Source organism: Quercus lobata, chromosome 4 (assembly GCF_001633185.2).
Source record: "Quercus lobata isolate SW786 chromosome 4, ValleyOak3.0 Primary Assembly, whole genome shotgun sequence".
NCBI lineage: Eukaryota > Viridiplantae > Streptophyta > Magnoliopsida > Fagales > Fagaceae > Quercus > Quercus lobata.
The window spans coordinates 49,725,337-49,789,915 of record NC_044907.1 but is presented as its reverse complement, the minus strand read 5'-3'; the positions used below and the strand labels follow the sequence as shown (position 1 = coordinate 49,789,915).

The following is a 64,579-nucleotide window of genomic DNA, read 5'->3' as shown; positions in this document are numbered from 1 at the left end:
TTGATAGGTAAAACTTAGAGAAAATTCAATTAAATTCTAAAATTGAAGTCCAATTTTATCTTATGTGGCTTAAATTTTTTTTTTTTTTTAGAGAGTTTTATTTCTTAATTTTTGAGCTAAATGTGGAATCACATCATAAATATTCATCCAAGTGAGTTATTGAGTACAAAAACTAGAGAGTTTAGAATTAATGAACTGTATAAAAAAAATAAAAAAAAAAAGTGTGCTTCACAATATCAAAAATTAAGAATTAATAAAAAAATTTTAAAAATATGGACAATTTACATTTTCTAATTAATAATATTTTTACAAGATTTTTTAAAGAGTTAACAAAATATAAGAATGACTATATATCAATAATATTTAAATTATATATATATGAGTTATACTATATATTTTAATGTATATCTTTTAAGTATATTCATGTATATCCACATAATTACAAGCTAGTTTTTATTAATCACAAGCGTACTCTTAAAAAATTAGGGAAGTTTTGCTTTTGAAAAGTCAAAGAGAGGGTATTTTATAAGAAATTGAAAACAAAAGAATAAATTAAATTAAGACATACCGCCAAGTCGCCAACTATTCAAGTAAATTATTCAGAAAGGCCTACTCGTAAAGTAATTTTCTTTAAGAGTATTTATTTATGATTTATGCCTAAAAGCCTTTGATGAAAACACTGAGAAGAAACTAGTCATACGCCAACATCTTGGTATTCAAGGCACTACCAATCTGGGGAGATATCTGGGTTTCCTATCTATCATCAAGAGAGAAATGGGAATGCCTTTAATTTTGTGATTGAGAGAGCCCAAGAGAAGCTAGGTAGTTGGAAGGCAAGGATTTTGTCACTAGCAAGCAAAAGAATTCACATCAATTCTGCCTTTACCCCAATCATGGAGTACTATATACAATGTTGTGCTCCTCCAATAAAAGTATGTGAAGCAGTGAATAAGTTAAATAAAGATTTTTTATGAGGGTCAACTCAAGAGAAGAGAAACTTCATACGGTCAAGTGGAGTACTATTACCCGACCTAAGCATCTTGGGGGACTTGGTATTTTGGAAATGAGAACAAGAAATGAGGCTATCCTTACTAAGTTGTGTTGAAGTTTAGCTAATGAGCAAGAGGCCCCTTGGGCAAAAATGTTGATGACCTAATATTTCACTGATGCTAGGATTTCATATAAGGGAACGAAGCTCTCTTGCTCCAAGATTTGGGCTGCATATAAAAAGGGTGGTTATATTTTACATAGTGGGTTCAAACGGGTGATTTGAAATGGTGCTTCCACCAATCTTTGGTATGAATTCTGGCTTCCATTATGGAAGGGCTTCAGACCCGAGAAGAATACAGTCTATATGTGGTTGATATTAGAAATCAGGGGAGTAACTAGTTTCACCATGTTCTTTCCTTTGCTCTACCTGATGATGTGTGTAAAGCAATTCAAGTTGTTCCCTTTTCCGTGGAATTAGGCTCTGAGGATGCCTCCTACTGGGCCTATTCTAAGGATGGGTCATTCTCTCTTAAATCTGCATATTTACTGGCTAAAGGGTTAAATCTTTTGAACCCAATTTCTGATTCTTGTGAATAGTTATGGAAAGTTTTAATCACACCTCGAATTTTATATATTTTTTCAATGGTTGTGCTGGCATAACAGTGTTCTACTTGCAAAGTGTTGGGTTCAAGGGGTTTTACCCTTGATAGCATCTGTTCGATCTTCTATAAAGGGAAATGAGTCCCTAAATCATTTCCTTTAAGAATGCTTTTATGCAAATTCCTATTGGAGGGAGTTGGGGGTTCCCTATGATTGTAAAGGACCATTTATTGAACCTATCATGGATTGGATTCATGCTAATTCCACCTCCAAATCTACCTTAAGCTAGCATGGTTTACCTTGGAAAGTTATTTTTGTTAGGGACATATTTGATGTAATTGGCTAATCCTTTGACAAAACGCACTTTACTTGTAATTTGGTAGATCTTGGATAGGTTTAGTATTTCAAAAAACAAGTATTCAAGTTTAGTATTGAATCCATGCAAGTCTGACCAAGAAACAAGTGAAGGAAGTGTTGTTCATTAAAACTTGACAACAGTCTCCACAAAAAGACTTCTATCGAGATTTAATATTGAAGCTCGACAGAAGCTGGACACAAGCTGTATCTGTCGAGAATTACGAAATCAGGTTTTCCAAATCTAATTACACGTATATCCTTGAGTATTTGTGTAGGGTTTCTTTTCTCACAACCCTAGACATATATAAGGATTAATTTAAGAGCCATAAAAAAGGATGCAAGGTGTTGTAAAAGAATAATCCATGCATATTATGACCGGAGATAAAAATTGCTCTAGTTCATCATATTCTCTGTAGAAGCTACTATGTCTTTACGCTAAGGGTTTTGTGACCAAGGAGCTTCCTAATCTTCACTGTTGATGAATTAAAGAACTTTGCAGCCAACAATCTTCCTCAAGTTGGTGTGTTAGTCACGTATTGGGATCTGTGCATCATTGGTTAGTCACATACTGGGATTCGTGCATTGAACATAGAGATTGTCGCTACAATACAAGTCCAATTGGGTATTGGGGTAAAGGTTGGTATTAGGTACTGGGATTCCTTTTACTTGTAACCGCTTATTTTGATAATAGTGGATTCTCAGGAATAATGACCTTAAATTCACCCAGTGGGGTTTTGCTTCGATGGTTTTCTCTATTCGTAAACAAATCATCCAAGTCAAACTTATTTTCTACTGCATGTAACTTAGTTAGTGATTTGTTTGTGCTACCACGCTATTGCATGTTAAATTGACTTAAATAATTAATTTGGATAATTAATTAATTAATTTGCTAAATGGGTCAATACATTTTTAGTCTATCAAGTGGTATTAGAGTGGGCACATTTTGATTAAGTTTAATATTTACTGTGTGATCCATTGACCCTTATTGTCATGGCTATAAGTGGCATGAAAAGATCTTTTATTTCAAATACATCTTGCTTTTCTAATCTCTATTTTGATTGAGTGTTTCAGAAAATATAAGTCTATAAGTTATTTGAAAGCTATTTTAATGATTATTGAAAAATGTCTTAGCGTGACAAGGAAGAAATTAGACTGTCTCAAAATGAAGATGTGCAAAGGAGTTCGTATGAGAAGGATGAAATTTAAAGGTTTTATTCATAAATGGCAGATGAGAGAGAAAACCATTCCTACTAATTTGTCAAGCAAGCATGAAGTGTGCTTTATGATGAAGTCTGCATTTAAGGTAATGAACACATGTTTATAGTACCTTGACAGTGGATGCTTGAGACACATGATTGGAGGCCATTCTCTCTTTAAGGTTTTCAAGTCTAAGAAAGGCGGAAATGTCACATCTAGTGATGGGAGCAAATCACAAATAAAAGGGAAAGAAACCGTCTCTCTACATAGACTGCTAGAAATTACAAATGTGTTGCATGTAGAAGGTCTGAGAGCAAACTTGTTGAGCATAAATTAGATATGTGATCAAGACTTCATGGTGTTGTTTTCAAAAGGAAAGTGTCTCATTTTGAATGAGTTTGGAAAGAAACTCATAAGCAGAGTCCGCACTTTGGATAACTGCTATGGATTAGTACTTGATGCTAATATTGTGTGCAACAGTATTCGTTGCCAAATGAAGACTTATGGCACCAAAGAATGAGACATGCTAACTACAAATATCTGTCAATTGTATCTAAGCATGAATCGGTGTTGGGAATACCAAAGCTCAGCATGGTTAGCAATGTTGTGTGGACTGTGTCAGCTTAGGAAACAGATGAAAACAAAACATCCAGGCACTCAGACATTAGCTACATCTAGACCTTTGGAGCTACTACATTTGGATCTTATGGGTCCAAATAGAACCGAATCTCTTGGAGGAAAGAGATACATCATGGTTGTAGTAGATGATTTCACCAGGTACACTTGGGTCATTCTTCTAAGATACAAGTCAGATGCTCCTGAGCACATTGAAGTTTTGTGTACAAGATTGCAAAATGAGAAGAACATGAAAATTCATCAAATTTGAAGTGATCATGGTAAAGAATTCAAGAACTCACACATGGAATCTTTTTGCACTGAATTTGGTATATCTCAAGAATTCTTTGCTCCTATTACTCCTCAACAAAATATTGTAATAGAAAAAAAGAACAGAGTCATTCAGAAGATGGCCAAAGCCATATTACACAATAAGAATGTGGCTAGAAATTTATGGGGAGAAGCAATCAACACTGCATGTCATACGGTTAACAAGGTATATTTTAGACCCGGTACAAAGAAGACTCCCTATGAATTATGGAAGGGAAGAAAGCCGAATGTGAAGTATTTTAGAATCTTTGGAAATACTTGTTTCATCCTTAAGGATAGAGAGAATGTGGGAAAGTTTGACTTCCGAAGCGATGAAGGAATATTTTTAGGATACTCCTCCACAAGCAAAGCTTATCGGGTGTACAACAAAAGAACCAAGAAGGTGATGGAAACTGTTAATGTTGTTATTGATGAAACTTTAGATTCTGGTTCTGAGAAAAGTAGTGAGGAAATACCTAAGGAAATTCTTCCTTCAAAGCCTAAGGTTGTTCATGAAGAAGTTGATCAAGAGCCCATTTCTCCAAGCACTCCAAGTGTTGTAGAAGTCTCAGCAAATATTCCTGCATCACCTGAGTCTGAATCTCAGGAAGAGAAAGGACCTTCCTCAAGGATTAAGCTGAATCACTCTCCTAAAGTTATTGTGGGAAATATGAATGAAATTACACTAAAAAAATCGTACAGTAAATAAATGTGTTGCTAACTTTGTGTCTTATTCTTGCTATTTGTTTCGGGTTAAACCCACCAAGGTTGAGGATGCTCTCCAGGATGAAAGTTGGGTTGAGGTCATGCATGATGAACTGCTCCAGGTTCAAAGGAATGATGTTTGGATCATAGTCCCTAGACCGGAAAGAGAGCACATCATTGGCAGAAAGTGGATATTTCATAATAAAACTGATGAGGAGAGAAATGTGATTCACAACAAGGCTCGTCTAGTGGCCCAAGGATACTCTCAAGTGGAAGGAGTAGATTTTGATGAAACATTTGCTCCTATAGCTCTCATGGAATCCATTAGGGTTCTCTTAGCCTTGGCTTTCACTTGAAGTTTAAGCTTTACTAAATGGATATGAAGAGTGCATTCTTGGACAAGTTTCTTAAAGAAGATGTCTATGTTGCTCAGCCTAAAGGATTCATTGATCCACACTTTCCGAATCATGTGTTGTTCCTCAAGAAGGCTCTCTATGGACTAAAGCAAGCACTTAATGCTTGGTATGACCAGCTTACACAACACCTGATCTCACGTGGTTTCACAAGAGGACAAGCTGATCAAACTTTCTTTATCAAAAGGGAGAATGGCGAGTTAATAGTAGCTCAAGTCTATGTTGATGATATCATCTTCGGATCTGCAAAGGATGAACTTGCTCATGACTTTTCAAAGCTTATGCAGGCTAAGTTCGAAATGAGCATGATAGGAGAGTTAAATTCCTTCCTTGGATTGCAGATTCATCAACAAGAGTAAGGTATATTCATATCTCAATCTAAATATGCCAAAAATCTTGTGAAAAAGTTTTGTTTGGATTCTGCTAGTCCTATTAGAACCCCTATGAGCCTTAATGTTAAACTCACTGTTGACTAGTTAGGCAAAAGTGTTGATTTTTCTTTATATAGAAGCATGATAGGTAGACTCCTTTACCTTACTGCTAGTAGACCTGACATTAGTTACAGTGTAGGAGGGTGTGTTAGATATCAGGCAAACCCTGAAGAGTCTCATATGATTACTTTTTAAAAAAAAAAAATCATAAAATATGTCAAATCTACTATCGATTTGGGTAATAATCTTAGATGAGTATTTTATGCAGTCTGGGCTGGGAATGCTGATGATAGAAAAAGTACTTGGGGGTTCGCTTTTATGTGAATAATAATTTTGTCTCTTGGATGAGTAAGAAGCAGAATTCCATCTCATTATCCACTATTGAGATTGAATACATTGCTGCCGGTAGCTATTGCACCTAACTTCTGTGGAAGCAAAAACTCCCATTTGATTATGGTATTCGTCAAGAACATCTTACCATTTATTGTGACAATACCTGTGCCATTAACATCTCTAAAAATCATGTTCAACATTCTCAAACAAAACATATAGAGATATGACACCACTTCATTCGAGAGCTTGTCGAAGATGGCACACTCACTTTTAAGTTCATCCATACTGATGATCAGAAGGCCAATTTGTTTACTAAACCTCTTGATAGCAAACGGTTTGAATTCCTACGCCAAAACATTGGTGTAATCTTCACGGAATGATCTCTCCTCTTTCTCCTCATTTCTCATGCATTTGCATCTAGTTTCATGCTTTTTCTTTATTTTTTGCTTGGTTGTTTTTCAGTTTTTGTTTATTTTTGCTTTTCATAAAAAAATATTGAAAAGTCAGAAAAATACAAAAATAGTATGTGTTTGTGTATATTGGTATTTGTGTACCTTGAATGTCCATTGAAATAAAGTTTTCTAAATTTTATATCTCTTGTAACTTAAATAAGCATCTCAATGCACAACTAAACAAGTGAGCTTTGTGGCTTATGTTTGTGATGAGTACGATTAAGTAATCTCTTATATCTTAACACTCATATCATCCTTTTTGACGTGAAGGACTAGAAAATCCTAAAAGAAAGAATAAATGATTACCTCACCACTAAAGCCCGCCAATCATGTATAACATTTGTGTGCTTGGACATAACAAAATTGTGATGCTTTTGGCTTACATAATTGGGTATTTCTTTTCTCTTATATGCCCATGCATTATATGTTCAAAAAGAAAATATGCAAAGAAAAACAAAAGTAAAAAGAATCAAAATGCTTTTAAATATGATTGAAAGCGTGTTTCTAAGACATGTGGGAGTTATAAGATGTAACTCAAAGGTGACAGTCCCTGTCAAGCAGTTATGATTATGTATGAGTGTATTTGATTTTCTCATATCTCAAATCATCAAAATATGAGACACTTATGCACTCTTGCTATGTTTTCACACACAACACGCAAAAGTCTTTGCTACTTTTGATACATGTGCAGGTACAATATGATTTGGCCATCACAAGGAATACATGTATTAATATATGCTCACTAAATTGTCTTAACTTGTTTTTGAAATATAAAATTGGTTAGACTTGTTTAGCGTATATGTGTGTGTTTTGAATCTTGAATGTTTTACATGATTGTTGAGAGATGTTTTAGGGGGTTAACATGTTGGTTAGATATTTGTTTGAGTAGTTTGCTTGTTGCATTCATCTCTCTATGTTTTTCCCTTCTTGAAACCTCCTTTTCTTTAAGCTCAACAGCTTCTCAATAGATTCTCTTCTATCGAGCCTTCTTTCTTCTTTTCTCGATAGATCTTAATGGAATCTCAATCCATCTGAGCTTTTTGGGTTTCTTCTAGATAGATTCTCGACAATTTTTTCGATCCATCGAGCCATTTTTTTGAACCTTCTATTTGGTCAATATATTCTCGACAGATTCTCGATCCATTGGAGTGTTCTTACCATCGATAGATCCTCGACAGCACCTTGACAGATTCATTTCTGTCGAGATTTAGTGCTTGACAAATTTCGACAGATACTTCGACCCATCAATCTATGATTTCTATTTAAGGGTTGAGCACATATCAAATATCATTTCTCACTTCTCTCTCTCTCGACAGAAAATCTTTCTCTCTCACTCCAAACCCTTTCTTTCACTCAAAACCCTCTCCCCTCGTGTTTTTCAGCCTAGATCAAGCCTTAATCCTTTGGTAAGTATTCTTAAACCCTCTTTTTCATGCATTCATGCACTTTTAGATCTAGGTTTTGGGGTTTTTGAAAATTTTTGGGGTTTTAAGATTTTTGTGAAATTGTTGGGTTGGGTGTTTTTGATTTGATGTTATATGCTCATGTATTGCATTCTCATTGCATTTTAACAATGTTTCATGCATTTAGATGTGCGCTTGATATTGTTGAATGTGTGCTAGTAGGATTAGATTGGGTTTTGCCCATAAAATTTATTATTTGACATTTATGGCCTTATTTCTAAGAGAAGTTATCCTTCATTAATAAGAGTATGTTTGAATCAGATAAAAGTTCAGTTCAAAGAGATTTTTGTGAAATTGTTGGGTTGGGTGTTTTTGATTTGATCTTATATGCTCATGTATTGCATTCTCATTGCATTTTAACAATGTTTCATGCATTTAGATGTGCGTTTGATATTGTTGAATGTGTGCTGGTAGGATTGGATTGGGTTTTGCCCATAAAATTTATTATTTGACATTTATGACCTTATTTCTAAGAGAAGTTATTCTTCATTAATGAGGGTATGTTTAAATCAGATAAAAGTTCAGTTCAAAGAAGGGAATCCTCTTATAAGTAGTACTAGTCTCATCACACGCACTTTGTGCGTGCGATGAGGCTCTCTGTTTTTTTTTTGGTCTAGTGTCATAATTTTCCATTCATTTAAATTTTTAGATTATGACACAACTAAAAAAATAAAGCCTTAAAGCTCTCATTTAGAGAGATTAATCTATTTAGACTATTTTTCAAAATGGACTGAGAATTTTTTTTATCAAATTTTTGGATAAATTTGTTTTGAAGATATGAATTAGTAGGAAAGCGTCCTATTTTGTAAGCATTTTAAATGGAGTTTGAGATATATTTTTACTAGGTTGTCTCTTATTTAAGGTAGGATCTAAGGATATTTTTGACTCAAAGAGTCGATTCTCTCTCTCGTGTGTGTGTGTGTGTGTGTATATATATATATATATATAGATGTATTGGTAGATATTAAATGCATTTTAACTTTTACTTTAGAACACACTCGTCAAAATAAACCATTCATTAAAGCAATCAACAAATTCTCTCCGCAACCACATCAAAAAAAAAAAAAAAAAAACTCTCTCCACAACCAAAATCTTTGGGCAACAACCAAACTTAGCTAGTTGTGCTTGTGTGCAGAGAAGACCAGCTTTAATTGGTGATGACAGAGTTGCGATTCAAAATTTAGCAAATGCATTAACCTCCCCCTACATTACAGGAGAAACCCACGTTCAATTTCAAACAGACAACACCCAGTGAAAAAAAATTAGCAAATAATGTCTCTAAAGCTGGTTGTTACGTTTCTTTTCCATCGTACTATATTGTTCTAATCCTTTTCGTGTCTATTTCAAGCACTAGGCTTCCTTATTTATACCCAACTTCAATCTTCTCAACTGCATATATTTTTTCGTGTAAGTGCTTTCTCTTATTGCTTTTTATTTATTTATTATTATTTAAATTTACCCCTTCTTTTCCAGATACTTTTGCTGCTAGTTTCATTTTCGTAATCTTATTCTTCTTTAGCTTCCACGGAAAGTAGAACTTAGAAATGCTCCATGATCAATGACTTGTTTTAGAAGCTTCTTTGTTCTCAACCCGACATTTTGTGCATTAGTTTTCTCATCTAACACAAAGCCTTAGTTTAGGATTCTTACAAGTTTTCCAATATACATTTGGATACAATTTCAATGGTTCTTGGTTTATTGTTGGACTCTGATATCACCTTTCATTCTTAATTTTAACAGGATTTGTAAGGGGACAAAATGACAGGACTTTCAACCTCCTACCTAGGATTTTTTATTTTAGTTTTATGTTGCTGTGCATCCAACATGGTACAAGCAACAGAATACGCGGTATACAAAGACCCGAAACGGCCTCTTGGTGCTAGGATCAGGGATCTAATGAAGAGAATGACTATTGAAGAAAAGATTGGTCAGATGGTCCAAATTGAACGTGCCAATGCCACTGCTGAAGTCGTGAATAAATTCTATATTGGTATGCATATAGATTGAATGACTTCTATTATTGCATTGCCTGAGTTTTTTAAGCAATAATTTCAGGAATTGTGTTTTTGAGATTTTAATAAATTGAAAAAAAAAATGGTTATTGCTATAGGAAGTGTATTAAGTGGTGGAGGGAGTGTCCCTGCTCCTCAGGCTACTCCACGGCAATGGATTGATACGGTGAACAAAATTCAAGAAGGGGCTCTTTCTACTCGTCTCGGAATCCCTATGATATATGGAATTGATGCTGTTCATGGCCACAACAATGTGTACAATGCAACCATTTTTCCTCATAATGTGGGCCTTGGAGTCACCAGGCAAGTGCTTGAGGTTTGAATTGGCATTCTTACTGAAAGTTCATTTTCTAAAAGTTATCAAAAATATAATTACACCCAAAAAATGAAGTTTTGAATGCTTTACACAAACAATTGAATTAAAAATTTAAAAGAAAAAGGCTAATCCAAAATCACCTGAAAATTTTGTTAAAGCATGTATAGTCAATATTGGATAAAACCAGGTATGCATTTCATGTATATGTATTTTATTGCATTTAATTCTTGTTTTACAAAATTTTATTATAAATTTGCCTGAATACTATTAATTGTAATTTTCTTTTGACAATAAATAGGACGACTTAGTTACGGGTTCGTCCACTTGAGATCAAAATTATAACAACTCTACCCCTTCTAGGCACATCAGATGCTGATCTTGCCTTTAATCATTTTTATGTATCCTATATTGATTGAAATTCACAGAAAATCTGATGTTTTTTTATATGAGTATTTTAGCCTTATAAGAAATGCAATGCTTTTAGATTCTGAATACAATATTTCTGTTTTGTGTTCAACATATAAACTGATACGATCAATCCATTATTCTGTGATACTCCCAAGATGCATAAATTAAACTTGCTATACACATTCTGTGATCTACTATAGGGATCCTCAACTTATAAAGAAGATTGGGACTGCAACTGCACGTGAAGTTCGAGCCACTGGAATTCCTTATGCTTTTGCTCCGTGTATTGCGGTAAGTAAAAATTTCTTCATAGGAATGAACTATATATAAAAATAACCTGAACACCTGTTTTTGCTCTTAAAAGTTTAGCACAAGAGTAATTTTAGTCTCTGAAATTTAAATTGATCGCTTAGTCCCTTAGTGACATGGTAAAATGAAAAATTGAAATGACAGTAATTATTTTGAAATTTGATAAGGAATAAATCGATCACAAAGTCTTTTAGATACTAAAGTTGATCACTTTATATTAGACTAAATGAAATCATTTTAAGATTTAGATACTAAAATCACTCGTGTGCTAGACTTTTATCTTCTTCTTTTTTTTCATCAATTGTATATTCTCTGTTAAATAATGCAGGTCTGCAGAGATCCGAGATGGGGTCGATGCTACGAGAGCTATAGTGAGGACCCCAAAATTGTCCGAGCGATGACTAAGATCATCTCCGGTTTGCAAGGAGATCTCCCTGATAAATCTTGGTTGGGCAGACCATATGTTGGAGGAAAGTAAGAATTAGTGTCTCCTTTACTTTATTACTTTATTTGATATTTGTTTCAAAGATGGTAAATTTCCAAAGTTTTGCACACTGTATGTACAAAACCTTTATTATAAACTAGTGCCAAATATATGTGAAATCCATACCAATGTTTATGATTACATTGCATACAGGCATAAGGTGGCAGCTTGTGCAAAGCACTATGTTGGTGATGGAGGCACAGTCAAGGGTATTAATGAAAACAACACTATAGTTAGCCAGCACGAATTGCTCAGCATCCACATGCCTGCTTACTATAATTCAATCATTAGGGGTGTTTCTACTATCATGGCATCCTACTCAAGTTTGAATGGAGTGAAGATGCATGCAAACCAAGAGCTGTTGACTGGGTTTCTTAAGAATAGACTCAACTTCAGGGTAATTTCTAATTTAGTTTTAGTAGTTTTTATAAAGTCATTGTCAATTTTAGTACACAAATCTTATAAGCTGACATGACAATGAATATATTATTGACACCTCAACAACATTAAAAAAAAAAAAAAAAATTCTTAATTTCTCTTTTGTTTTTGTATTTAGAAGTTGACATTTCAATTTGTAAAGTTCATGTAGTAAATTTTGTAAAATCCCATCACTCTCTTACAAAATATATGCATGAGAATATTTCTAATGAATCATGGGTTGTACCTTTCAGGGTTTCATCATCTCAGATTGGCAAGGAATTGACAGGATTACCTCTCCACCACATGCAAACTACACATATTCTATTCAAGCTTCAATTCTAGCTGGAATTGACATGGTCAGTCACAAAACTCAGCTAAAGATTCTTCAAGTCATGTGCATGGTTCCCCTATATTTGTTTTTTTTTAAAACTGAGTGCCTACAATTATTCCTATATCATTGGAAACCTTTGTGTAGTCTTGCAAAGATTTTCTAATTTTTTACAAATTTATGACAATGAATCTTCAAAATTTAGATATGTTCCCTTATGAGAATTCTATTTCCTTATCCAATAAAGAGCGCTTTTGCTTTGTTTTCATGCTGCAAGGAATTTTTTTTGAGAGCAGAGAGAAAAGGATTTTATGTCACTGTTACATAAAATCCTAAATGGCAGTATGAAAATCTTGAAATGTTATTTTTCACATACTGATATAGCTTATTCATAGTTCTACCAGTTTGGTTGATATTTGTCTAAAATATTGCTATAGTTGAGATAGATCATAGATGCCTGATTTCATATTTGTTGCAGGTCATGGTTCCTTACGATTACCCAGAATTTATTGATGGCTTGACCAATCTGGTTAATAAGAATGTCATTCCCGTGAGCCGAATAGATGATGCCGTAAAGAGGATCTTGCGGGTTAAGTTCACCATGGGTCTCTTTGAGAACCCTCTGGCTGATGACAGTCAAGCTGATTTGCTTGGAGCCCAGGTTAGCTACTTAATATCCCAAACTAATCTCTTTTTTGGACTAATTTTTGAACTTTATAATCTCTTTATTTATCATGGTTAATTTTTCCATGAGTTTTTATTTCCTTTTTTTTTTTTTTTATATATATATATATATATATATTAACTACTAAAATATAAAATCCACTATTGTTTTTTTTTTTTGATGATAATTTGATAGTTGGGGGACTTGGGAAGGGAAAATTTGAACCCTAAATGTCTCTATTGTAAATACAAGAAAGTGCCAACTAGTTGATCTACAAGGCTCTTGATTATAATCCACTATCTATCTAATTCATATATAGTCTATAGATTTTGACATAAATGGCTTGTTATATTTTGTATTGGTCAACTCTTGATCAAATTCCATGTTTTTTTCATTAGGAACATAGAGAACTTGCTAGGGAAGCTGTGAGGAAATCACTTGTTTTATTGAAAAATGGAAAGTCTGCATATGCTGGGCCTGTTTTGCCCCTCCCCAGGAAATCGCAAAGGATTCTTGTTGCTGGAACTCATGCAGACAACTTGGGCTATCAATGCGGTGGTTGGACAATCGAATGGCAGGGACTCGGTGGCAATAACCTCACTTCTGGTACATATACTCTACTAATGCTATACATTGTTTTTCCCCCCAATGGTCTACTTTCTGACTATTTCCTTTTCAATTAGGTTTGTGTGCAAATTATAATGAATTCCATGTGATGTGTATGTGTGTGCGCAGTAGCTAAGTTCATGTGGTGAAAAACCAAAGAGGCAAATTTTACTTTTCATCCTAATTTTTCTTGGAATTAATCCCGTAGTTTGAGAATTGATGTGATGATAGATGTCCACTCTAAATTAAGGGTTATCTTGGACAGAAAATTGCACTAGCGTACAATATATGAATTCTAGGTCTACTCACTGTGTAAAGTCGACTTAAAAGAATTAAAATAACTAAATTTCCTGCATATGAGAATCGACCATCAGACCAATAAATTGAAACCCTAGAGTAAATTTCCAAGACAAATCAAGCACGATTGTAAGACTTGACCAATTTGCAAGATTTTAGGTTGGAGAAAAGCATTTTTGCATCTTGAGGTATGTCTGTTTTGCTTTGGCTGAGATTAGTAGGTCTTATTTGTATGATGTATATGTGTGTGTGCTGGTTCTCAATCTGAGTTAATAGGGCTTGTATCTATGTGATGTGTGTGTGTGTGTGTTGTGTCTCTATTTGAGTTGTTGTATTTGTATTTGTGTGATTTATATATGAGATGATCAATTTTGCTCTATTTTTAAATATCTATAGTGATTGTGCTAATAAGGATTGTTTTTTTGGAATATGTTCATGATTAGGGTATGCATTGCATGATTATTTTTCGATTGAATTTACTAAGATATGATGACATTGTATGCTACGTATAATATGGTATTTTGTGTATATAAATGGTCTCATATATACGAATAATTAGTAGAGTTGGGTTGCATGTGCATGCCTTGCTGCTTTTTGTTTGTCATACATTTGTTGCGTAAATATTCTAGAGATTGTTTGATATGGTTTATGCTGGTGATGATATAACTATGTATGATGAACCTTTTGATAATTATTTTTTAGCTTCTTTATTTTTTACTGAGATTTTAGTGATTTTTTTTTAAACCCTCTATACCCATATAACTTCAGTTTACTATCACTTGGTAGTAAGTGCTTGATAGTTGATGTAGTTATGACCCTGCCATTAAGTTACAACATGAAATTTTAACATGAAACAACCTAACTCTATTCATCCATATTGGGAACCTGTATTTTTTTTTTTTTATAAAAAACATCCATATTGGGAACTAGTTGATTCTTTTGGGGCTGCTTTCCTTGTTCACCATAAAGAAAAAGTGCTCACTTTAAGTGCCATTAATAAAAATGGATGATTTTCATGTTTTCCAAATTATCTCCTTTTGCAAGATTACATTTGGTTATTCTCCAATAATGCATCTGCCTTCCATTTGCCATTCAAATTCAGCAATCTATCTCATTGAAAGAACCACTATTTTATGACAGGAACCACCATCCTCAAAGCCATTAAAGACACTGTTGACTCAAGCACCCAAGTGGTCTTCAATGAGAACCCAGACCCTGCTTTTATCAATTCTGATGACTTCGCATATGCCATTGTTGTAGTGGGTGAGCAACCATATGCAGAGACTAATGGTGATAATTTGAACCTCACTCTCCCAGCTCCCGGACCAGATACAATTAAGAATGTATGCGGCCATATCAAGTGTGTTGTAGTTGTCGTCTCCGGGCGTCCCCTTGTGATTGAACCATATCTTGAATCGATGGACGCTCTTGTGGCTGCATGGCTCCCAGGTACTGAAGGTCAAGGTGTGGCTGATGTTCTTTTTGGTGATTATGGATTCACTGGCAAGTTGGCTAGAACTTGGTTTAAACGAGTTGATCAACTCCCAATGAATGTTGGGGATGCACACTACGATCCACTCTTCCCATTTGAATTTGGCCTGACAACTCAGCCAATAAAGCAAACGTAAACAACCATCTCCCACAGGAAGAGGTTATTTTTTGTTTTCATATAAGAGTACATGATTGTATCTTTCAAAAGCTTCTAAATATTTGAGATGTTGAAATTTTCTTGTCAAAACTCAAAAGCTTCTAATCTGACAAAATTTGTTTGCTTCTAGAGTTGCAAATGCATCAGACTTTATGTTTGAATATTGCTATTTCTTCATAGTGCCTCTCTAGAGTCACCACTATGAGTCTATGACATTGATGTTGTATTTGCTTTTCTTTTGGAGTGCAAGCCTTAGGAAGTACTTTGTTACATGAGCTACAGGATCAACACATCATTGCAGCTGGAATATTGCACTTTTCTGCACAATGATATTGGCTTAGTGATGAGTTAAGAAATTGATTATAAAATTATTTAAAGATATAGCTAATACTCCATTAATTTCCAAGAGAACATAAGAAAAGAAACATTTTTACAAGAAACTTTAAAGAAATTTCTCTCAAGTCACAAGAAAGGGAACAATGGGCCATTCCATTGTATATATAGTATCACAAAAGTAAGGCTTTGTTTGGGTGTTCATAAGGGAATGAAATTGAATGATCATAAGAGAATGGAGTGGAATGGAATAGAATGTATTTAAATAAGAGAAAGGAATGGAAAAGAATGGAATGAAATAGAATTAAGTAATCTTATTGGATGTTTTAAAATAAAAGAATGAAAAGTAATGAAAATTAATGGAATGTAAGTAATCTTGTTTGGGAGTAACATAGAGGGAATGGAATGAAATTATTTTATGACAATATTACTATTAGACCCCAATTTTAAAATAAAAGGTTGAATATATAGGGATATTTTGAGAGTTTTGGTAAAAAAATTCATCAAATTTATTTTCATTCCTTCCTATTTCTTCCAATTTCGGGAGAATGAAAATTTGAGGTTTTAAGATAATAAAGAGTATTCCTACCCATTTACTTAAACTCTCTAACAAGAGAATGAAAGAATATTATAAAATTATTCTTTTTATTCATTTCCATTCTATTCTATTTTCTCCTCCCAAATGAGGGCTAAGAGTTGCTACAATAGCTCTCCTGGAGAATAGAGAGCACTGTAGCAATTACTATAGTAACTCCAAACATTTTTCTCTCTTAAAATAATCCCAATTGAATAAAAAATTATTCTCTCTCTCTCTCTCATCACTTTTCTCTTTCGTTCTTCACACTCTCTTGCTTCTTTTTCTCAACGGTTACAAAATACAACATACCACAATTAGAACAAAAACACAAAACATAATCAAAAGATTCCAAAACAAAAATAGTCTTTCTCATAAGCCTAATGAAATCAGAATAATAATAGCATGAAAGAAAAAAGAAAAAAGAGAAAGACCTATCTGGGCTGCATGTTGTTGGCTGTGGGGAGAAGGACAAGTTGCTGTGGAGGCGGAGCAGATTGACAACGAGGCTTTGCATGGTCTGAAAGACATCATGAGAAGACGAAGACAACTTGATTGTCTCTCTAGTGTGAAGGATCTCTATGGATCTTTGTTCTCCACCAATTTTCTCTCTCTGTTTGAGTCTTTAAGTTTGAGTTTTTGTTTTGGGATGAGCAGGGATGGAGGTAGCCTTAGAATATATACTAGGTATTAATTTTAGAAAATTTTTTCTTTAAAATTACACTTTGCCCCTTCAATAATATCATTAATTCTTTTAAGAGTAATGTTATAATCACATATTTTTCTACAATATTTTTTACAAATTATTGAGGTAGCAAATTTTTATTAGTTCGTATCTAAACCCGCCGTTTACATCACTTTTTTACTTACTAATAATCACTTACCACATCAGTAATTTGTAAAACATTTGTAGCTCTAACATTTTCATTTTTTAAGACCACAAAAAAATCTATAAATTTAAAATTTAAAACAAAATATTCAATCCCAAAAAAATTATCCCAGCAACAAAAATTACTAATAATGAAGCAAAAAAAAAAAAAAAAATCTAATCAACCAATTTTACCCAAAAACACGCACCAAATTCAAAAAAAAAAAAAAAAAAAAAAAAAAAAAAAGAAGAAGAAGAAGAAGAAGAAGAAGAAAAAACAACACCTTAGTGGCTAAGCCACCGCACATAGCCAGCTATAAAGTTGCCCCCCTAACTACAAGTCTAGGTCCATTCCTAGGGATGAGATATTTTCTATTCTAAACTTTTGGTATGCAGTGGAGAATGGGTTGCAAATTGTAATTTTAAAGGAGTGTGTGGTGGAAAAATGGGTTGTATATACAAAAGGGGTGTGTTCGTGTATGATGGAAATGGGTTGATGATAAATTAGAAAAATTATGTCCCATACTTTTTTCTTCATTTTCGAATAATGATAAATTAATGAATAATAAAAAAAAATAATAATAATAATCCCAAAAAAGGTAAAATTAATGAATTTTTTTAGAGAAAATTATGTTATTGAGCTAAATTCATTCTAAATCACACAAATTTGATAAATTTCAAATTACATAGAATTTAAAATTTATAAAAAAAAAATTGCTTAGGAACAACATAAATTTGATAAATTTTGAATTACAATAAACACTAACAACTCACTATATTGGGAGATTTAAAAAAATATGGTTGTTTGGAATGAATAAAAAATAAATAAAGAACAAATAAAGAAATAATATTTAAATGAGATAAAGAAAGGATAAAGAGTGCATTTGAAAAAGTAGGTAGCTAAAGGGTAAATGTAATTATTCACTCTTTAAATAATACAAAAATTTGGTCATACTCAAAGACCCTAAAACACCCAATCGTAATCTTTTGCTAATATTATAAACCAAAAAAATATAAAAATTTGCCAAAACATACATCCCAATTTTGTTTGTTGCTTTAGAGTCTATGCTGTATGCTCCCCATGCTAAAATGATAATTTTTATAAAAAATAAAAAATAAAAGCTAAAATTACTACAAATTTTACTACATATAAATTATAATTTTTTTTTTCCATAGACTTTCAATCTACAACATCCGCTTTTGTGATATTTGTTCTTTATCATCAAACCAAGATACCAATTTGTTTTTTGTGTATGTAGGGATTAAACCCCATATCTCTTATTAAAGCATAAGATACTTTACCAATTAAACTAACTGGAATCCATATATAAATTATAAACTTATATAATAAAGAATGTAATTGGTTTCATTTTAACACAAAAAATGAATGTTCAAATTATCTTTTATGAATGACACATTTATGTAAGACATATAGTAAAATTTGTAGTATTTATAGTATCACTCTAAAAGAAATTTGTTTGAGATGTTAATTTAATCACATATGACTAGAAGTAAAGGTCGTGATACAAAGATTATTCTATTTATTTGACAAAAAAGGGTAAATGTCTCCATTTTATTGTTATGACTTTTTTTAAAGATAAACACAACATACTATATACATGTACCATTTGAAAAAGGTTTCTCTGACCTAGGGCGGTTCCAAAACCCTAGCCGTCAGTAGAATTGTAGTGCCTACTCTTACGTTAGGCTTTGCTTCTTTTCCATTGTGTTAGCCAGTAGGAAAACTCGTTTCTCCCAAGAAGCATGGACAGGCTCTCGGTTATGTGGGAAAGGTTTTCACTCTCGGATGCTGAAGGGAGTAGTTTCGTGGTGCAGGATAGCATGGAAGAGGGTGAGTTCTTTGTAGCAACAAGATTTTATACTAGACGAGTTCTTAATATGGAGGCAATAGCACGTACCTTTAAGATGCTGTGGAGGACTAGGAAGGGTTTTGAAGTACGGGACATGGGGAACCATAGAGTTCTTTTTGTTTTCTTGGACAGGGCAGATGTGGATCACGTTATTCTGGGTGAGCCTTGGGCCTTTGACAAACACCTTGTGGCACTAAAAGAGGTGGAGAAGCATGCTGATATCAGAAACCTTGTCTTTGATCATACAAATATGTGGATTCAGATTCATGATGTGCCTTTCGGTCTCTCTTGGAAGGCAGCAAAAGATATTATTTCTGTGGCTGGAAAGGTGGATGAAAGTATACAGGAGGAGGAAAAGTTTGAGGGCAGCAACTTTCTGCGTTTTAGGGTGGCTGTTGATGTGTCCAAGCCGTTGTGCAGAGGAAGGAAAATTGTTTTGGGTAATGGCAAGGAGAGCTGGGTGAGTTTTAAATATGAGAGGTTACCAAACCTCTGTTATTGGTGTGGGAAGTTGACCCATATGGATAGGGAATGTTCTATTTGGACGAAGAGGAAGGGTCCTTTATTAGAAACAGAGCAACAATTTGGCTCGTGGTTGAGAGCCACTACTCCTAACCTTGCAAGGAAAACAGTGGTTCGAGTAGCAAGTTTTGAGAAAGAGGGGAATGGGGTTGGTGATCAAAGCACGGTCAAAACTCCAGGAGGGTGAAGGAATGTGCAAACCGAAAGGGAGAATGACACTGATTCAGCTAGTGTTTTCGAAGCTCACAACTAGGGTTTTCATGTTGAGGGTGGGTAGGGAGTTTTAGTGGTTGAAGGTGTGAAGGAGGGTGAAGTTCATAGCTCGTGCATGGCTGCTTCTGGTCCGCCGAACCCACAGTTAGTAGCTCGGATTATGGTGGATAATGAACTCCCTGTTATTGAGGTGGGTATGCAGAGGAGGAATACTGATCAGGATTTTCAAGAGCAATTGGATGACATTGATGCCGAGTTGTCAAGATTTGAGACTAGGAAGGGAATGGGAGAAGGAAGTGGACCTGAATCAGAATCTTGTGGGGCGGATCAGTCTTGGGCTTTGGTGGATGATTCAAATATGTCATTTCATATGAGTGTCTCCCAGCAATTAGATAAGACAAAAAGAAGGTCAAGCAGGGGCAGAGGTGGTAGGAAATCAAAATCTATAACTAGGAAGTAAGTGACCAAGCCCACGGACACAAATGGGATAGTTTTGGGGAAAAGAATCCATCAGGAATTAAATACAGAGGAGGTAGTAGAAGATGGGTGTAAGAGAAGTAGGAATGCAGATTTTACAGATTTAACGGTGGAGGCTGGTTGCCAGCCCCGCCGAAGCCAATGAATCTCTTAGCTTGGAATTGTCGAGGGCTTGGAAACCACCGTGCAGTTAATGAGCTTGGTGATTTAATCCAAGCAAAAGATCCCGGGATAGTTTTTCTATCGGAAACATGGTCGACAAAAGAACAGATGAAGGGAGTTCGAGATAAGTTTAAGTTTGATGGGTTATTTACTGTTTCTAATGAGAGTAGGGGAGGGGGTTTGGCTATGTTATGGAAGGGGAGTACAAATGTATGGGTTGATAGTTTTTCGAGTTATCATATTGATGTTATTGTTAATGGAGGATCTGAGAATGCATGGAGGCTTACAGGGTTTTATGGTGAGCCTGATACAAGTATAAGGAATGAAGGGTGGAATATGTTAAGGATGCTAAGTTCCAAACCAAGGCTGCCATGGTGTTGTTTTAGTGATTTTAATGAACTACTACAGCTACAGGAAAAGAGGGGTGGTTCGCCAAGGGCTCATAGTCTTATGCAGAGTTTCAGGGACGTTCTTGACCTTTGTGGATTTGTGGATTTGGGGTTTTCAGGTCCAGAGTTTACATGGCATGGTCGTCGTAGAGGGGAGTTGATTTGGGAACGACTAGATCGGGGTGTGGCCAACTATGAGTGGTTGGTAAGGTTTCCTACAGGTAGAATTAAACACTTGCATTGTTTTACCTTTGATCATCGTCCAATTCTCCTTTCTTTAGATTCAAATGGTGAAAATCAACGGTGGAAGAGAAAGCCATTTCGTTTTGAGGCAATGTGGTTGTCCGATCCAGAGTGTAAGGGGGTTGTTTCAACTGCAAGGGCATGTAATCCTGAAGGTACACCAATGGTAGTGGCAACTAAGAAAATTAAGAAGTGCAAAAAGATGCTAAAGACCTGGAATAGAGACCATTTTGGGAGTGTTTTGCAGAAAATTAAAAAAACTAAGGAGCTGTTATGGGTGGCAGAAGAGGTCTCGGTCAGAACTGGGTGCTTGGAAGAGGTGAATCGTTTGAAGAAGGAGCTGAATGTCTTATATGATAGAGAGGAAAGAATGTGGCAGCAACGGTCTAGGCTTCAATGGTTGCAAAGCGGGGATCAAAACACGAAGTTTTTTCATGGTACAGCTACCGGGAGAAAACGAAGAAATTTCATAAAAGGGCTTAGGGATGCAGATGGTATATGGTGTGAAGATGAGGATATTTTTTCGGGTTGGTTTACTACCTATTATGCAGATTTGTTTAAATCATCGAACCCACATGATTTGGATAGAGTGTTAGACGGTGTACAATGTGTAGTGAGTGAAGAGATGCAAGCTGACTTGGCTAGGCCTTATACGGTGGAGGAGGTTGAGCATGCAATTAAAGAGATGGCTCCTTTAAAAGCCCCGGGACCTGATAGAATGCCTCCCTTGTTCTACCAAACATATTGGACCGAGGTTGGTATGGATGTTTCTCAAGCTGTATTGTCTTGTTTAAATTCTGGCTCTTTGTTGAAATCCATTAACCATACTTTTATCACTTTAGTCCCAAAGGTCCAAAGCCCTGAAAGAGTGACGGATTTCAGACCCATAAGCTTGTGTAATGTGATTTATAAAATTGTTAGTAAGGTAATTGCAAACCGTTTGAAGCCTCTACTAAACTCTATTATCTCTGAAGCTCAAAGTGCTTTCATTGCTGACCGTCTGATTACTGATAATATTTTCATTGCTTTTGAGTCCCTTCACCACATGAAAACCACTTGCACAGGGAAGACAGGTTTTATGGCTCTTAAATTGGATATGAGCAAGGCTTATGACAGGGTGGAATGGATTTTTCTTGAAAAGATCCTTTTGAGGATGGGTTTTAGGGAGGATTGGGTGGCTTTGATTATGGAGTGCATAACAACGGTATCTTACTCAATTTTGGTTAATGGGGAGCCAAAGGGCTTGATTAAACCTTCTAGGGGCTTGAGACAGGGTGATCCCCTTTCTCCATATCTGTTTCTCTTTTGTGCGGAAGGGTTGAATGCCATTCTCAGGAAAGCGGCTTTGAATGGGGAAATTCAAGGATTTTCTCTAAGTCGTAATGGACCTAAGATTACTTATCTTTTCTTTGCCGATGATTGTCTCTTGTTTTGCATATCTACTTTGGAGGAGTGCGAGAAAATTCAAGAGCTTTTATCCTTGTATGAAGCTGCCTCGGGCCAAATGCTTAATAAGAACAAGACAACTTTGTTCTTTAGCAGAAACACTGATGAACAGATGAAGGAGGCAATCAAATCATCTCTAAATGTCCCAGCCATTCAACACTACAAGAAGTATTTAGGGCTCCCCTCTTTTGTAGGGAGAGCGAAAAAACAATGTTTTACTCATTTGAAGGAAAGAATTTGGGCGAAGATGTAGGGGTGGAAGGAGAAATTATTGTCCCAAGCTGGAAAAGAAGTCATGATCAAGGTAGTAGTTCAATCTATTCCCACATATTCCATGAGTGTTTTTAAAATACCGGTTGGGTTGTGTAAAGACATTGAAGCCATGATTCGAAGGTTTTGGTGGGGTCAAGGGGATTCAAAAAAGATCCATTGGGTCAAGTGGAGTACTCTTTGTTCTTCAAAGACCATGGGAGGTATGGGTTTTAGAGATATTCAAAAATTTAATAATGCTTTGCTTGCTAAACAGGTATGGCGTTTGCTTCACCAAAAGGAAATGTTGTTATATAAGGTTTTTAGTGCGAAGTATTTTCCAATGGGGAATATCCTTGAGGCTTCGATTCATCCAAAATGCTCTTATGCATGACGGAGTATATTGCAGGCACGTGAGGTAATACGTAGAGGGGCAATGTGGAGAGTTGGAGATGGAAGTTCCATTGCTATTTGGGGTCAAAGATGGCTGCTTGACCAACCTAATGGTAGAGTTATTTCACCAAAACTTGCTTCCACTGTGACTTGTGTTAAGGATTTATTTTATCCAGGTACAAGGATTTGGGATCCGGGGCTGTTGGAGAGGACCTTTGTGCCTTGGGAAGCTGAATTGATTAAAAATATCCCAGTTAGTGAGGGGTGGACAGAAGACTTGTTGATCTGGCCATTGACCCCAGATGGACACTATAGTGTTCGTAGTGCCTATCATATGCTGTCTGAGGATGAAAGCAGGCAAGAACCAGGTTCATCCTCCTCTGAAAATTCACATCAGGTTTGGAAGAGCATCTGGAAAATCAGAACTTCGAATAAAATACGACATTTTATATGGCGTGCTGCAAGAGATTCGTTGCCCACTAAACAAAATCTGAAAGCTCGGCATTTACTTGTGGAAGAGACGTGTGAACTGTGTGGAGATCATCAAGAGTCACTGATGCATAGTATCTGGCTTTGCGAGCAGGCCCAATCGGTGTGGAAGTCTGAACTCTGCTTCGTCCAGTATTACAGAAAAGGTTTTAGAACGTTTTTTGACTTATTGGAGGAGGTGTTGCGGAAAGGGTCAGGATTTCATGTGGCTTGGTTTTCTACAATTGCGTGGAGCTTGTGGCAGAGGCGAAACCGTTTGCAAGAGAATCAATCCGTTTGGCCACTTCATGAGATTGGAGCACGAGCAAAAGATTTGGTGACTGAATTTTTGGATGCCACAAAACAGGATGTCAGGCCGAGAATTAGAGGCACATCTGCTCGCTGGATTCCTCCTCAGGATACATTCTATAAAGCAAACTTTGATGCGGCTATATCTGAAGATTTGGGTAGTGCAGGTCTGGGAGTGGTGATCAGAGATTGTCATGGCCAAGTTATAGCGGCCTTAAGTCAGAAAATCTGGGAGCCTAACTCTGTTGAAGCTGCTGAAGCGTTAGCTGCTTGCCGAGCTGTTGTGTTTGCAAAAGAATTATGTATTTTTAAGGTGATTGTGGAAGGGGATTGTTTGAGGGTGGTGCAGGCCTTGAAAGCAAAGGAGAGGTGTAACACTCTGTATGGGAATATAATTGAAGATGCGCGTAATCAGAGTTTATCCCTACAGTTTTGTCAATTTCAGCATGTTCGCCGGGATGGCAATAAGTTGGCACATGCTCTAGCTAGGAGAGCGGTTTCATCCGCAGACTTTGATGTATGGGTAGAAGATCTACCTAGTGAGTTGGAGGTTGTATTCTAATCTGATTTACCTTAATAATATTGACTTACCGTTTTCTCAAAAAAAAAAAAAAAATACATGTACCATTTTTTTCTTCCATTTTTGTATTTTTATGCCAGATTTTCAAAACATAATTTAAAAAAATATACAAATATATAACTCTCCATATATTAAACTCATACCATATTTTACTAACTATAAATAGAAAATATGTTTACTTGTATTATACATGTGTTTGAACTTTGAACTTTTACGTTAATGCCAAATTAACATCCATCAAGTTTTATCTTTTAAACATTTAAAAAGCCGTTTTACAAACTAATTTTTATCTGATCTGTAAGAGCATTAGCATCTGAGGATGCAAAAAAGTTCCTATTTTATACCCTTAAAATCTATTTTATTTATTTTACCATTTCATTTTACAACTCACCCAACATCTCAGTTTCTATTTTTCTATATCAACAAATAATTTAAACAAATTAATTCTCTCTTCTCCATTTTTTTTTTCACTTTGCTATTGCTTACTAGAAAGTCTTCCTCTCCTCTCGGTGCATCCAACAACCAAACCCATCTATACCACAAGCCTAGCAACCAAATCCATCCCTACCAAAATCAACTAATTAAATCTATACCAAACCAACAAGAATCTAGACCCAAAATAAACATAGCAAAACCCCAACAAACCCATTCCAAAATTACCCAAAACCAACAAAAAAAGTTACAAAAAACCCAAATCAAATAACCCAAAACCACTGAACCCGCTGCCGCTACACCACCACAACAAACCCAATGCCGCCAACAACCACCTAAACACCAAAATCAACCAACAAAACCAATCGCTGATCCACACCACCAAAACACAAAACCAACCAAAAACCCAACCACACCATTCAAATCCAAGCCAAAATACCCAATCTCTACACCGATTCAACCCAAGCCAAAATACCCATCGCATGCAACCAATTCAACCCAGCCCTAACTGATTCAAGCCATGGCTCCACCCCTCTCCACACTGGCCACCACCGAAATTGAGACCCAAATGACTAAAAAGGGAAAGACAATTGAAACCCAAACCTAATCTCAAACTTGATCTCCGTAGTGACTTATAACCAAACCTGATCTCCACTGTGAAACCCATCCAACACCTACACGACCACCACCGAAACCCACCACCAATGCGAATTGAGCAACCATTTAAAATAACCCACCACTTTAAACCCAATAACCACCTATTCAAACCAACCAAAAACAACTCAGAAAGAAATTGAGGAGGGAGAAAAAAAATCAAATATAGAGTGAAGAGGGGAGAGATATAGAAAGAGAGATAGACAGAGAAAAGTGGAGATAGAAAAGAGGAAGAGTCAAAGAAGAAAGAAGAATGGGAGAGAGAATAAAATATTAGATTTTAAGTTTACAACCTTTGAACAATGGGTTGTATGTGTAGAAACTTACTATTTGCCAACCTGGATAGAGCATGTTTTTCGGGGTTTTGGTTGTAAAATAGCAACTGTGGGTATTTACATCCCCCCCCCCCCACCAAATGCGGCGTATGGTACTTCCAATCTCAAAATCACTTTTAAGATTTCGTACATCTGACAAATGTTTGGGAGATGCAAGTTTTTTTAATTATTACGAAAGTACGTGTAAGATTATCTTACACGTATTTACTAATTGTGTGCGTGATAAAAAATTAAAAACTAGCTTACTAGTTATTTCCTAAAAAAAAAAAAATGTTTGACATAAACACTCTACAAGTACAAGTTCTTGTGGGAGGAGTAAGGTTAAATGCTTAAGTATTCAGGGGGGAGTTTTACGCACATATACACTTAGAGATTGTATGGCATCAGCTTATAAGCTTAGCTTTTAGCTTTTAACTTTTAACTTTTTTTAGTTTTTATGTACAACTTTTTAAAATCTTATTTTTTTTTCCCGCATTTTCTCACTTTTTCAATTTTTTTAAGGTACAAGTATACTTTAGAATACTTTCAGTAAAATATTTTCAACAAAAAATTAAATAAACTGTTCCCAAACATACTTTTAAATTAGGCTAAAGTAATATTTCTATCTCAAAAATACAAAAAAGGGCATTAAAAGCTTGTGGTTGAATATTAACATGTGTCCTTAAAAGGACTCTTTTGGGGGAAAAAAAAATCTTGGAAATAAATCACTAGTTTGAACGCATAAATTTATTGTAATTATATCACTTGTGCCTGACACCTTATCTCATGTTTAGCAAGCGGATTCCCCCAAGACATTACCTTCCATCCTCAGGGTAGTGGGGTTTGTTCAAATTTGCTTACCAAGGACATGTAAGTTTGTGTTGTAGCTCAGTGTTCATTAAGTTTGGGCCAAACCCAAACTTAGAGATACTTGAATTGGGCCCAGTATGGGCCAAACTTTTGCCCTCCTACAATATATATATACACACACACACACAACATGACACTTTTTAGGAAAATATAGTTTCCACAAACAATTTCCCAAAATGTATTTAACCAAAAACAACGTTTTATGCAATATGATTATTTTTCAAAAATCCCATTGAGAAGCCACTTACCTCGGATGGCCAACCAATATTATGTCAATCGAGCACCACCTAATAACAAGGCCTATTACAAAGTACCATCAAACTTGTCTTCGTAGATCGAAAATGATCCCCTAAAATCAAATTGAGGGCCTTGAGCCTAACTTGCCTATCCCAAGGCACTTATCCTCAAAGGATATCAAACAAGTGTACAAGTGATCCAAAGGACCCTAACACAATCAAGCATTTTGATTCCTGACTGCAAACAATGTGCATTTACCAATTTGATACAAAATATGTCATTATCAAACCATGATAAAATTAGTCAAAGTAAAACACTTGTCAAAGAAAGCACACATGAAATTACAACCTCGTATGACAATCATCACAACACAAGCCAAGAAATTCAGTCCCTTAACTCATATAGGCATTTTTCCAAACACTTAGCATGCAACATGTATAATGTTCACAATAATTAAACAATTACATAGTTAATACTATCAACCTTCACATCTGTCAAAATCTTTCCAAAATGTAAAGAAACTCTCTCAATAGTTAATAATAATGATAGTAATCAATGGTTCATTGATCGAGGACATAAAATATAGTGGGTTATGTCTAAATCATTTTAAGAGAGCAAAATCGTTCTTAGAATATGTGCTTCAAAATAAGTAATGCTCCCACAATTAAGCTACTATCCACAAGAACAAAAATTGAAACTGAAAACCTAGCTCAACTTACCCAAAAAATTTCAGAGTTGTTGAGTACACCTCTTGGACCGGAGCGAAGCCATCGAGTATCCCTAGACCGAGTTGTCATAAACACCAGTTCTTGATCTCTCTTCTCCCTCTTTCCCTCTCTCGGTCTCTCCCTCTCTCAATCTCTCTTTCTCTATTGCGATCTCTCTCTTTCCCCCGGTCCTCTTGATCTTTCACTCCTCTCTCTTTCCCCCTCTCTCTCATCCCAGTTTCTTAGATGTCGAGTGTGAGAGGTGGGGATTAATTTTTTTCTTCAAGGGCGTGAGGGAGGGAAAGATATCGTTCCCCTCTAATTTAGTATTTGTTTTTTTTTTTTTTAATTAATGTTTTTGTGAAATTAAGAAATAAAAAATAAATATTAACTAAAGACCAAAACTGGAGGTTTTGTGCAGAACAGATGTGAATAGTGATTCAAAATAGTAAGTTAGGAACGGTTTGAAAGATTTAAGAAAAGTAACATCTCGAGTTTTAGAAACTCGAGATCCATATTAGAACTCGAGTCCGAAAGACTCGCTTTGCGAGTGTGAAAATGCCACATAGATCTCGAGTCTTTAAGACTCGAGTTTCATGCAAAAAAAATTTCACCTATAGTGGCGTTTTTAAGCCTTACAGTGATTTTAAAGCCCTATAGTGGCGTTTTTCTGCAATTTATGGAAATCGAGTCTTTAAAACTCGATTTTCACTTTGATTTTTTTCTCACTTTAAACCAATCCTCTTACAAATTGAGACTTAAAAACTCGAGTTTTATCTTAGAACTCGAGTTTTAGACACTCGAGATGCTAGTTTTCAACATTGTTTTGAAACGTGACAACTAACTAAATTTTTTAATATTTATTGTTATTTAGAAAAAAAAATTCCCAAAACTGCATCGTTTTGGTAAGTTAACGACAACAACTAACAAAACACTAATGGAGGACTCATTTGGGAATAAATGAAACTTAGAGAACTAAAATGACAAAACCCAAACTTAGAGGATTGAAATGAAAAGTGGTAAAACTTAAAGGGTGGGTTTAGTATTTTGGCCTTTTATTTTTCATTTCTTGTCTTGATTAGAAAGCTGACTCATATATTTGCATAGGTGACATCATTTTATTGGTTGGAATGACCACTTTAGCAATCCTTTCGGTGGAGCAATATGTGCCACTTGTTAGAAATATCTTGGGGAAGGGGTTACAAAACTACCCTCACTTAAATTATAATGGCATAGTTTTTTTTTTTTTTTTTTTTTTTAATGTTTGTTTTGGGTTGTTATACTACTATATACCCTTAGTGTGATGGTCACTTCACAGGTACAAATTTTAATAGGAGGTGTAAGGGTCATGACTTTTTTTTTTTTTTTTTAATTTATAATTTGAGAAAAGGGTAAGGGTCATGACTTAAGTCTTCAAGATATAACTTTACACACATATACACTTAGATTATGCTAAAGTAGGAATTCTATCTCAATTATACCAACAACAAAAAAAAAAAAAATGCATTAAAAGCTTGTGGCTAAGTATCTATTTTTTATTTTTGTAAAAAAAGAAAAGAATATCTCAATATCTATTATTTTTTAACATGCCAGGTCTCTTTTGGGAAGAAAAAAATTGAAGAAAAAAAATCGGGAAATATCATTAGTTTGAACATATAAATTTATTGTAATTGTTTTTGTTTTTTTTTTTTGTTTTTTCCTCCCTAAAAACTATGGGTGTGCAGCCAACTCGCCAAAACCTTGGTGGGTTGGGTTGGGTTACAAATTTTTTTTTGATAGCGGGTCGGGTTGGGTTTGGGTCATAAAATTCCAAACCTGCTAAACTCGACCCGACCCACCCATATATTTAATATATATATTTAAAATATATTATATAATTAATAAATTTTTTAAAATAACCAGTTCTTTCTATCTTATATAAAAACCAATTAGTTTACACAAACCCTAGTAAATAACTATTGTTGTCTAGTCATTAGTGTTTGTTTGCTTTTAAGGAGTTACATTGATACTAATTTTTGAGTTTTTTTTAATATATTTATATTTATATTTTTTCCTACTCAATTTAATACTAATGATAATAAAAAATTTGTCTAACCTATGGGTTCAATCCGACCCAATCTGACTCATGTGAGTTGGATTAGGTTAAATTTATGTGATGTGTTAAGTTTGGGTTGATTTTTTTTTTTTCTTGACTTAACCAGTGTCAAAAAATTTATTTAATAAAACATTAAATGCATTTAAACACGGTTAACATAAACCATTTATTAAAGCAATCGACAAAGTTTCTCAAGTTGAGCTTTTGGGCAGAGAAGACCAGCTTTTAATTGTCGATGGCAGAGCTGCCTTTCAAAATTCAAAAAATGCATTCAAAATCAGCAAATGATGCCACTTTTCTTTTTCTTTCATATTACATTGTTCTAATCCTTTTCCAGTCTATTTCAAGCACTATGCCACTAATAAGCTTCCTTATTTATACCCACCTTCAAAATCTTTTCAACTCCGTTTATTTTTGTCCTGTAAGTTCTTTCTCTCTCTCTTTTTTTTTTGATAAACAACCACAACACATTTGGATACAATGTTAATGGTTCTTGGTTTATTTTTGCAGGACTTGTAGGGGACAACAAAATGGCAAGAATTTCAACCCCCTTCTTGGGAATTTTTCTTTTAGTATTATTATGTTGCTATGCATCCAACATGGTACAAGCGGCAGGATACCCGGCATACAAAGACCCGAAGCGGCCAATCGGTGCTAGGATCAAGGACCTCATGAAGAGAATGACTCTCGAAGAAAAGATCGGTCAGATGGTCCAAATTGAACGTGTCAATGCCACCGCACAAATCATGAAGCAGTTTTATATTGGTATGCTATGCAAATGGGATTGAATAACTTCTAATTGTGTTTTTGAGGTTCTAATAATATGGGCATTGCTATAGGAAGTGTATTAAGTGGTGGAGGGAGTGTCCCTGCTCCTAAGGCTACTCCACGGCAATGGATTGATACGGTGAACAAAATTCAGAAAGGGGCTCTTGCCACTCGTCTTGGAATTCCTATGATATATGGAATTGATGCTGTTCATGGCCACAACAATGTGTACAATGCAACCATTTTTCCTCATAATGTGGGCCTTGGAGTCACCAGGCAAGTGCTTAATTAACATGATTTTTGTGCGTTTGAGCTAGAAGTTAACAAAAATGAAGTTTTGAATGCTTTACACAAACAAAAAAAAATTAAAATTAAATGAGTAAAGCTAATCCAAACTCACCTGAAAATTTCTAAATGCATATATAATCAATATTGGATAAAACCCGGTATATATGCATTTCGTGTATATGTATTTTATTATATTTAATTCTTGTTTTACAAAATTTTATTATAAATTTGCTTGAATAATATTAATTGTAATTTTCTTTTGACAATAAATAGGGTGACTTAGATATCTGTTCATCCACTTGAGATCAATAGTATAACAACTCTACCCTTTTTAGACACATCAGATGCTGATTTTGCATTTAATTATTGTTATTCTGCTAGCTATGTATCCTATATTTATTGAAGTTCACAGTTGATTTGATTTTTTATTTTATTTTATTTTAAATATGAGTATTTTAGCCTTATAAGAAATGCATTGCTTTTAGTTTTTTTGAATATGAGTTTTTCTGTTCTGTATTCAACAAGTAAACTGATAAGATCAATCCATTATTCTGTGACATTCTGTGATCTACTATAGGGATCCTCAACTTATAAAGAAGATTGGGATTGCAACTGCACATGAAGTTCGAGCCACTGGAATTCCTTATGCTTTTGCTCCATGTATTGCGGTAAGTAAAAATTTCTTCATAGGAATGAACTATATATAAATAGCACAAAAGCAATTTTAGTCTCTAAAATTTGAATTGATTGCTTTAGTCCCTTCCATGATATGGTCAACCGAAAAATTGACATGACATCACTCCATAAGGGCATCTAAAAGTAATCATTTTTAAATTTGTTAGGGAATAAATCGATCACGAAGTCTTTTCAGAGCTAAAGTTGGTCACTTTCCATTAGACTAAATGAAATCATTTTAAAATTTAGATACTAAAATTGCTCGTGTGCTAAACTTTAGTTTTATCTTTTTTTTTCAGTAATCCTATATTCTCTGTTGAATAATGCAGGTCTGCAGAGATCCAAGGTGGGGTCGATGCTACGAGAGCTACAGTGAGGACCCCAAGATTGTCCAAATGATGACTGAGATCATCTCTGGGTTGCAAGGAGATTCTCCCTGATAAATCTTGGTTGGGCAGACCATACGTTGGAGGAAAGTAAGAAATAGTGTCCCCTTTACTTTATTTGATCTTTGTTTCAAAGATGGTAAATTCAATTTTTTTTTTAAAAAAAAAAGAAAAAAGAAAAAGAAAGAAATCAATAGCCACAATTAATTCTATTAGTATGTATCTACAAAGCCTTTATTATACGCTAGTGCCAAATATATGTGAAATCCATACCAATGTTTATGATTACATTGCATACAGGGATAAGGTGGCAGCTTGTGCAAAGCACTATGTTGGTGATGGAGGCACAGTCAAGGGCATTAATGAAAACGACACTATAGTTAGCCAGCACGAATTGTACAGCATCCACATGCCTGCTTACTATAATTCAATCATTAGGGGTGTTTCTACTATCATGGCATCCTACTCAAGTTTGAATGGAGTGAAGATGCATGCAAACCAAGAGCTGTTGACCGGGTTTCTTAAGAATAGACTCAAGTTCAGGGTAATTTCTAATTCAGTATTAGTAGTTTTTATAAATTTATTGTCAATTTTAATACATAAATCTTATAAACTGACATGACTATGAGTAGATTATTGACACCTAAACAACATAATAAATAAGTTTCCTTAATTTCTCTTTTGTTCATGAGAATATTTCTAATTGGATTATGGGTTGAACCTTTCAGGGTTTCATCATCTCAGATTGGCAAGGAATTGACAAGATTACCTCTCCACCACATTCAAACTACACATATTCTATTCAAGCTTCAATTCTAGCTGGTGTTGACATGGTCGGTTACAAACTCAGCTAAAGATTTCTTCAAATCGTGCATGGTTCCCCAAATTTATTTTTTGTTAAACTGAGTGCCTGCAATTATTCCTATATCATTGGATACCTTTGTGTAGTCTTGCAAAGATTTTCTAATTTTTTACAAATTTAAGGGCAATGAGTCTTCAAAATTTTAGGTGCACCCTTATGAGAATTCTTTTTCCTCGTCCGTTAATGGTTGGGAAGTAGCAAAGCGCATTTTTGCTTATATTAGAATCATTCAAAAACCCCTTGAGGCCTTCTTCTTACATCTAATTTCACTACCCTAAATGATAGTATGAAAAACTAGAATTGTTATTTTTCAATATAATTTTTTCATAGTTCTACTTGAAGCTTGGTTGATATTTGTCTAAAGTTGCTATAGTTGAGAGAGATGCCTGATTTCATATTTGTTGCAGGTCATGGGTCCTTACAATGTCACAGAATTTGTTGATGACTTGACCAATCTGATTAACAAGAATTTCATTCCCTTGAGCCGAATAGATGATGCTGTAAGGAGGATCTTGCGCGTTAAGTTCTCCATGGGTCTCTTTGAAAACCCTCTGGCTGATAACAGTCTAGCTGATATGCTTGGAGCCCAGGTTAGCCACTTAATATCCCAAACTAATCTTTGTTTTTCATTTTTTTTTTTTTTTGTAATTATATTCCTAATTTTAGAGGGTGACCTTATCCTCTACCTTAAGAAAATATGCCATTTGAGCTACGACTAATTGGTGAACTTTATAATCTCTTTATTTAACCTGGTTAATTTTTCCATGAGCTTTTATTTCCTTTTCTAAATATATAATAGCTTCTAAAATATTAAATATATAATTCAATGATTTTTTTATTTATTTTATAATTTTATAGTTAGAAGAGTGGAAGGAAATTTAAACTTTGGATGTCTCCATTAAAAATACAATAAAGTGTCAACCAGTTGAGTTACAAGACTCTTAGTTATATCCACTATCCAATTCATATATAGTCTATAGATTGACATAAATGGTTAGTTATATTTTGTATTGGTCAACTCTTGATCAAATTCCATGTTTTTTCATTAGGAACATAGAGAAATTGCTAGGGAAGCTGTGAGGAAATCACTTGTTTTATTGAAAAATGGAAAGTCTGCATATACTGGGCCTATTTTGCCCCTCCCCAAGAAAGCGCCAAAGATTCTTGTTGCTGGAACTAATGCAGACAACTTGGGCTATCAATGCGGTGGATGGACAATCGAATGGCAAGGACTCAGTGGGAATAACCTCACTTCGGGTATATTTTTTTCCCCAATGGTCTACTTTCTGACTATATTCTTTTCAATTAGTTACTGTGTTTATCTTCTTTGGTTTTTTTAAAGAGAATATAGTGATTTTTTTTTAAAACCATCTATAGCCATATAACTTCAATTTACTATCTATCACATGGTAGTAGGTGTTTGATGTTGTTATGACCATGCCATTAGGTTACAACATGACATTTTAACATGAAATATCCTAACTCTATTCATCCATATTGGGAACTAGTTGGTTCCTTTGGGGGTGCTTTCATTGTTCACCATAAACAAAAAGTGCTCACTTTTAAGTGCCATTAATAAAAATGGATGATTTTCATGTTTTCCAAATTATCTCCCTTTGCAATTACATTTGGTTATTCTCCAATAATACATCAGCCTTCCATTTATCATTTAAATTCAGCAATCTATCTCATTGAAAGAACTTCTATTTTATGACAGGAACCACCATCCTCAAAGCCATTAAAGACACTGTTGATCCAAGCACCCAAGTGGTCTACAATGAGAACCCAGACACTGCCTTTATCACTTCCAATGACTACGCATATGCCATTGTGGTAGTAGGTGAGCAACCATATGCAGAGACTAATGGTGATAATTTGAAACTCACTCTCCCCGCTCCCGGACCAGATACAATCAAGAACGTATGCAGCCATATCAAGTGTGTTGTAGTTGTCGTCTCCGGGCGTCCCCTTGTGATTGAACCATATCTTGAATCAATGGATGCTCTTGTGGCTGCATGGCTCCCAGGTACTGAAGGTCAAGGTGTGGCTGATGTTCTTTTTGGTGATTATGGATTCACTGGCAAGTTGGCTAGAACTTGGTTTAAACGAGTTGATCAACTCCCAATGAATGTTGGGGATGCACACTATGATCCACTGTTCCCATTTGGATTTGGCCTTACAACTCAGCCAATAAAGCAAATGTAAACAACCATCTCCTATAGGAAGAGATTTTTTTTTTTTTTTTTTTCATATAAGAAGTATACATGATTGTATCTTTCAAAAGCTTCTAAATATATATTTATATAAACTGCAAGGGAATATTTGAAGTTTAATGGTCTCATCATTTTCACATAACCTTACAATTGGAAGTTATTAATGCTGACAATATTTAGATTAACTAATAGTTGTCATTCTTTATATGTTCCTTATTATATGAAGAGACTTTTCTTTCTTTGTTTTTCTTTATGCTTTTTTGTCCTATGGGGTGGGGGGTTGTATGGACCAAATAATAATTACGAGCCCATGAGCCAGAGAAAAAGGAACAGGGTTGGGGCAGAAATGTGGAAGGAAAGAGGAGAGTGGGCTCGGTCCAATGGAACCAAAGAGAAAGGCCAGGAGCTCGAGATGTCCAAGATAACATGAGGTCCACCAAAGGAGGTCAATTGGGAGTGGACACGCCCTCGAAGAGGCCAGCCGAGGACCACACCAACTCCTCAATCGTCAGACAATAGCCTCCCCCAAATAAGTAAAAAGGGGAAATAGATAGCCTTTGTATCAAGAATGTTGACTACGTCAGAAGAATAGGAGACAGTGGCGTGTAGACTTGGTAGCCATCACCTCCAAATTAAATGTGGGTTTATGGTCCAACAAGGGTTTGAACAGTATTCTACACTTACCCTAAAAAAATTAATATGAGTATATATTTTGAAAATCTAATCATCGAATTGCATGTTTTTTATATTCTTAACAAGCATGTCAAATTTTGTGCTAATTGGATATTATTTACTATTCGATACATAAACTTAATTTTTGTGTATAATTTTAGACTACAAAAATTTAAAATTTAAACATTTTATTGATAACATAGTTATTGATTTTTGGTTTTCTTGAAATTTTGCAAACATAGAGCAATAAGAAGAAAATGTAATCTAATAGAGGATTTTTCAAAATTCACATCTAATAAAAAGAAAGTGAGTAAAGTTGTAGTTATCTTACCATGGGTTGGATCCAATTGGTTTTATAGGAAAAAATGATATAAAAAGGTTTAGGGTAAGTTTAGTAACTTTTTCCCCCCTTAAGTTTTCCAATTTTAAGAACTGTTTTATGCTTTTTAGACCAAAAAATTTCTTTAGCAACTTAAAGCATGCCAAGTTACCAACCTTCAAATCCTAATTGAAACAAAAAACAAAACCAATAAACACAATTTGACAAAGAACAATAAATCTCTCAGTAAAAGGACCACACATATGTGGGTCTCACATGTATTGAAGGAGAGACCTCATAAGATACATTCTTCAATAAAGAGCATTACAAGAATGAAGGAGAACAAGGGCATTTAAAGATTTTTCCTCCGCTACTCCATTGTATTTTTTGTAGATTCTTTAGAAGAAAGAGTATCACACGTGTGGGGGCCAACTATCTAGAAGGTACTATTAAAACTGTATGGATTGGGCCTATGGACCAATCTGAGGATATTACCCAATCCGAGGATATTATCCCATCTGAGGATGGTCAAATAAAGTTATAATGGGAATGATATAAGAAGAAGACATAAAGATTGTATGTGATAGTTCAAAATACGTCTGAGGAGAAAAGTTATCTCGGAAATGGAGATCTGAGGTCAGTAAGAATGTCTTATCACCCTGGACACTCTTTAAGGTTGCATCACAATTAAGAGTCGGACATTGGATAAGAGATAAGCAAAGGGGAGGCAACAAATATCTTCAAAAGCTGCTACCTCCACATTAAATGCCTCCCAACTAACTCTCTAGCTGCATTAATATGGAGGTGATACCTGAATAGTGGTCAAGCAGCCTTACAGCTACTAGTTGATGGTTCTGGGAGGTGTTGGATGGGATAAGAAGGAGTTCCTAGAATCTAACTTACACGTGTATAGTAAGGATGATACCAAGATTGTAGTATATAGCATAGGAAGATGGCCTAAAGAGGGGGGTCGAAAAAAATCAAGAAATCTGGGTAATAATATTGTGAACTCTTGTAACTTTGTTAAAGAAAACAAGATATTACAACATAGACTTCTCAAGCAGTGCCGAGGACAGATTTTTTTATTTTATTTGTGTTTAACAATCTTAATTCAGCAACTTTTATTGTCTTTCTTCTGGAGTAGGACTAGTTCTTTCACCCACGCTCTATAAATTTATTGTTTGAGTTTATTGGGCTAAAACTCAACCCTATACTAGGTACAATCCAAATTCAGTCCTTACAACACGTATTCTGTGGTAGAAACCCTAGTTTTTTTTTTAATTTTTTTTTTTATGTGTGTAAATAAAATAATCAATAGGGAAATTTTAGTAATTTTAAATGCATAATTAGGTTGGATATGAGTATATGAGGTATAAAATACAAACTCTTTCCAAACAATTATAGTCTTAACAACTTTAAAAATTCAAAAAGTTTGGAAGCACAGGCTCTTGCACATACTTTGTCACATCTAATACAAATATCAAGTGAAGATTGAATTAATTTTCACAAGTATCAATGGTGGTCCCCATATGTGAGGGATATAATCCAATAACACATTGACAAATGTCCAAGTTATGTTGAAGTGTGTGACAAGTTAAAAAACAATAAACATTCAAATTCAATTTGGATACCTCGCAGTTTTCGGTAGTTTATTGCATAGAGTACATTTGGTGAACTATAATAGACATGGTAATATAATAGTTTTCCAATGGTTTAGCTATTCGGTAGTTTGAGAGAGTGAGACTAACGTGAGAGAGAAAAAATTGATTTTTTAAAAATTTAGCTAAATTTTAGGAGTTTTAAAATTAGCAATTTTACATGTCTAACCATATTATTTAAACTTTCTATGCATATGAATTTGAGGGTACTTTGGGCATCTAAAATGAGGATTCTAAATAGGGGAATAGTATTATAGTTGAAAAAAAAAAAAAAAAACTAATCTCTCTTTCAAATTTAAAAAATATTAGTTTTTAGTAAATATAATTGTATGAGTAAGATATTTCCTAAAATATATTTTAAGTTTATTTCTAATATTACAACTTACAACCAAACTTATTAATAGGTTTAGTTATTGACAAAGTTTAGTTACAAAACTAGCTATAGTCTAAAGTTACAAATTTACTCAATAAAATAAATATTACTACATATTTTAAAAATCTAACTATTGAATTGCATATTCTTTATGTTCTTAATATACAAGTCAAATTCTGTGTCAATTGGATATTATTTATTATATGATTTATAAGCTTATATTTTATGTATAATTTTAAACTAAAAAAACTTGCAATTTAAACAATTTATTGATGACATTGCTATTGATCTTTAATTTTCTAAAATTTTTGCAAGCATAGAAGATATAAGAAAAATATATAATCTAATGGTGGATTTGTCAAAATTTACCTCCAATAGAAAGATATTGAGTTAGGATACAACAAATTTAGTAACTAAATTTCATTATTTAATTATTCTATTATAACACTTTTAATTCTTAGTAATAAAGATTACCATTTATGTGATACCCCAATTTGATTGATTGTATGATGTGTGGAGGTGTGCGATGCGTTGTTATGAATACCGTTTCGGACCCTGTTTCGATTTGTCTAGTAGAATGAAATATTTCGGTACTGGCCTATTTCGACATACTGTTTCAAGGTGTTTCGGGTTTCCTAAAATAAATAAATAAATATATATATATATATATTCTTATACAATATAAAATTAGAAATTCAAAGAAGTAAATAACTAAATAAATATCAAATAATACAAATTATTTAATCTTAAGTCTTAACATAAAAAAATGTATTACAAATTTTTATTTTTATTTAGTTAAATAATAATACAAGTTAATGAAATAAATATTAAAAAAAATGCTTAATGAACTGATCAAAATCATCTTATTAGTTTTTTTTCTTCTTACTCTTCTCTCTTTTTTCGGATTTACTTTTTCTTTTCCCTGAATAACCCACTAGTGCTACATTTATCATTGAGATTGTGTGAAACTTAAGCTACCTACCACGTCTGCCATGCATATCCCAATAATATAATTAAAAAAATAGATAAAAGCATTGGAAGTAACAGATGGTTCAATAAAAAAGTAATAAAATTGTTTAAATATCTTCTCTCATTTATTACCCTACCTACCCCACAGCCCATTCTGCATATTTCAAGTTCAAAATCTTGTCTCTCTCAAAACTTTGAAGAACAATGGAGAACTGACCGAAACAGCACTCCTTTTGCTCGTTGCTTCTGTCTTGACGCCGAATGCAGTTAAGCATGTATTAAACTTTTTTTTCCCTTTTGTTTTCTCTCTATCTCACACTAAGCACTCTCTCACATCACACCTATACCTCAAAACCTCTCTCTTCTCTCTCTATATTCAGACCCATAACTTCAACTCATGCCGGCCGAATCTTGTATTTCGGCCGAAATTGACCGAAACAGCCCGGAACACCCGAAACTCACCGGAACAGGCCGAAATTTGATCCGAGGTGGAACAGGGGGGACTATTGTTCCAGTTTATATGCCGGTACGAAATTTTCCGGCCATTCCGGCCGGAATGGAACGGAATTAATAACACTGTGATGAGTCCCACATCGGTATTTACTAGGTAGATCTGGGCTTTATTAACAACTATAAGGAGTCTCATTTGTGACTAATCCTTTTGAGATATAGCGCAGATGTGACTAGCACTTTTTCTTGGGTCATTACAATTTATGTCATAATCGTCTGTCAATGTTTATCAATAGACATAGTTTTTTGTAACTTTTATGTTAAATGTGTGACAAAAATCTAGAAACTAGCTTATTAGTTATTCCTTAAAAAAACAAAACAAAACAAACTAAAGACACGTTTGGTACACTAAATGTGAATTACAATAGCAATGGTAGTTTTTATTAGTGGAAATAAAATGTGTTATGATGAAATAACCAAACATATTCATTAGTTTGGTTGGTTTTTTATTTTTTTTATTTTTTTGTAAATAGTAATACTTATTAAAATATACACTAAAATAGTAATATTAATGTTTTAAACTAGGTTTATAATACGTTACATAATCAGAGTATAACTACAAAATGGTCTAACCATTGTAGTTGTAAACTGGGGTTAAAAACAGCGGATACTAGATACACAACCAACGTGGGATAAAATTTATTAGCTTGGTTGTAAGTTGTTGCATTACAATAAAACTTAAGATCTATTTTAAGAAATATCTCGCTTATACAATTATATTTCTTAGAAAATAATATATTTTAAATTTGAGAGAGATGAGTTATTTTTTGATTTTTTTTTTTAATTTCCATAATTGTTTTGTAGATATGGAAAGTTTGTTTATTTGAAAATATATTAATGTTATAAATTATTACACTTACTCTTAGAGAGAAATAGTTATTCCTAATTTTAAAGAATTGTTATTTATAAAAAATTATTATTCCCTATAATAAAAACATAACCAAACTACTGAACAGCTAAACCATAGGAATAGTTATTACATTACAGTGTCTATCATAGTTTACCAAACATGCCCTAAAAGTTAGATTATTTGAAAAACAAAAAATAACTGAAATAATAGTAAACCCAAATAGGACAATCAATTAAGGGGCATTTAATGGGTCTATTTAAGAGAAGAATAAACAACCATAATAAATTTGCACATGTAAACCAGTAAATTATCTATAAATGAATCTTATTTTATTTTTTAAAAATTGGCAATATCACTTTGCACCCTTGACATAATAGTAGTCACTTCATAATTATAAGTTCTTGTGGAAGAGGTAAAGGTCGGAGTTCAAGTCTCCAAAAGAGAAACTTTACACCCATGTACACTTAGATTAGACTAAAATAAGATTTTAATCTCAAGAAAAAAAAAGGGCATTAAAACCTTGTTGTTGAACATTTATTAAAAAAATCTTGGAAATAAATCATTAGTTTGAACGCATAACTTTATTGTGATTATGTCTTTTTGTGTGTGTGTGTGTGTGTGAAAGAGATTGTCTTTTTTCTTTTTCTTTTTTTCTAGAAAAAATTTTAATAATAGTATTTAATAAAATATTAAATGCATTTTAGCTTTTACTTGTAGAACACACTTGACAACATAAATGATTCATTAAAGCAATACAAACTTTCTCCAAAACCAAAATCTTTAGCCAATTACAACCAAACTTAGCAGGTTGAGCTTGTGGATAGAGAAGGATAAAGTATCTTGTATAGAATGATACCAAGTTATTCGTATTAAAATAAAATTAACGAGAAATATGAGTGTCAAAATAACTATCTACTGACACATGTCTTTTATTTATTAGTGATGTTATTTTTGCAGACATATCTCATTTTTTGGATTTTGATACCATTGATAGGGTATCGTTTGATACTAAATACCTTCTCGCAAAATAGACTAGCTTTACTTAGTAATGACAGAATTGTGTTTCAAAATTCAACAAATGCATTGACCTCCCGCTATATTATAGGAGAAACCCAGCTTCAAACAGAATATACGTAACCCTGTGAAAATATTAGCAAACGATGCCTTCCATATTTACACTTTCCTAATCCTATTCCAGTCCATTTCAAGCACTATGCCACTATGCTTCCTTATTTATACCCATCTTCAATCTTCTAAACTGCAGTTAGTTTTTTAGTTTTTTCTGTAAGTTCTTTCTCTTATTGCTTTTTTATCTGTCCCTTCTTTTCCTGTGACTTGCTGGTAGTTTTATTTTCCACATACTTCTTGGGTTTTCATAATCATATTTTTCTTTAGCTTCCATAAAATGTGAACTTAGAAACAAAACCATGATTTTTCAATGACTTTTTATATTCACGTATACATTTTTTATTTTATACAAAATAGAAATTCTATTCTAGTTTAATCTAAGTATATATATATGTGAAGCTCTTTTTTGAAAACTTGAATTTCGACCCTTCTTCCATCCTTACCCCAAGAACTTTGTACTTGTAGAGTTACCATTACGCGTGATGGTAACCACGATACATTTGGATACAATGTTAATGGTTCTTGGTTTATTGTTGGTCTCCTATATCACCTTTCATTCTTTATTTTCGCAGGACTTGTAGGGGGACAAAATGGCAAGAATTTCAACCCCCTTCCTGGGATTTTTGATTTTAGTATTATGTTGCTATGCATCCAACATGGCAAAAGTGACAGGATACACGGCATACACAGACCCGAACCAGCCAATTCGTATTAGGATCAGGGATCTCATGATGAGAATGACTCTTCAAGAAAAGATTGGTCAGATGGTCCAAATTGAACGTGCCAATGCCTCTGCTGAAATCATGAATAAATTCTTTATTGGTGACTGAATGACTTCTATTATTGCATTGCTTGAATTGCTTGAGCAATAATTTCAGGAATTGTGTTTTTGAGATTTAATAAATTGAAAAAATTGGCATTGCTATATATAGGAAGTGTATTAAGTGGTGGAGGGAGTGTCCCTGCTCCTATGGCTACTGCACAGCAATGGATTGATGCAGTGAACGATTTTCAGAAAGGGGCTATGTCCACTCGTCTTGCAATCCCTATGATATATGGAATTGATGCTGTTCATGGCCACAACAATGCGTACAATGCAACCATTTTTCCTCATAATGTGGGCCTTGGAGTGACCAGGCAAGTGCATGATCAACATGATTTTTTTGGATTAGTTTTTTTCACTGAAAGTATATTTGCTAGAAGTTAACAAAAATATAATTATACCTAAAAAAAGAAGTTTTGAATGCTCTACAAAAACAAATAAATTATAAATTAAAAGAAAAAAAAGCTAATCAAAACTCACTTGAAAATTTCAAAATGCATATATAATCAATATTGGATAAAACTAGGCATGCATTTCATTTATATATTTATATATTAAGATGATTCAAAAAGTTAATTATGATCTCAAAAAAGTTTTAAAATGACTCTAATATAATTAGATAATCTTTATTCCTAAAAAATAAAAAATAGGGTTAAAATTGTAATTCAACTTAAAAATAGAAAACTACTAAAGAAACTTCTTTCTTAAGAATTAAGAATTAGCACACACTTTCTATTTAAATATATCTTACATAGGTTTGATACATTTTCCCTTAAATATTAACACACACTAAACCTATAAGTTTACTCATTTTCAAAATCCTAAATTTTAGTTTTTTAAAAAGTCTTTCCTGTATAACCTTACTGAAAATTTCAAAATGCATATATAATCAATATTGAATAAAACCAAGTATGCATTTCATTTATATAATCAATATTGGATAAAACTAGGTATGCATTTTATTTATATCTCTATATATTTTCTCTATATATTAAGATGATTAAAAAAATTAGTTATGACTTTAAAAAATGTTTAAAATGATTCTAATATAATTAGATAATCCTTATTCCTAAAAAAAAAAAAAATAGAGTTAAAACTGTAATTCAACAAAATTTAAAAACAAAAAACTACTTGAGAAACCTTTTTCTTAAAAATTAGCACACACTTTCTATTTAAATATATTTCACACACGTTTGATACATTTTCCCTTAAATATTAGCACACACTAAACCCATTGGTTTACTCATTTTCAAAATCCTAAATTTTAGTTTTTTAAAAATCCTTTCCCATGTTACCTCACTTAAAATTTTAAAATGCATATATAATCAATATTGGATAAAACCAGGTATGCGTTTCATTTATATCCCTGCATTTATCTCTATACTAGCCTCATTACATATGCTTTGCATGTGCGATGAGGCTTTTTTTTTTTTTTTTTTTGGGTTTAGTGTCATAATTTCCTCTTAAAAAAAAAATTGAATAAGTTTATTTTGAAGACATATATTAATAGAAAAGTGTTATATTTTGTAAGTATTTTAAGTGGAGTTGGAATTATATTTTTACTGTGTCATCCTCAAGTTTTTTCTCTATTAAAGTTAAAGTTTTGGGGTATTTTTGAAACACATAAAAGTTCAGTCCAAAATGGAGAATTTTCTTATAGTTAGTATAGATATTAAGAGATTCAAAAAATTAGTTATGACTTCAAAAAAAAGGTTAAAAATGCCTCTAATCTAATTAGATAATTATTATTCCTAAAAAATAAAAAATAAGGTTAAAATTGTAATTCAAAAACTGAAAACTATCAGAGAAACTTTTTTCTTAAAAATTAGAACACACTCTCTATTTAAATATATTTCATATACGTTTGATACATTTTCCTTTAAATATTAGCACATACTAAATCTATCAGTTTACTCATTTTCAAATTCCTAAATTTTAGTTTTTAAAAAATCATTTCTTGTGTAACCTCACTAACAATAGATAAATTCAAATTGAAAAATTATGATATTAAACTCCAAAAAAAAAAAAAAAAAAAAGTCTCATCATACATGTAAAGCGCGTGTGCTGAGGCTAGTGTATTTTAATTCTTGTTTTTCAAAATTTTATTATAAATCTGCTTGTATAATATTAATGGTAATTTTATTTTAGGATGACTTAGATATCAGAACAACTCTACCCCTTTCTGACTCATCAGATACTGATTTTGCATTTAATTATTGTTATTCTGCTAGCTATGTATCCTATATTGATTGAGGTTCACAGTTAATTTTATTTTTTATTTTTTAAAATATGAGTATTTTAGCCTTATAAGAAATGCATTGCTTTTAGTTTTTAAATACAATGTTTCTGTTTTGTATTCAACATGTAAACTGATAATAAGATCAATCCACTATTCTGTGGTACTCCACAATGCATGAATTAAACTTCTTATGCACATTCTGTGATCTACTGTAGAGATCCTGACCTTATAAGGAGGATCGGGAGTGCAACTGCACGTGAAGTTCGAGCCACTGGAATTCCTTATACATTTGCTCCATGTGTTGCGGTAAGTAAAAATTTCTTCATAGAAATGGACTCTATATAGAAGAAAACCTTAATAACTGAATTTCGCTCTTTTTTTTCTACTTTCTTAAACATAATATCTTTCCTTAAAGTTTAGTACAGGAACAATTTTTGTCTCTAAAATTTAAATTGATATAAAGAAACAAATACACACCCAAACAAGGGAGAAGGAAATAAGTTTTTAACAAAGTCTTTTAGGAACTAAAGTTGATCACTTTACGTTAGACTAAAAGAAATAATTTTACTAAAATCACTCGTGTGGTAAACTTTTATTTTATTTTATTTTATTTTAGTACATGAGCAATTCTTTTTTCATCAATGCTATATTCTCTGTTGAATAATGCAGGTCTGCAGAGATCCGAGGTGGGGTCGATGCTACGAGAGCTACAGTGAGGACCCCAAGATTGTCAAAATGATGACTGAGATCATCTCAGGGTTGCAAGGAGAACTCCCTAATAATTCTTATTTCTCCCATCCATATATTGAAGGAAAGTAAGAATCAGTGTCTCCTTTACTTTACTTTATTTGATCTTTGTTTCAAAGATGGTAAATTCAAAATTTTTGTTTACCAAAAAAAGAAAGAAATCAATAGCCACTAGTGCCAAATATATGTGAAATCCATACCAATGTTTATGATTGCATTGCATACAGGAATAAGGTGGCAGCTTGTGCAAAGCACTATGTTGGTGATGGAGGCACAATGAAGGGCATTAATGAAAATGACACCATTGTTACCCCGCGAGTATTGTTCGGCATCCACATGCCTCCTTACTATATTTCAATCATTAAGGGTGTTTCTACTATCATGGTATCCTACTCGAGTGTGAACGGAGTGAAGATGCATGCAAACGAAAGGTTGGTGACTCGGTTTCTTAAGAAAAGACTCCATTTTGAGGTAATTTCTAATTTATTATTAGTAATTTTTATTAAATTATTGTCAATTTTAATTCATAAATCTTATAACCTGACATGACTATGAATAGATTATTGACACCTCAATAATATTATAATAAATTAATTTCTTAATTTTTCTTTTGTTTTGTATTTAGTTAGAAGTTGACATTTTGGTCTATAAAGTTTATATAGTAAAATTTGTAATATTTTATCATTCTCTTACAAAATTTATACATGAGAATATTTCTAATTGAATTATGGGTTGAACCTTTCAGGGTTTCGTCATCTCAGATTGGCAAGGACTTGACAGGATTACCTCTCCACCACATGCAAACTACACATATTCTATTCAAGCTGCAATTCTAGCTGGAATTGACATGGTCAGTTACAAAATTCAGCTAAAGATTTCTTCAAGTCATGTGCATGGTTACCCAAATTTTTTTTTTTTTTGGGTTAAACTGAGTGCCTACAATTATTCCTATATCATTGGAAACCTTTGTGTAGTATTGCAAATATTTTCTAATTTTTTACAAATTTATGACAATGAGTCTTCAAAATTTAGGTACACCATTATGAGAATTTTTTTTCCTTATCCATTAATGGTTGGGAAGTGGTAAAACACGTTTTTGCTTTGTTTGAATCTGCAAGGATTTTTTATTTTTATTTTTTTAGAGCAGAGAAAAAAGAATTTTATATCATTGTTACATATGATATGTAATGGCACCCACGTGTAGGACCTACTATCTAGTGAGTGCCGATAAATTTCTAACAGCGACACCAAATACCAATCCCGAGAAGAGTATACTGTCAAATTGATGTAATTAAGAAGAATATTAGAATCATTCAAAAACCCCCTGAGGCCTTCTTCTTACATCTATTTTCACTACCCTAAATAGTAGCATGAAAATCTAGAAACGTTTTTTTTCACATATATACCGATATTTGTCTTAAAAATTGCTGTGGTTGAGAGAGATGCCTGATTTCATATTTGTTGCAGGTCATGGTTCCTTACAATTACCCAGAATTTATTGATGGCTTGACCGATCTGGTTAATAAGAATGTCATTCCCATGAGCCGAATAGATGATGCCGTAAGTAGGATCTTGCGGGTTAAGTTCACCTTGGGTCTCTTTGAGAACCCTATGGCTGATAACAGTCTAGCTGATATGCTTGGAGCCCAGGTTAGCTACTTAATATCCCAAACTAATCGCTTTTTTTTTTTTTTTTTTTTTTTTTTTTTTTTTCCATATATGTTCTTTTTTGTTAATCATATACCTAATTTTAGAGGGTCTTCAACCCTTACCTTATCCTCTACCATAAGAAAGTGTCATTTGAGCTAGGAATACACTATAACAAAATGTATTTTTGGTGATGAGGAAAATTTTTCATCACCAAAGCTAACATATAGTATAAAAAAATGAAGTATCTCAAAAAAAAAAAAAAAATATATATATATATATATATAAAATTATATATATATATATATATATATATAAAATGAATAACTTTTGGTAAACTTTATAATTTATAATTTCTTTATTTAACCTGGTTAATTTTTCAATGAGCTTTAATTTCCTTTTTTATTTATATAATAACTATTAAAATATATAATTCATTATTATTATTTTTTTTGTTTTTAATAATTTGATTGTTGGAGAGAAAAAATTTGAATCCTGAATATCTTTATTGGAAATATAATAAAATGCTAACTAATTGAGATATAAAACTCTTAGTTATAATTCACTATCTAATTCGTATATAGTCTATAGTTTTGACATAAATGTCTTGTTATATTTTGTATTGGCTAACTCTTGGTCACGTTCCATGTGTTCATTAGGAAAATAGAGATATTGCTAGGGAAGCTGTGAGGAAATCTCTTGTTTTATTAAAAAATGGAAAGCCTACGTATGCTGGGGGTGTTTTGCCCCTCATCAAGGAACAGCCAAAGATTCTTGTTGTTGGAACTCATGCAGACAACTTGGGCTATCAATGCGGTGGATGGACAATCGAATGGCAAGGACTCAGTGGCAATGACCTCACAATTGGTAAATATATACTACCAATGCTATACAATTTATTTTCCCCAATGGTCTACTTTCTTACTATATATATTCTTTTCAATTAGATTTGTGTGCAAATTTTAAGTCATATGAACTATTTTCTCCACACAAAAAAAGGGCTATACGAACTATACCCATTAGCATGTGGTCTTAGATGTGTGCTTGGTGACTTTGTGTTTGTAGCTAAGTTCATATGGAGAAATATTTAAAAAGGGAGCAAATTTTACTTTTCACTCTAATCTTTCATATGAATTATAATGTCCCTACCCCAAATGTTCAATTCTCCCAATTAATCCCATCATTTGAGAATTGTTGTAATGTCCATTCTAAATTGAGGTTTATCTTGGACGGAAAATTGCACTCGTGAACAATACATGAATTCCAGGTCTACTCATTGAATAAAGTCGACTTAAAAGAATTAAAATAACTAAATTTCCATCATATGAAAATTGACCATGAGGCCAATAAATTGAACCCTAGAGTAAATTTCCAACACAGATTGTGAATAATTTGTAAAACTTGGCCAATTGGCAAGATTTTAGGTTGAAGAAAAGCATTTTTGCATCTTGAGGTATGTGTGTTTTGCTTCAGCTAGGGGTGTCCAACAAAACCGTGATCCGACCAACCCGCCCAAACCCGTCCGATCCGGCTCGACAACCGTCCGACCCGATGCCGGTGATGGTCGGCGGCGGATCTCGGCCTCTAGAACCCGAAAACGGCGGGTCGGTTGGCGGGTTTTCTCTCCAAAACCCGAAGAAACCCGATCGAACCGAGATCTAAGCATTTCCAGAAGAAGTTTTTTAGATTCGGAGAGATCTCAGCCATTTCCGGCGAGATCTCAGCTAGATCCATGGAATCTTCACCGGATTTGGCGAGATCTCACTAGATCTGGCAAGATTTCGCCGAACCTGATGAGATTTCGACAAATCCGAAGAAAATCCAGCGAAAATCCGGCGAAAATATCACTGAAATTTCGCCGATTTCGCCGTTAAAGTGCCGGAATTTGGCCGATTTTCAGATTTCCAACTCCGACCGAACCGACCGCCCTCTGTTGAACGTTTGATCCGCCCGATCCGATCAACCACACGGTCGGCGGCGGGTTGAAATTCCGACCATCCGATCTAGTCGGGTCGGTTCCGGGTTGGGCACAAACCCGACCCGTGGACAAGCCTAGCTTCAGCAGAGATTAATAGGAATTATTTGTTTACTACAAAAAAAAGGTCCTATAGCCGCGTTTTTAGGACTTGTATTTGGTTCTCAATTTGATTTAATAGGGCTTGTATCCATTTGATGTGTGTGTGTTGTGTCTCTATTTTAGTTGTGCTTGTATTTGTGTGATATATATATATATATATATATATATATGTCAATCAATTTTCGTCCATTTTTAAATGTCTTTTGTGACTATGCAAATAATGATCGCTTTTTGGAATATGTTCATGGTAGCTTATAATGTTATGGTTAGGGTATGCATTGCATGATTTGTTTTCGAGTGAATTTACTGAGATAGGATGACATTATTTTCTATGTATAATATGGGTATTTTGTGTATATAATGGTACTGATATATACCAATAATTAGTAGATAGAGTTGGGCTGCATGTGCATGCCTTACTGCTTTGTGTTTGTCATACATTTGTTGGGAAAAGATTCAAGAAATTGTTTGATATGATTTATGTGGTGATGAACCTTTTGATAGTTACTGTTTTTTATTTATTTTTATTTATTTAGTGATTTTTTGAAAACCCTCTATACCAATATAATTTCAATTTACTGTCTATCACTTGGTAGTAGGTGTTTGATGTAGTTATGAACTTGCCATTAAGTTACAACATAACATTTTAACATGAAACATCCTAACTCTATTTATCCATATTGGAAAGTGGGAACTAGTTGGTTCTTTTGGGGGGTGCTTTCATTGTTCACCATAAAAGAAAAAGTGCTCGCTTTAAGTGCCATTAATAAAAATAGATGATTTTCAAGTTTTCCAAATTAAATCCCTTTGCAATTACATTTGGTTATCCTCCAATAATTCAGCAATCTATCTCTTTGAAAGAACTACTTTTTTTATGACAGGAACCACCATCCTCCAAGGCATTCAAGAAACTGTTGACCCAAGCACCAAGGTGGAATTCATTGAGAACCCAGACCCTGCCACAGTGAGGTTCAGTTCTTTCTCATATGCTATTGTGGTAGTAGGTGAGAAACCATATGCAGAGACTAATGGTGATAATATGGACCTCACACTCCCCGATCCCGGACCAAGTATAATCAACAATACATGCAGCAATATCAAGTGTGTTGTAGTTGTCATCTCCGGGCGTCCCCTTGTGCTTGAACCATATCTTGAATCAATGGATGGTCTTGTGGCTGCATGGCTCCCAGGTACTGAAGGCAAAGGTGTGGCTGAGGTTCTTTTTGGTGATTATGGATTCACTGGCAAGTTGGCTAGAACTTGGTTTAGACGAGTTGATCAACTCCCAATGAATATTGGGGATCCAAACTATGATCCACTCTTCCCATTTGGATATGGCCTTACAACTGAACCAACAGTGCAAACGTAAACTACCATTATAGGAAGACGTTTTTTTTTTTTTTTTTTTTACATCATAAAGAAAGTAGACATGATTGTATCTTACAAAAGTTTCTAAATATGTGATTTTCTTGTCACCCATTTCTGTCCTATTTGCGTATTAAAAATTTTGCTTAGTATGTTCACTAAGTTGTTAATTGGGCATCACAATTAAACTAATTATCGAGTTAATTTTTAGATAATACTAAATATTTGAAATCAAGATATGGTATCATCGCATATCTTTAGTGCAATGGTTACTCCATAAGTATAAGTGCGTGTGGGGTGTGGAGGGTAAGAGCCGAGGTTCAAGTCTCTAGGAAGGAGTTTCACATATATATACATTTAGATTAGACTGGAGTAGAGTTTCCATCTTGTATAAAAAAAATAAATCAAGATATGGTTATAAATATTTGTAAATATTAATTAAATCATTTAAAAAATTACCACATTAATTAAACTTGGTTGTAATTTATAATAAATAGTTTCAAAAATACTCTAACAAAAATTCTACGGTAAAAATGCAATTTACCTACAAAGAAAATAAACCACTCACAAAATAACCACCAAAATTTGCGTGAGAAATCCTTTCACGTGAAGGGAAGAAGTATGGAATCAGCTCCGAACAAATCCATTATGAACAAATTAATTACAATGTATTCTTAAGTTGGAGTTAAAGGCCGAGTTTCACAATAAATACAAGAATATCAACTTCGAAGTGGCATCTCTACTCTAAATACTTGAACTTTCTCTAGTAATAGAATCCAAAAAATTAAATTCATTCCAGAGAAAAACTCAATTTGTGATCCTTATGTGTCTCTCAGCCAAAGAAAAAACTCTTATTTTTATTTGCTCTCCCACACATTCTTAGCACAAGTCTAAGACCCTATATAAAACATCAAATGGTAATCTTCTGCTAACACAATAAACAAACTCTCATAAATTTTTCTTCATTTTTGCACTCTACAAAAACTCAACACTCGACAAAGAGATCTCTTTGTGCTATCTCCCAAATGATTATGCTCTCTCTCTCTCTCTCTCTATTATATATGAGTGTCTTTCAACTGCAAAAAAAAAAAAAAAAAAAAAAAAAAAAAAAAATCAAATTACTCTTCAAAGAAACTTAGTCCATGTTATTTGTAAGAGTTTTTATCATTTCTCCAATAAAAAAAATAAACTCTTTACAATACTACCTATAAATAAGACTTCGACTTGTATGAATAGGATCCTCTCCATTTCACAGTTAAGGCTGCGTTTGGTTGGGTGTAAAATATTTTCAGGTATAAAATATTTTCGGGAAAGGAAAATATTTTCAAGTGTTTGATTGCATTATGAAAATTGTTCTAGAAAATGTTTTCATGTGTTTGGTTGCATTCTAAAAATGCTATTTTCCTACTAGTTTCTCACATTTTCTTACCAATTTTCTTAACTACCAAACAAATTTTATAATAGAAAATTGTAATATGTAAACTTTTAAAGAAACAAAAATCAAAACAAAACCATTCTCAATACACAAAACCATTTGGTCAAATTGAGAGAGAGGGAGGAGGAAGAGAGAGTGATCGCAAATCGAGGGAAAGGGAGAGGTAGATCGAGAAAAGAGTTCAGGCGTCAGGCTTCAGGCGAGAGATTGGTCTAGTGGCGGCAGGCTTCAGGCGGCGCTGAGATTGAGACGAAAAGAGTTCGATCTAGAGGGCGGTGGGACAATCTCACAGTGCGATCTCACGGTGCGATCTCCCTAGCGGGATCTTGACGGCGCGATCTTGCAGTGCGAGCTCTATGGCGCGATCTCGTGGCTAGATCTTGCCGGCGTGATCTCGCAGCGCGAGCTCTATGGTGCGATCTCATGGCTAGATCTTGCCGGCGCGAGCTCAACAGCGCGTCTAGGCTTGGGGCGGTGGTCTGAGCTCGACGGCGCGAGCCCGATCTCACTCTCTCTAGTCTCTCTTCGTGCTCTCTCTCTCTCTCTCTCTCTCTCTCTCTCTACGTGTCTGAGTCCGGAAATCATTTGTAGTGAAAATAGAAGTGTAAAATATTTTCCGGGTCAAAGCCATAAAACACACGGTTAACTGAAATTGTTTTCCGGAAAATTCTATTTTCCATGCGCAACCAAACACGCGGTGAGGTGTAAAATCATTTCTTGAAAATGGTTTTACACCAAAACAAACGCAGCCTAAGATTTTATTTCTTAAATCCAACAATGCATCGTCACTTTATTTAAAATTTTAAATAACATGACATTGAATGAATATTTCTTAAAATTTGTAGGAATAATATCTCTATAATCTAAACCATAAAATGAATCTATTTCAAATGAAAAAGATCCTATTACAACTTGTACTCTTTACTTGAGGCATTATTGTTTACCATTATTTTAATCTACCCATTCAAATTAAAGTAAGGAATTCAAATTCGTACCGTACAGGCTGGTACAACTGGAATTTGTACCATCATAAATATTGAACTGTACTAGATCATTTTGGCAAATTTCTATGTTTTTTGGCAATAAACTCGTTTTGGACTGGTACAGATTCAAGTGAGTTTTCTTTTTTTTTTTTTTTTTTGGTACTTGCAACACCTAGTCCACATTGTTGAAGTTTCAACCATCGTTGGTGAGAATGTTGTGAGACTTAGACGTTGAACTTAGCATCATCGTAACGACGTTTTTTCTTCTCCTTATATCTATTGCTCCTTGCCTCTTTGACATATTCTAAATACTATTTCAAACTCCATTTCAGTTTGTCCATTGGAACGAAACATTTCGGTATCAGCCTATTTTTGCATACCATTTCAGGGTTACTACTAAATCTATATATAATTTGGGTTCAAGTTACATTAAATGTAACTCTAAGTTATGTTATGCTATCCAATAACTTGTTATTGAGTTTATATTTTGAAAATCTTATCGTTGGATTACCTATTCTATGTGTTCCTACCATGCATGCCAATTTTCATGTCAATCGAATTTTATTTATCATTCGATCAAAAAGCTCATCTTTGATGCATTATTTTAAACTACCAAAACTTGAATTTAAACAATTGATTGAAGACATCACTATTGATATTTGATAATCTTGAAATTTTGCAAGCATGGAGAACATATGAAGATAATGTAATCTAACGGTAAATTTGCTAAAATTTGCATCCAATTAAAAAATATTAGATAATATAACATTGCATAAAGCTACACCATATTATATATTATATATATTGAAAATATTATATGCCTAAGTCTACATCGATCATATGATATTATACCATACCAAATTATTAATTGAAAAATCAATTAATGCATATTCTTAATATCACCATTACATAATATAAATATATAACATGTCATAAATAAGTAAAGAAAAAAAAATATTAATGAAGAAAAAAAATGCCATATGTGAATAAAGTAAATAAGAAAAACACATTATTATGAAAAATAATAATAAGATATCATATGTGAGATTTTGGAAAAAATTAATAATTCATTTATATACCGACTATCTCCATACCATGTGGAATTTAGTAGAATGGACTAAAACAAGTGGAATGGAGTAGAATGAGCCAGAATTTAGAATGAAGTGAAATATAAGAGTGGTTCATACCGGTTAATTAATTGGAATGAAAAATTCTAGCCATTTTGGGCCGAACAGAATGGAATTCCTAACTATGCTCTTTGTTTCTTTCTTCTTTTTTTCTTAATTTTATTTTTTTCTTCCAGTATTAAACAATGGGTTTAAGAAATGACTTAACTCTAAGTCTATGACAGTAAATGTATAGATTATACTAACGGACATTAACTTTATTTTACAGCTATATATATTTATATATCAATAAAATTCTCATAAATAAATAATGATTTTATCACTCTCATGCATTTTTCCCCCCAAAAAAGGACTTGTTTAAGGGGTGGTTGTATTTTATGAGGGGCTTTTCTCCTTTATATATATATATATATTTTTTTTTTTTTTTCATTTTTTCTTTTTTGGGTGCAGGTCATGTGACTCATGTCCAAATTATTTTAAGCCTATGTTCAAGTCTATTTGACTATCTAAGACAAAGTTCAGTCAAAAAAACTTGGACATAGGCATAGGCTTAAAATAATTTGGACATGACCTGCACCCAAAAAAGAAAAAATGAAAAAAAAAATATATATATATATATATATTTATATTTATATATAATTGCATTAAGCTTAAAACAATACACTGATATCAACTGCAGTGGTGGCACCATGTTGAAAGCAGGTGTTTCAAACTACAAATGAACCCCTTAACCTGAAGCAAAAAAAAAAAATAATATTTTAAAACTTTTTTTTTTTTGGGAACACCTAAAATAAAAATTTAAACACTCTTAACACTAAAAACTGATGAAAAAAGATAGGAAGGTCCATCAAGAAATTAAAAGATGCATAGCTATACGGTAAGAGGAGAAAAACATGAAGAAGAAGAAGAAGATAACAGAAATTCAGAAGCATGTTAGAGGAAGCTTAAGCCTGAAATTTTATTCTTTAACGTCTACACTTGAAACTTATTTGAGAAGGGAAACTAAAAAGTAAGATAGCTATTGAGATTTGGAAATAAAAAAGAGTAGTAATAAATGTGATATTCCATGGGTAGGTGATGGGTGTATAGTTTAAAGTTTAAAGGAAGCTTCCTTGAAGTTTCATAACTTACAAATATTCCTACATGTTTGTTTATTAACCAAAAATATCAGATTTGATATATATTTTTTTGAATAACCAATTTAATTAATTTTTTTTAGAGAGTTTTAACCTATGACGTCCGATCCTGATGATAGATCTTTATCATTAGACTAAGACAGCAATAAGTTTTTGGTGTAGGCGGGGATTGAACCCCAGATCTCTTATATAATCATCAGAGAATTTACCGGTTGAGCTAACTGGAATTCACAATTTAATCATTTTATATTATTATGAATTTTATTAAAAACATTATATTAAGTTCATTAATTTTATTTGCTAATAATAGCTTAATAATAATGATATAAATAGTAATATTTATCTTTTGAGAAAGCTAAACAAATCTTAAACTACTTAATTGCTTATAATTTGTTATTTATGAGAGGGGTATGGAGTTTACGGACCTATCAATGGGTAGTAATTTACTCTTTGTTTATTATATTATATGAGGCATGATATAGTAAAGAGTGAAGCCAAATATTATTTTTGATTGAATTGTTGAGTTGAATCCTTAATAGTCTAATGCTATAGACCCAAAAAAATAAAATAAATAAATAAATCAATAGTTAGAACAATTACAAAGTACTAATAAGTTGTTCAAATTGACCGCCCCTAAAATAAATTTTATGGAGCCACCACTGATTGATTGGCACCAAAATATTTTGTTTTTTTTTATCAAATCGGTCTTCAGTATGAAATTGACTCTTTTGATTCTAAGTCACCAAAACTCATTAACTTGTTAGGTTTCTTCAAATTGATAGACTTGTGAGTTGTGATTTGGGTCCTTATATGATTGATTCGGTGGTTAAGAGATAAAACAAGGACAAGAGGAAGGAGAAATATTTTTATTGAGAGAAACTAATTTTAAAATATTGAATAGGATCGAGATTCCACTATGCAATACTTTTGAAGGGTTCAAATAGAATGTTCCTTTTGGAACTTTCAATCTAGATGCTTGAATAAAAAAAAAAAAATATATGAAAAGCGTAATAAAAAAGTTAAAAATTTTATTGTGAGAAAATTGTACCATGCAATACCCTAGTGTATTGCACAATATCTCAATCCAAATAAATATAGTCTTATGGGGTTATGTCAAAGAAGTCAATTTTGTACAAAAAACTGTTTTGATTTACTCAGATAAATGAAATATTTCAGTATCGGTACTGGTATATCATTCAAGGTTACCACAATATTATATATAGACCTCAACAATCCTAAAAAAAAAAAAATTATATATAACCATACATTTAACTTATATTAATCAATATATTTAATTATTTTTTGGTGCAAGCCATGTCCAAATTATTATGTCCTAGTCTATTTAACTATCCAATGAAAAGTTGAAGAGAACCTACTTATGAAGGACATAATAGTCCATAATAAAAAAGATGGATCGTTCTTAAATGGAACTCACGTTTGGGCGAAGGCATGCTGCTAAAAAGTTTTTCACTCAAAAGTCAAAACAAGCGCTCTTATTCTGTACAATAAGTCTATAATCTCCATTAACTTTTCTGCTCAACTTGGCTTAGTCAACCACCAACATGCAAGCAGATTCAGATTTCAGGTAAATGAATTTCTCTTCTCCACTTCTATACTCAGATTTCATAGAATTAGCTAGTAGCTCAGTTTTTCTGTCTTTGGGCTATGTTAGAGAGAGAGAGAGAGATATCTCGAACTAATATATATAGATACATGCATCAGGAAAAGATAATAATGAATGTTTCCACAGAAAAAGAGATTTAAAAAAAAATGGTGTTCATGATGAGTTTGTTATGTATTTTCAAAGTACATATTTTGCAATTTGTGTCTAACTATTGCACTTGCACTGTTTCTTTGTACAATTTTCTTGGATTTATAATTTGAAAGGCTTCTAAGACTATATTGCCATTGTATAAGGAACCTTTATGGGGCTTCATATATAATTCTCTTCATGATTTTTCTTTTCTTTTTCTAATTCATTTTTTTCTCAAAGCTATTTGGCAAATGTTTTGAATTCATGGTAATTGGTAAATAGTTTTGTCTATGGTAGATTTCATTTGTTTCAAATGTTTCTTATGTACATGCACGTCAGGTGTTTTTTTATTTTTTATTTTATTTGTTGTAGATGTCTAACGTGCTGTGATTATAATTTAATTGTAAAATTGAATTGATAGACGCAGGACGAGACAGTATTGCAATCTTGTCTTTATGCCATTGAGTAAATGCCTCACGGTTAGTCTTCTCCTTGAACTTATTAGAGACTGTACTCGATCAGCTTTCTTGCTTAACTGTTATCAATTTACATAGTATTCTTTCCCTATGAATGCTTTAACTTTTTTGAGGGGTAAAAAAAACCTCCCATCTATAATTTCCATGAATTGCTTCACCATTTTGTTGTTTTAATTTTTATTTTCTTGATGTCACTTTCATTCACTGGAACAACTTGTAAATGTAAATCATTTACAATATTTACTTCCTTCTCCAGGAGTGTGTTTGATTTGTTGTACCTATCTAGTCCATTTGTTCTGACTTGCACGGAAATATTTTTACCCAAAAAATAAAAGAATAAAAAACTGCAAGGGAATATCTGAAGTTTAATGGTCTCACCATTTTCACAAAATCTTACAATTCCAAGTTACTAGTGCTGAAGACATTTAGATTAACTAACAGCTGCCATTCTTTGTATTTTCCTTGTTATATGAAGAGATTTTTCTTTGTTTCTCTTTATGCTTTTTTGTCCTCTTTATAAGATTTGAATCTGAATAAAAATTTGACAATCGCAACGCAATACATCTCTAAATCACTTCAGCCAATTTTCAAAGATAAAATAAATGAATAAATAAACTGCTAACCAAGTCTAAGAAAATATTCTTAGCTTGCATGCTAAAGATAACCTCGCCCAAAGACTAGGCAGTACTGCAGCCACATATTCCCTAAGAACATGCACATATTCCATTGTCTAACAGCATACAACACTCATCTTACGCAGAAATGGATCTCGCACTTGCCTGTAGGGTCCACATTCATATTACATGGTTGTTGTATATAACCATTACTCAAGATAATAAATCTTGAGCATCCCATTGAGGGACATGTTCGGAGCGGTAACGGAGTATGTTGAATTCAGGACAAGTCGGAAATATTTTACTAATACTAATGAGATTGCTCTAACATTAATGAGATACATATAAAATAAAAAGGAAAAAGGAGATCGTGCATCAAAGTACAAAGAGAGAACTAGCTAGACAAAAGTGTTTTGAAGATATTACTAAAATAAGTATAAAAAAAATTATGTTATAACTAGAAAAATAACATTGCATTATAGGTATAAGTTAAATATATATTAGATGATATGTGTATATATATATATATATACACACATTCGGTGGGGAAGACGAGGTGGGGTGTGCAACTCATCACCTCTCTTTGAGGTGGGGGAATCCCACGCGCGCAGCACGGAACGGGCAAAGGTGGGTCATGCGGGGCGGGTTATTTTTTCAATCTATACACAACAAAACGGCATGGTCGAACTCTAAAAATTTCAAGGCCATGATTGATAATACTTAGCTGATAATGATAAATTATGGTCTAAATTGTTACTAACCAATTTGACATGTTTGGGGGGTCTAGGCACTAAAAAAAAAGGTTTTATGGCCACGTTTTTAAAACGCGGCTATATGTCAAAAAAACGTGACTATAGACTATAGTTGCCTTTTTTTAAGCCGCGCTTTTTAGAAATGGGTCTGATGTTCGAGAAAATGCAAGTAGAATAATAGAATATCTCGCAACAGTTTAGTACCATTTGGGATTTTTTGGTGAATGTGAACGGTGATGCAAATCTGGATGTAGGACCTAACTCAATGATTCGAAAGATGTACACCACGTCCACACTACATGTGTAGGATCTATATATAGCTTTAAACAAACCTTTTTTTTTTTTTTTTTTTTTTTTAAATAGCCTTAAACAAACTTTAAATGCATCTAAGTTGCCATTCTGTATTGAATCAGGTGGCAACATATGGCTGACTTAAACAAAAGAGCAATACGTACAACACATGCATATTGTATCGGATCAGATAGATTGTAGCACGGCATGAAATTTTTTACGTGTTTTGCCACAATTTTTTCCCATATTTTGCTGAAATTGTCTATTATGATTAGTGGGGGGAAAATGGATAAGTTCATATAATAGTGATTTTTTTTCCACTCACAGTCAACAACCTCAATAAATTATGAAAAAATTTGTGACAAAAGTTGTGTTGTAAAAATTGTGCAAAAGAAAAACAACCATGACAGATTTTTATATTTTATATATATATATATATATATATGTATGTATGTATGTATGTATGTAAGGGCACAAACAGACCTACAACCCAAAAATAACTAGACAATGGCCCAATAAACCCATCACAATAAATTTGTTAGAGAATGGGTAGGGTATTGACTACTTAATGAGCTAAAGTTAATCACAATGAGAAGACACCCCAAATAAATGACTAGGATCACACAATTATGAAGAAAAAGGGATCATCGATTCAACCTGAGGAAGATCTTTTATATCTAAGCCTTGTTTTCTCTTTTTCACAAGTACTTTTCTTCTTCCTTCAAAAAGTCCTCCTTTCTCTCTCCCTCTTTCTCCATCTATAAGGATCTTCATTTTTCCTTTTATATTTACACATAGATTATCTTAATCTTACACTTGGAGGGTTGAGATTACATTCCCAACACTTCTGTCTCATCCAGAAAATACTAATAAGCTTCTGCCTTGCAATTTAAGCTGTGCCACCATTGTTCATGGTCATTTCCTCATAAATATGGCTAGAGGAGTAGTTGTCTTGCATTTAATGTAGAGGGGGTACCTTCTACACCCTTCTCCTTTCACCCTCCTCATAACCCGTGCCAAATCTACTTTCTTCCCTCTGTGATATTTTAACTTTATGAGCCTCCTATGGTTACTGCTTGTCCCCAAGGTCAACGAGTGTTCATCTTGTGGTTGTCCAATTCTCATCCCCGAGATCCAAGGTGCATCCTCGGAAATCATCTTAGCAACCCACTTAAATGAGATTAGGGATCCTCGTCCACACAATTTATATTTTTGCTAAGCTATTATTGTTTAGTTGTTGCTATTTTAGTATCGGCTTGGTAGATTCTGACTTATTTAAGTTTTTTTATTAATTATTATTTTGAAAAAGTGGAACATTTATAGAACCTCTTATAAAAACAAAAAATAAAAATAAAAAATAAAAAATAAAAAATGTATAGAACCTCTTTTAATAAGTTAAGAATGATAGTGAGTGGTTTAAGAAAGAATTAACTATATGTTAGCAAACTCAAAGGCTCTCATTTTACGTACCAAACCCATTACAATTTAGAAATTTCATCCCAAATTCATCCTAATATTCCCTAAAAAAAAAGCATCCTATATATGTGTGTGTTCCAATCCGATTTGTCTTAATTTTTTAACAAAACTTCACTTACCTTGTTCTCAAAATATATATACACATATAAATATATATATATATATATATATATATATATATCTCCAAATGTATCCCAAATTTATTCATTTGTCTTACCATAGGTAGTGTTCAATGGGTGGTATAGGAAACAAAGATATAAAAAGGCTTAGGGTAAGTTTTATTAGTAACTTCAATTTTAAGAACAGTTTTCTACCTTTTAGACCAAAAAACTTCTTTGGCAAATTAAACGTTTCAAGTTTTCTATATATATTAAAAAAAAAAAAGGGTGTGCCAAGCCTCGAATCCTAATAGAAACAAAAAATAAATAAAACTATTATACACAATTTGGCAAAGCACAACTTATCCAATTATCTCTCATGAAAAGGAAAAATTATATTATAAGGTGATTTTATAAGACATCTCTTTCATAGTACGTGAGACTCACAGTATGTGTGGGTTCTACACATATGTGAGTATTACATTTACTAATTTACATGTTGTGAGAGAGTTATAAGAGACATTCTCTAGTAAAAGAACAACACAACGTACAGTGAAGGAATATAAAGCATTTATATATTTTGTCCTTTGCCAATCCATTGTTTTTTTACAAAATTTTTAAGAGAAAAAGAGTAGCACATGTATTTTTGTGGTAGAAACCCTAGTTATATATATATATTTTGTGAAAATTAAATAATCAAAAGGGAGTATTTTAGTAATTTTAATTGCATAATCAGATTGGATATGAATATATGAGGTATAAAACACAAACTCTTTCCAAACAATAATAAACATGTCAACTAATAATTAGATTAATTTTCACAAATACCAATAGTGGTCTATATATGTGAGTGATATAATCTAATCACACATTAACATTAACTAATATGCAAGTTGTGTTAAAAGTGCATACGCTCTTGCACACACTTTGTCACAACTAATACATATGTCAAGTGATAATTAGATTATTTTTTTCACAAATAACAGTAGTGGTTTCCATATGTGAGTGATATAATTTAATCATACATTGACAAATTTGCATGTTGTGCCAAAATGTGTGAAAAAGTGTGCGACCATGGAAAAACTCCTGCTCTCTCTCTCTCTCTCTCTCTCTCTATATATATATATATATATATATATATAAATCAAAAGGTCTGAACAAATTAGGAAAATAAAAGAAAAGAGTAATGCTTTAATAAGCCAACCTTAAACTTAAATGAAACGTGAGTTTTAATTAATTCAATTGGTAAAAATAATTTGTCAATTTATGGTTCAAACTCCACCTTAACATTATTTTCCAAGTAATGTTAATGGCAACATTTTATATAATTTATTTTTTACAATTGTTAATATGATTTATTGTAATTGGAGTAAGACTTGGGTCTATAATTGACATTATCTTTGTTATACACTCCAACAAATTATGTCAACAGTTGGGGGGAGAGCAGTGAAAAATATTGTCTTTCTGTACTTTTTTTTCCCCTGAAGTAAACCTAATACTTTGTTTATTTTCATGTTTGTCCTGTCTTTGATAAACCTAATTAAAAACCCACCCATAGCTTCTGTCGCACACAACTACAAATTTCTGTACCACTTCAACCAATACCAAAGACATCGCCAAACTCCAACCCTCAAATATTTCTTCTCTCTGCTGATTAATTAATAGTGTTTGATTGATAGCCTAAATTATACACGTACTACTCAAATTGGTTGGGCATAAATAATGTCAGCTCTTATCAACTATACTCAAATTGGTACCAATGACAATGAACTGAAGCACTCTCTCAACTTTCAACTCTGAACCACTTTCTTAGGAATCTAAGAAATCGCATTAAAAAAGTAACCCAACCCTTGGGCCTGGAAATAAAGCCCGATGGGGCCTAGTCAATTGTTTGACTCTTCCCGATCCAAGACATCATTATACCTTCTGATAAATAATAAATCTTTTTTTTAGTGGATTATTTAGGAGATATGAACATTTCACTTTAGAGGTTGTCCAGGATTGATGAAAGTAGTGAATTACTCAAATTTAAGTTGTGCTAGATACTAGACACATAGTTAGGCGAAAATATTCAAATAACACTTTTTTTTGTAAACTATGTTGCAATCTACTACTGTTTCAAAAATATGTAAGGATCTATCACTTTTTAGGTACTCGAGTTTGGTGAAATCGAGTTTGTAATGGTACTCTAGTTTATGGAACTTGAGTACTATGAAAAAAATCTTGAACTCGAGTACCATGGAAAAAATCTTGAAAATTTTTTATGGTAGAACTCGAGTACCATAAAAATTTTCAAAATTTTTCAGAGTACATTTTTTCAAAGAACTCAAGTTTTTGGAACTCAAGTTTCATGGTGAACTCGAGTTTCACAAACTCGAGTTTCAAAAAGGTGATAGATCCCTATATATTTTTAAAACAGTGGTAAATTACTAATTTTTTTGCTAAATAGTAATAGTAGGTCATTTCCACCGTCAATGATATAAATGTTACCCAGTACGTTGGTTGGACCCAAACCCGACCAAATCTATCCAAGGTTATAATATTAATTTCTAATTTGTTCTAATTCAAAAGAATTATGTTAGCCTATAAAAAAAAATTATGTTAAATATGATTAGCTTAACTGGTAAAATTTTTTATAATTAAATATGTGATTAGGAATTCAAATTTTACCTTAATAATAAAATAAAAAAGCTATTATTTTAATTTACTTTGTAATAAAACTAGCAATTATGGCTATAAAAATCTTGTAACAACACTGTTAATATCCTATTTTCCGCCGAAAACATTCTCATGCTATCATGATTTCATGGACCATGCTCAGCCAAAAAAAATGAAAAGGACTTTTTGACTATGAAGCATGATCCGTGAGTGACCGCACGACTAAAACACACGTTTGGCCCACTCCCACGTCACATATTGGGAAGACCGACGTGGAGAACTATGGAATGGAAGTTGTGACATTGAAACCCACTTCTAGTCTCTTTTAACTCTTATCACTTCTCGTCTTTATTACCGCCTTCACCTCTCAGCAGAGATTGAAAATTGGTAGGTCTGTTGCACAAGCATAAAACTTGTGCATCATTTTCTTTCTGTTCAACTACACTTGACACTTATCACCACTCCCATTGGCCTAAAGACTAAAGTTTCTTTCTTTCTTTCTTTTTTTGCCTTTTACTGTAATCTTTCTCTCTCTTTTCTGAGACTGTTTTCTACGGTGTACGTTTGGCTCTGAGAAAGCTTTTAGAAAAAGGTGAGCAAAAGCAAATTAAGGGAAATGGTGAATCTGAATCTTATGCTTTTGAGCTGTGTGATGCTTTTCTTATTTTCTGAGACTTTGGATTGGACCCAGGAAAAGAAATAAAAAAGAATCCTTTATAGACAAGTATTTAAGTTTTAAAATTCCTTTCTTTTTCCTGACATTTTCTTAGCAACCAAACAGAAACAAAAAGGTATGATTTTTTTTTTTTTTTGGGGGGGTCATTTTTTCACAGTTTAAGTAACTGGGTCTTCTTTGTTTTAGTGTGGGGTAGCAAGTGAAAGAAGAAAGAAGATGGTTAGGATATTGGTCCAAGCAGTGGGCGTTGTGTGCTTGTGGTGGTTGTGGAGTGCTGCAATGGCAGAGACTGAGTCCATCAAGTACAAAGACCCGAACCAACCCGTGGCGGTTCGGGTAAAGGACCTGTTGGGTCGAATGAGTCTGGAGGAGAAGATTGGTCAGATGGTTCAGATTGATAGGAGTGTGGCCAATGCTGAGGTTATGAAGACTTACTACATTGGTAAAATTCACTTATATCAAAGTTTCTATTTTATGTGCATTTGGTATCAATCCATGTTTAGTTTTCGATGAACCCACTTTGTGATTTGTGGAATTTGAATCTTTAATGGTTAATTTTAGTGTTTGTTTCTATGGTCCTACATTGTGTGTTATACTTGGAATCATAAAGGTGGCATTTTTTTTTTTTTTTTTTGTTTGATTTGAAGTTAATCATTTCATTTGTTCTTGTTCTCATACAGTTGGAAGTGAAAAAAATGTGGGAATATGGCTGTGAATGCCAAGCCGAGAGCATTAAAAATTCACTGTTGGTTTATTTAATTTTGTTTCGAAC

At 33.3% G+C, this 64,579-nt stretch overlaps 4 protein-coding genes and 1 pseudogene across 8 annotated transcripts in view; all 5 read left to right on the top strand.

Moving 5' to 3' along the window:
• The first annotated feature begins 8,887 nt into the window (after positions 1-8,887).
• Positions 8,888-15,585, top strand: LOC115984160 (beta-glucosidase BoGH3B). The gene is made up of 10 exons (XM_031107085.1): positions 8,888-9,272; positions 9,606-9,855; positions 9,976-10,180; positions 10,802-10,892; positions 11,239-11,384; positions 11,548-11,791; positions 12,066-12,170; positions 12,621-12,803; positions 13,205-13,412; positions 14,850-15,585. The coding sequence occupies exons 2-10, from the start codon at positions 9,624-9,626 to the stop codon at positions 15,335-15,337; spliced, it is 1,902 nt and encodes a 633-aa protein (XP_030962945.1). The 5' UTR covers positions 8,888-9,272; positions 9,606-9,623; the 3' UTR covers positions 15,338-15,585.
• Positions 15,586-18,896: 3,311 nt separating this feature from the next.
• On the top strand, positions 18,897-19,712 carry LOC115985400. Its single transcript, XM_031108342.1, has one exon. It carries the CDS (start codon positions 18,897-18,899, stop codon positions 19,710-19,712), a length of 816 nt encoding a protein of 271 aa, XP_030964202.1.
• Positions 19,713-29,965: 10,253 nt separating this feature from the next.
• On the top strand, positions 29,966-35,116 carry LOC115984159 (annotated as a pseudogene). The gene is made up of 10 exons (XR_004090413.1): positions 29,966-30,184; positions 30,274-30,528; positions 30,603-30,807; positions 31,397-31,487; positions 31,824-31,970; positions 32,181-32,424; positions 32,609-32,713; positions 33,150-33,332; positions 33,792-33,999; positions 34,460-35,116. The product of XR_004090413.1 is annotated as a beta-glucosidase BoGH3B-like (transcript).
• A 3,946-nt stretch (positions 35,117-39,062) lies between these two features.
• Positions 39,063-50,433, top strand: LOC115983871 (beta-glucosidase BoGH3B-like). Of its 2 annotated transcripts, XM_031106710.1 has the most exons (10): positions 39,063-39,472; positions 42,007-42,256; positions 42,367-42,571; positions 44,712-44,802; positions 45,166-45,311; positions 45,471-45,714; positions 45,989-46,093; positions 46,711-46,893; positions 47,550-47,757; positions 49,849-50,433. In XM_031106710.1, the coding sequence occupies exons 2-10, from the start codon at positions 42,025-42,027 to the stop codon at positions 50,334-50,336; spliced, it is 1,902 nt and encodes a 633-aa protein (XP_030962570.1). In that variant the 5' UTR covers positions 39,063-39,472; positions 42,007-42,024; the 3' UTR covers positions 50,337-50,433. The 2 variants fall into 2 exon arrangements, with proteins under 2 accessions (XP_030962570.1, XP_030962569.1); XM_031106709.1 differs by lacking the exon at positions 39,063-39,472 and having other exon boundaries at positions 41,890-42,256.
• Positions 50,434-63,454: 13,021 nt separating this feature from the next.
• Positions 63,455-64,579, top strand: part of LOC115986382 (beta-glucosidase BoGH3B-like) — a 7,370-nt gene continuing 6,245 nt past the window's right edge. The window contains exons 1-2 of one of the 3 annotated variants that reach the window (XM_031109322.1): positions 63,455-63,518; positions 63,994-64,249. In XM_031109322.1, coding sequence (XP_030965182.1) covers positions 64,024-64,249 — 226 coding nt within the window. In that variant the 5' untranslated portion in view covers positions 63,455-63,518; positions 63,994-64,023. Of the gene's footprint in view, positions 63,724-63,744; positions 63,923-63,993; positions 64,250-64,579 lie in introns of those variants that run through there. The other 2 variants (XM_031109320.1, XM_031109321.1) reach the window with 2 other exon arrangements.

Excerpts from the sequence above, each read along its gene's own strand:
- LOC115984160 (XM_031107085.1), top strand. The coding sequence starts at position 9,624 with ATGACAGGACTTTCAACCTCCTACCTAGGATTTTTTATTTTAGTTTTA. Across the intron at positions 9,856-9,975 it reads CGTGAATAAATTCTATATTG|GAAGTGTATTAAGTGGTGGA; the intron begins GTATGCATATAG and ends TTATTGCTATAG. Across the intron at positions 12,804-13,204 it reads CTGATTTGCTTGGAGCCCAG|GAACATAGAGAACTTGCTAG; the intron begins GTTAGCTACTTA and ends TTTTTTCATTAG.
- LOC115983871 (XM_031106710.1), top strand. The coding sequence starts at position 42,025 with ATGGCAAGAATTTCAACCCCCTTCCTGGGATTTTTGATTTTAGTATTA. Across the intron at positions 42,572-44,711 it reads GTGGGCCTTGGAGTGACCAG|AGATCCTGACCTTATAAGGA; the intron begins GCAAGTGCATGA and ends GATCTACTGTAG. Across the intron at positions 44,803-45,165 it reads CATTTGCTCCATGTGTTGCG|GTCTGCAGAGATCCGAGGTG; the intron begins GTAAGTAAAAAT and ends TGAATAATGCAG.
- LOC115985400 (XM_031108342.1), top strand. The coding sequence starts at position 18,897 with ATGGACAGGCTCTCGGTTATGTGGGAAAGGTTTTCACTCTCGGATGCT.